The following is a 72,089-nucleotide window of genomic DNA, read 5'->3' as shown; positions in this document are numbered from 1 at the left end:
CAATTTCCCAGCATCAGGGTCTTTTCAAATGAGTCAGTTCTTCACATCAGGTGGCCAAAGTATTGGAATTTCAGCTTCAGCATCAGTCCTTCCAGTGAACATTCAGGACTGATTTTATTTAGGATAGACTGGTTGGATCTTCTTGCCATCCAAGTGACTCTCAGGAGTCATCTCCAACACCACAGTTCAAAAGCATCAGTTCTTCAGCACTTGGCTTTCTTTATAGTCCAACTCTCACATTCAAAATGACTCCTGGAAAAATCACAGCTTTGACTAGGCAGACCTTTGTTGGCAAAGCAATGTCTCTGCTTTTTAACAGGCTGTCTACTTTGGTCATAGTTTTTCTTCCAAGAGCAAGCATCTTTTAATTTCATGGCTGCAGTCACCATCTGCAGTGATTTTGAAGCCTAAAAAAATAAAATCTGTCACTGTTTCCATTGTTTCCCCATCTGTTTGCCATGAAATGATGGGACTAGATGCCATGATCTTAGTTTTCTGAATGCTGAATTTTAAGCCAACTTTTTCACTGTCTTCTTTCAAAAAGACATATTACCAAGAAGCATATTTCAACATACTGAAAAGTGAAGTCACTCCGTGGTGTCCAACTCCTTTCGACCCCATGGACTGCAGCCTACCAGGCTCCTCCATCCATGGGATTTTCCAGGCAAGAATACTGGAGTGGATTGCCATTTCCTTCTCCAAGATATCTTCCCGACCCAAGGATTGAACCCAGCTCTCTCACATTGTAGACAGACGCTTTACCCACTGAGCCACCAGGGAACATTTAAACATACTGAATCCCTTTATTTAGTATCTTTATTTAATTTATTGTTTATTTAATTTTAATTTGATTTTTAATTTAATTTAGTAAATCCTTTTAGTTAATATTTAACATTAAAGGGATTTAATATTAAATCCCTTTACATAATATCAAGAGGCATATTTCAACCTATTAAATCCCTTTATTTAATTGTCTTGTGTGGCAAGAAGTGTTTTTTGACACTATCAATTATGATTTCTGCTTAAATTACTATGTATTTAATTTGCTGTTAAGTATTTGTTTGCTTCCTCTTACTTTCTTATATAACCTTGCGCTAATGCATTTTAGAATTGTACAGACAGAAAACTTGGAAAGGTTGCAGTCTATTTTGCTATACACTCTGCCACCATGTAAGAGTAATTCAAACTTCCTCAGTAGCTCCTTTGACAGTTGAGCAAATCTACCACTGACAGTAAAGGATAAAAAGTGTCTGAAGCACTCCTCAGTGTATGTTGTTAATCCTTAAACACATTTTTTGGCCTTTGTTTTAATTGATTGTTATTTCTTGTGCTGGGAATTACAGTGTTTGATGCTGATTTGCTGAATAGCTAAGTGGCTTTGTACCTTGAACTTTATGTCGTCATTATACCCCATCGCTATACAATTTTCTCACGAGTGATGTTATTACTCTTCACCATAATGTCTTTGCTGATCCTTTTTCTATATGCTTGCCCCTGACAAATTCCTAATTCTCCTTGCAAATCCAGCTCATTTCCTGCTCCGTTCTCCATTTTATAGATGCAATTGCTGACTGCATCTCTCTTCCTCTTAGGTGGAGCCTTTGTGCTGCTGTCAGGACTCAAGGATCAGCCAGCTCTCTGGTATCTCAACACACAGGAAGAAGAGAAGCTGTGGTCCTGAGTCTTCACTTCTGTAACTTTGCTGTTAGCCATTTCATTTGAGAGATTTGAACTGAATAGCACATTTAAGAAGAACAAATATGTGATTATAATCACTTGAAATTTTTTATATTACACTAAATTTATATATACTAATCAAGTCTGTTGATATATTATTCAGTCAACATATTGTGAAGACTCAGGTTCATATTCAAATTATGATGTCTTTGCTCAGAAAACTCTGTTTCTGCATCACCAAGTACCAAACTGATATTTAACTTCCTTGCTTCTCAAAATACATATGAAAGCTAACAGAGAAGTCTATGCAGTAATCTTAACCCTTTACACCAACTTCTAGACTCAAGGGCATTCTTTAAAGATTTTCTTTAATTTACTTAAAGAAAGAAATCTTAGATTTGCAGTGGATAGATAGCATTATAGATTGTTGTATAGCTAATACTGATATATGTTATTTATGCACATATTATGTATGATTAGTGTGTGTTGTATAGATGAAAGAGCAAGAGCAATGGTTAAATCTGTGTGTTTATGTACTTGTCAATGTAATAACAAAGTATTATGGTATATTTTCTATACTGAGCTCCAGTTTTCTCTAGGAAATACCAGATGGAGGAGTTGATGGAGAAGATAAGGAAATTAATATTGAAATGATGAAGTCTGACCTTTTTAAGATGAAAAGCTTGCCAAACTTTCCATTGACATGGCAATGTTTAATGAATAAATCTAATATCTTATAGATTTAGCACATTTCAAAAATCATCTTCTGTTTCAAGAAGTGAAGGTTCTCACAATTGCATAGTTTCTTGGCTCTAAGACTAAAGACATAGAATCCTAGCTTATATAATATTACCTGTTAGGAATGTGTGAAAATTTCTATATATTTTTGAAAATAACAAACATAAAGAATATTTTGAGCTATTCTCAAAATTATATCTGACAGTCCATTAAGAATATTATTCTTACATGGGTGGTCTTCTATTCATTTTCTATTTGGAATTATAGGGCAGTGCCAGCTGAGTTGTAATGCAGAAAATTTACATGGGAATATAGCAAAGCACTGCAATTTGATTGTGAGCAGAATCGTCTGTAAGGCCTTTGACAATTAAATGCTGGTATTGTAAGAAGTTGTTGTTCCTTTCTTATTTTTCATAAGCTATTTACTAGTAAATTTATGCGTCTGATATAGCCCAAATCAATCCTAATCAGAATCCTTTTTACTTCCCATTTTTTGAAGTTAATTCTGGTTTTGCATTATAATAAATTTTTAATCTACTTTCCTCATCAAACAACTGTTGGAAATGAACTAATAAAATGTATTCGACCTTCACATCTCCCTCACACATAGATATATACCTACCTGTATGAGGATTTTATCTCATAGAAATTAGTAAGATCAAAAAAGAGGTAAAAATAAATCCATTTATAAAACTCAATAGCAGTTTTTATTAGATTATTTTGTTTTCTGGACAAAGTATCTAGGACAGTATTGTGACACAGTTTGTGTTAGTCACTCAGTCATGTCTAACTCTTTGTGATCCCATGGACTGTCGCCCACCAGGCTCTTCTGTCCATGGAGTTCTCCAGGCAAGAATACTGAAGTGGATAGTCACTCCCTTCTCCAGGGGATCTTCCCAAATCAGGGACTGAACCTGTGTCTCTTGCATTGCAGGTAGAGTTTTTACTGTCTGAGCCACCAACATGGGTGATCTGACTCATGTCTCAAGAGTCAGACACGACTTAGTGACTAAACCTCCAGTGTGACAGAAATGCTTGCAATGGTTTTCCTTACCATTTGTTTGAGCTTTCTCAAGTACTGAGGTTCTTGCTATCCAACTATTAGGAATTTTTCCAGCCTCTGTTCTGGCCTTAAACCAAGCATTAATTCCTTTACACTGACTTGCTAATAACAAATGGCTTGCAAATAACAAGGATGTGTCTATAGTCCTGGCATTCAGACAATACTTGGCCAATTCCTACTTTCCTTTGACTACCCAGAAGTTAACCAAAATGAATGATTAGATACTACAGTGTGCCTTAGATGTACATGGATGACTTTACACCTTTGGATAAATCTTTGAGAGAATGTTGTCAGGTGTTTGGGATGGTGAACTAGGGAAGGCAGAAGAGGGTGTGGGGTTCTAAAACATGCAGATACAGCAGTAAATTCCCTAGAAGAAAGGACATAGGGGTTCTTTAGGGGAAAAAACAAAAAAGTAATGAATGATAAGTCAGCTTTTGTATACAACAGACACAAAAGGTACCATAAAAATTAAACTTAGAAGATATATATATATATATAGTAAGACACTGTTTAAACTTTTCTAAAGGAGAATAGACCTTGTGGAAACCAAGATTTTCTGTGATCCCTTTCAAAATTTGTTGAAGTGAAAGACAAACTGTGCATGACTATGAATTACAAGGTATCTGTAGAACTGTGTACTCTGCTCCATTTTATTTAAGAACTTCTATCTTGATATTGAATTGACCTCAATCACTGAAAGTGGCTTATTCAAGTTTGTTTTACTTTGCCATCTCCTTTCCTACAGACATGATGCAGATTTAGTTGGAGGAAGTAGTGACATAACAAAATAAAAATCAAAGCCATCTTTTATGCGTTTATCTTTGAGCTCATTCCATTAAGTTTTGAAAATAAGTTCTTATCAACCATGTTATGGTATTTTATCTTCACGAACTCTTAAATACAGAAGACAAATTTCATCAACATTCGTATAATTAAAAAGGAATCTTTTTTGCATGCTTTTTAGGATTTGTTCTGACTTTGCATAGAAAGAGTTCTGTTAGTAAGAAACCATGATTTCAATTCTGAAGTATGTACTTAATGCAGGAGACCCTGATTCAATTGCTGGGTCAGGAAGATCCTCTGGAGGAGGGATAAGCTATCCATTCCAGTATTCTTGGGCTTCCCTGGTGGCTCACCTGGTAAAGAATCCACCTGCAATGTGGGAGACTTGGGTTGGGAAGATCCCCTGGAGAAGGGAAGGGTTACCCACTCCAGTATTCCGGCCTGGAGAATTCCATGAACCGTCTAGTCCATGGGTTGCAAAGAGTCAGACATGACTGAGTGACTTTCACTACTTCAAGGTTGAAGAGATAAGAGTGGAGCACACAAGATGGAGTGAGAATGAGGCATAAATGACTGAATAAACTGAGGTAAATCAAGGCAGTCATAGGCCAAAATTTTACCGGAAGTCAGAAATCACAGCCTTAAGGTCTGCATGTTTCATCCCTTCCTCGGTCCTCTGCCAGGAGTCTTTTCTCGTGTATATTTCATCTCCTGGCCCCAAACTTCTAAGGGAATTGCTGTTTTCAGTTTTTTTTTTTTTTTGCATGTATTAAACACCTTCCTCTCTAATAACCCCAATTGGCAATTAAATATGCTCAAATTTCTCATCTTACATTTTTTACCTCTTAATTCCTCACCTCTCTCTAGATTTCATCTAACCTTTTTAATATTTCAGCGCAAAACTTATTGAAAGCTGTCTATACTTGTTATTTCAATTTCCTCCAATCTGTCTTCTTACTGTATCTTCCCGCAATAATGTCTTCAGAGCATGGAATCATGCAGACAGTGCAATGGACTATCAGAGCTTTTCATAAACTTTTCCACTGCTTTCCCTGACACTCTACTCCTTTTGTTTGCCTCCTACTTCTCAGACTGGTACTCCTTTTCAGACTCTTTTATAATGTCATCTTTTATTCAGTCATTAAATGTTAGCTTCTCAACACTCTGTCCCAGACAATTTTTTCACCTCAGCCTCTATACTCATGGTTTCAGTTGCGACCTGTATGCTGATGACTCATATATCATATTTCCCAGTCAGACCTCTCTTCTGAGTGTTGTATCCATATACACAGCTTGTAAACTCCACTTTGATGTATCAAGCCACCTAATTTCATCAATTTTCAGCCATTAGCAATCTTCTCTATCAAAAATGATTTTCTTGTATTGTTTGCTAAAATCTATCTAGTTGCACAACAGAAGATGTGTATTCATTTCTGATACCTCTCTTTTGCTTTGTTACCTTACTCCTAATTAGGTGTTTTTCCTTTTAGGTTTGTTTAGGTCTAATTGACATAGAGCACTGTATGAAATTAAGGTGTACAGCATAATGATTTGACTTAAACACATCATGAAATGATTATCCCAATAAGTTTAGTGAATGTTCATCACCTTGTATAGATACAAAATTAAATAAATAGAGAAAAATTTTCTTTGTGATGAGAACTCTTAGGATTTAATCTCTTAACAAATTTCATATATAACATACAGCAGTGCTAATCATATTTATCATTTATCATATTATTTCCTTATTTATAACTTAAAATTTGTACCTTTTGACTGCTTTCATCCAACTCCCCTCCCCCATTCCTTGCCTCTGAAAATCACAAGTAATTGACTATTTTCTCCACATTGTATATTTAATAATCATGACTCATTTATTTTGCAGCTGGAAGTTTGTGCCTCTTAATCTCTCTCACCTATTTCTATCCTCCTCACCAATCTGCTCCATTCTGGCAACCACCTACTTGTCCTCTGTATCTATGACTTTATTTTGCTATGTTTGCTCCTTTGGTTTGTTTTTTAGATTTCACAATAAGAGAAGTAATACAGTATTTGTCTCTCTTTGTCTGACCTAATTCACCTTGCATAATATTCTCTAGGTCCAACTTAGCTGCTGCCAATGATAATATTTCATTCTTTTTTATGGCTAAGTACTATTTCATTGTGTGTGTGCGTGTTTGTGTGCTTGTAATTTGTTGTCTTTTTGATAATAGTCTTTCTGACAGGTGTGAGATGATATCTCATTGTGGTTTTGATTTGCAAACACCTGTTGATTAGTGATGTTGACCATCTTTTCATGTGTCTGTTGGTCATCTATATGTCTTCTTTGGAAAGATATCTATTCACATTCTCTGCCCAATTTTGAGTCAGATTATTATTACTATTATTTTTGATGTTGAGTAGTAAAGATTCTTTGTATGTTTTGTATATTGACTCCTTATTGGACACATTATTTACAAATATCTTTTATTTTTTAGTAGTTAGCCTTTTAATTTTGCTGATAATTTGCTTCACTCTGTAAAAATATTTTAATTTGATGCAGTACCATTTAATTATTTTTGCTTTTGTTTTCTTTGCCTGAGAATATATAACCTATTTTAAAAATTATTACTAAGATCTGTGTCAAGGAATAGACTACTTATTATTACTATTTTTTCTAGCAGCTTTATGGTTTTAGGTCTTACATTTAAGTTTTTAATCCATTGTGGGTGGATTTTTGTGTGTGGTGTGAAAGTGTAGTCTGGTTTGATTCTCTTGCATGTAACTGACCAATTCTCGCAACATCATTTATTAAAGGGACTTTTTTTCCCCATCATTGTATAATTTTGTCTTCTTTGCTGTAGATTAAATAATCAGATAAGCCTGGGTTCATTTCTGGGCTTTCTCTTCTGTCTCACTGGTTTCATTTGTTTATTTGTTTTGGTGCCAGTAATGTACTGTTCTGATTATACTAGTTCTGTTATTACATATTTGATAGTACAAGTTTGAAGTCATGGAGTAAGATACTTCCAGTTATGTTCCTTTTTCTCAGGATTGTTTTGGATATTTGGGTTCTTTTGTGTTTCCATACACATTTTAGAATCCTTTGACTTAGTTCTATAAAGTGTCATTGGTGTTTTGGCAGGAAATACACTGAACCTTTAAATAGCCTTGTGTAGTATGATTACTTTAAATCTTCCAAACCATGGACACAGTACATCTTTCAATGTTTTATAGTTCAAGTATAAATATTTTCACTGCTGGGCATACACACTGAGGAAACCAGAATTGAAAGAGACACGTGTACCCCAATGTTCATTGCAGCAGTGTTTATAATAGCCAGGACACGGAAACAACCTAGATGTCCATCAACAGATGAATGCATAAGAAAGCTGTGGTACATATACACAATGGAGCATTACTCAGCCATTAAAAAAGAATACATTTGAATCAGTTCTAATGAAGTGGATGAAACTGGAGCCTATTATACAGAGTGAAGTAAGCCAGAAAGAAAAACAGCAATACAGTATACTTACACATATATATGGAATTTAGAAAGATGGTAATGATAACCCTGTATGCGAGACAGCAAAAGAGACACAGATGTATAGAACAGTCTTTTGGACTCTGTGGGAGAGGGCAAGGGTGGGATGATGTGGGAGAGGGCAAGGGTGGGATGATTTGGGAGAATGACATTGAATCATGTATAATATCATATATGAAACGAATAGCCAGTCCAGGTTCAATGCATGATACTAGATGCTTGGGGCTGGTGCACTGAGATGACCCAGATGGATGGTATGGGGAGGGAGGAGGGATGGGGAACACGTGTATACCTGTGGCAGATTCATGTTGATGTATGGCAAAACCAATACAATATTGTAAAGTAATTAACCTCTAATTAAAATAAATAAATTTATATTAAAAATATTCCATCTCCATAATTAGATTTATTTTTAGGCATTTTAATCTTTTTTTAAAAAATATGATTAAGTGTAATTGTTTTTTTTTTTTTTGAAGGATAATTGCTTTACAGAATTTTGCTGTTTTCTGTCAAACCTCAACATGAATCAGCCATAGGTACACATATATCTCCTCCCTTTCAAAACTCCCTCCCATCTGCCTCCCAAACCCACCCCTCTAGGTTGATACAGAGCCCCTGTTTGAGTTTCCTGAGCCATACAGAAAATTCTCATTGGCTATATATTTTACATATGGTAATGTAAGTTTCCATGTTACTCTTTCCATGCATCTCATCCTTCCCTCCCTTCTCCCCATCCATGTCCATAAGTCTATTCTCTAAGTCTGTGTCTCTATTATTGCCCTCTAAATAAATTCTTCAGTACCATTTTTCTAGATTTGTATATATGTGTTAGAATACAGCATTTATCTCTTTCTGACTCACTTCACTGTATAATAGGTTCTAGGTTCAACCACTTGATTAGAACCGACCCAAATGTGTTCCTTTTTATAGCTGAGTAATATTTCATTGTTTATATATACCCCTACTTCTTTATCCATTCATCTGTCGATGGAGATCTAGGTTGCTTCCATGTTCGAGCTATTGTAAATAATGCTTCAATGAACAGTGGGATACATGTGTCTCTTTCAATTTTGGTTTCCTCAGGATATATGTCTAGGAGTGGGATTTCTGGGTCATATGGTGGTTTTATTCCTCGTTTTTTAAGGAATCAACATACCATCTTCCATACTGGCTATATAATTTATATTCCCACCAACAGTGCAAGAGTTATCCCTTTTCTCCACACCCTCCCCAGCATTTATTGTTTGTAGACTTTTTGATGATGGCCATTCTGACTGGTGTGAGGTGATATTTCATTGTAGTTTTCATTTGCATTTCTGTAATAATGAGTGATGTTGAGCATCTTTTCATGTGTTTGTTAGCCATCTCTATGTCTTCTTTGTTAAGGTCTTTTCCCCACTTTTTGATTGGATTGTTTGTTTATTCTGGTATTGAATTGTATGAGTTGCTTGTATATTTTGGAAATTAATCCTTTGCCAGTTGTTTCATTGTCTATTATTTTCTCCCATTCTGAAGGTTGTCTTTTATTTGCTTTTTCTTTCCACTTTCAGAGGGCTGTAGTTTCCTTTTCTGTGCAAAAGCTTTTAAGTTTAATCAGGTCCCACTTGCTTACTTTTGTTTTTATTTCTGTTACTCTAGGAGGTGGGTCATAAAGCATCTTGCTTTGACTTATGTCATCGAGTGTTCTGCCTATATTTTCCTCTAAGGGTTTTACAGTTTTTGGTCTTACATTTAGGTCTTTAATTCATTTTGAGCTTATCTTTGTGTATGGCATTAGGAAGTGTTCTAATTTCATTCTTTTACATGTAGTTGCCCAGTTTTCCCAGCACCATTTATTGAAGAGGCTATCTTTGCTCTATTGTTTATTCTTGCCTCCTTTGTCAAAAATAAGGTACCCATAGGTGCATGAGTTTATTTCTGGGCTTTCTATCTTGCTCCACTGATCTATATTTCTGTTTTTGTGCCAGTACCATACTGTCTTGATAACTGTAGCTTTGTAGTATAATCAGAAGTCAGGAAGGTTGATTCCTCCAGCTCCATTCTTTTTTCTCAAGACTGCTTTGGTTATTTAGGGTCTTTTGCGTTTCCATATGAATGTGAAATTTTGTTTCCAGTTCTGTGAAAAATGCCATTGGCAATTTGATAGTGATTGCATTAAACCTGTAGATTGCATTTGGTAGTATAGTTATTTTCACAATATTGATTCTTCCTACCCAGGAACATGGAATATCTCTCCATCTGTTTATGTCATCTTTGATTTTTTTCATTAGTGTCTTAAAATTTTCTGTATACAGTTCTTTTGTCTCCTTAGGTAAGTTTATTCCTAGATATTTAATTTTGTTGCAGTGATGAATAGGATTGATTCCCTAATTTATATTTAAGATTTTTCATTGTTAGTATATAGAAATGTAAGTGATTTCTGTGTATAGATTTTGCATCCTGAAACTTTGCTAAATTCACTGATTATCTCTAGTTTTTCTAAAGCTATTTTTAGGGTTTTCTCTGTACAGTATTATATCCTCTGCAAACAGTGAGAGATTTACTTCTTTTCCGATCTGTATTTTTTTTTCTTTTTCTTTTTCTTCTCTGATTGCTGTAGCTGGGACTTCCAGAACTATGCTGAATAATAGTGGTGAAAGTGGACACCCTTGTCTGGTTCCTGATCTTAGGGGGAATGCTTCCAGTTTCTCACCATTGAGAATAATATTTGCTGTAGGCTTATCATATATGGCTTTTACTATGTTGAGGTAAGTTCCTTCTATGCCCATTTTTTGAAGAGTTTGAATCATAAATAGGTGCTGAATTTCGTCAAAGGCTTTTTCTGCATCTATTGAGATGATCATATGATTTTTATCTTTCAATTTGTTAATATGGTGTATCACAGGATTGATTTGCATATATTGAAAAATCCTTGCATCCCTGGAATAAAACCAACTTGATCATGGTGTATGAGCTTTTTGATGTGTTGCTGAATTCTGTTTGCTAAAATTTTTGTTGAGCATTTTTGCATTTATGTTCATCAGTGATATTGGCCTGCAATTTTTTTTTAGTGTTGTCTTTGTCTGGTTTTGGTGTTGGGGTGATGGTGGTTTCATAGAATGAGTTTGGAAATGAGGAGATGGTTCAATGGCATCACCGACTCAATGGACATGAGTTTGAGCAAGCTCTGGGAGATGGAGAAGGACAAGGAAGCCTGGTGTGTTGCAGTCCATGGCATCACAAAGAGTCGGATTCAACTAAGTGACTAAACAACAACAACAACAACAACAGTGTGTACAGATAAAAGAGCATACAAGCTCTTTGTCAATCATATGTATTGAAGGTAACTTCTACAAGCTTGTAGACCATCTGGCCATTCTTTTATTGGGGGTCACTTTTAATGAACATACATTCTTAATTTTAGCATGAATCAATTTATCAATTATTTTCTTTGTATTTATAATTAGTCCTTTCAATATCATCTTTAAGATATCTTTGTCTGCCTAATGTCATGAAGTTTTTCTCTCCTGTTATCTTCCATAAGCTTTATTTAGGATCTACACTCTACTTAGAATTGACTTTGGTATATGATGTGAAATAAGGTGTTGTGGTATGTTGAATAATGGCTCCAAATGATACTCATGTCCTAATAGTTGGAACCTGTGAATATAAAGGTACAAAGAGACTTTGCAGGTGTGATTAAATTAAAGATCTGAGATGGGGAGATTATTCTGATTGGGTCATAAAATTAGTCAAAAGCGTCCTTTTAAAAGGGAGTCAGAGGGAGTTTTGACAGTGGAAGTGGCAGGTTATATGACTGTAGAAGTAGAGATTGAAGTGATGTAGCACAAGCCAGAAAATGCCAGCAGCCATCAGAGGCAAGGAATAACTTCTCTGGAGCTTGCAGAAGGAACTGGTTCTGCTAACAACTTGATCTTAATCATATAAGACACATTTTATGCTTCTGTTCTCCAGAACTGTAAGAGAATATATTTTTGTGGTTTTAAACCACTTAGTCTTGGTAATTTGTTACAGCAGCAACAAGGAATTAATGCAAAAGTTCAATTTTCAATTTTTTCTCTTGATTTCCAATTGATCAAAAATCATCAAAGCAAATAATTCTCATGATGTTTTTTTATTGAATTCTCAGATATTTATGGAATATATATTTTTAAAATTTCTAGTATCCCTACTCTATTCATTTTAACATTTACTTATTTTTGTGAATATATACATTTAAGAGAATGCTTTTATTGTTTACTTTTTACTCAAGCAATATAAAAAATAAATGTGAAAATGCACTAAAAACTGAAAGTACAACTGTCAGAAGTAGTTAGATGTTGGAGAGTGTGTAGAGAGAAGAGAACCCTCCTACACTGTTGCCAGGAATGTAAACTAGAACAGTCACTGTGGAGAACAGTATGGAGGTTCCTCACAAAACTAAAAGTGGAGCTATTGTATGATACTGCAATCCTACTCCTGAGCATATATCCAGCAAAAACCACAAATTGAAAAGATACATGTGCCCCAATGTCACTGCAACACTATTTATGATAGCCAGGGCATAGAATTAACATATATGTCCACTGACAGATAAATCAGATGTATATAATTTCAGTTCAGTCACTCAGTTTTGTCTGCCCCTTTGTGATCCCATGGACTGCAGCACACCAGGCTTCCCTGTGCTTGCTCAAACCCATGTCCACTGACTCAGCGATGCCATCCAACCATCTCATCCTCTGTCATCCCCTTCTCCTCCTGCCTTCCATCTTGTCCAGCATCAGGGTCTTTTCCAATGAGTCAGCTCTTTGTATCAAGTGGCCAAAGTATTGAAGCTTCAGCTTCAACTTCAGTCCTTCCAATGAATATTTAGGACTGATTTTCTTTAGGATTGACTGGTTGGATCTCCTTGCAGTCCAAGGGACTCTCAAGAGTCTTCAAGACCACAATTCAAAAGCATCAATTCTTCAGCACTCAGCTTTCTTTACAGTCCAACTCCCACATCCATACATGACTACTTGGAAAACCATAGCTTTGACTAGACAGACCTTTGTCAGCAAAGAAATGTCTCTGCTTTTTAATATGCTGTCTAGGTTGGTCATTGGAGAAGGCGGTGCCACCCCACTCCAGTACTCTTGCCTGAAAAATCCCATGGACAGAGGAGCCTGGTAGGCTGAGGTCCATGGGGTTGTGAATAGTCGGACACGACTGAGCGACTTCAGTTTCCCTTTTCACTTTCATGCATTGGAGAAGGAAATGGCAACCCACTCCAGTGTTCTTGCCTGGAGAATCCCAGGGACAAGGGAGCCTGGTGGGCTGCCATCCATGGGGTCACACAGAGTCGGACATGACTGAAGTGACTCAGCAGCAGGTTGATCATAGCTTTTCTTCCAAGGAACAAGCGTCTTTTAATTTCATGGCTGGTTTCACCATCCACAGTGATTTTGGAGCCCCCTCCCCTGTCAAAATAAAATCTGTCACTGTTTCCCCATCTATTTGCCATGAAGTAATGCGACTGGATGGCATGATCTTCGTTTTCTGAATGTTTAGTTGAAAGCTAACTTTTTCACTTGAGTTTATCATACTAAATGAAATAAGCCAGACAAAGCCAAATATATGACACCAATTATGTGTGGAATCTAAAAAATTTTGATACAATTAAACTTATTTACAAAGCTGAAATAGATTCATAGACATAGAATATAAAAGGGGATAGGGGAAAAGCTGGGGGGATAAATTAGGAATTTGGTAATTACATATAAGTACTACTATATAAAGTAGATAAACAACAAGGACCTATTGTATAACACAAGGAACTATATTAAATATCTTTTAATAACTTACAAGGGAGAAGAATCTGAAAGAGAATATAACTGAATTAATTTGCTGTACACCTGAAAGTAACATAACTTTGTAAATCAACTGTACTTCCATAAATAAAAAATAAATGACCAGCATTAATATTTGGTGAACAATTCCATATCTATGAAAGTAGATAACTGGATAGATGAATATATAGAAAGTTTTTTCTTTTTCTTAAAGGAAAATCATATTGTCCATGGATTTTGAAGTGAAAATTACATTAAATCAGTAGTTTTCAAACTTTTAGGTCTAAGAATGCTTTGACAGTGGAAAGTGAAAAGTGAAAGTGTTAGTTGCTCAATCATGTTTGACTCTTTGTGACTCCATGGACTATCGTCCGCCAGGCTCTTCTGTCCATGGAATTCTCCAGGCAAGAAGACTGAAGTGGGTTGCCATTTTCTTCTCCAAGGGATCTTCCTGGCCCAGATATAAAACCAGAGTCTCTTGCACTGTAGGCAGTTTCTTTACCATCTGAAGTACCATTTAGCATACTTAAAATCTACTGAGAAGTCCCAAAAGCTTTGGTTTACATGGTTTGTATCTTTTAATATTTAACTGGATTAGAATTTAAAACATAAAATTTTCAAATGTTTACCAATTAGTTTAGTTAAAAGTAACAGTAAAATCCATGGCTTATAACCTAAATAAACATATTTTGTGAAAAGCATTGTGTTTCCCAAAACAAAAGTGAAATAATGAGAGGAGCAGTATTATTCTATACTTTTGCAAATATAGTTAGTGTAATGCTTAATAAAAGACAAATGGATTCTTATATCTACTTCTGTATTCAATCTGTTGAAAATTGTTGCTTTGGTTGATTTATAGGAATTCTAGCCTCATGCAGAATGTAGTTGGAAAGAAAGGATTAGTTTAGTAGCTTTCTAAATACAGACAAATTGGACAAATAGTAATTCCTTAAAGTTTAGTTGCAAAGAGGAATCAGAAACTATGTTAACGATCACTACATACTCTGTTATATTAAAATTCCATTGGTCTTTCTTGCACTTTGAATGGATATTCTACTTGTACACGATTTTATAACATTGTGCATTAACTACTTGAAAAATATTGGTTCATAGGTTAAACAAATCTTTTAAATGTTGACGTATTTTACTATATGTATATTTTTTAGTTTTTTAATTTTTCCATCTATATATATTTTTAATTTTATTATTATTATTATTTTTTACTTTACAATATTGTATTGGTTTTGCCATACATCAACACGAATCCACCACCAGTGTACATTAGTTCCCTATATATATATTTTTAAATTCATTAATATAACTACCGAATTCATCAGAAAGTATTGGGAAATTCTGAAGCTCATCATAGAGAAGGTAAGTTTACTAAAACTGCAATTTTTCTTGGGAAACTTGAGTTTTATCATTGTCAACAGATAATATTATTACTTAACTTAAAATAATAGGCTTAGTTTGTTAATTTTTGAGAAAAATACTGTAAAATACACAACTCTAAGTAATAATACTTTATCTTTTAGTCATTTTTCACATAATAGTTTCATTGTAGCTGCTTCAATTAGCAACTTAAAAGATGCACATGATCTTTTTTTTTTTAGTATTGTTTTTTATTTTTTTAATTTTAAAATCTTTAATTCTTACATGTGTTCCCAAACATGAACCCCCCTCCCACCTCCCTCCCCATAACATCTCTGTGGGTCATCCCCATGCACCAGCCCCAAGCATGCTGTATCCTGCGTCAGACATAGACTAGCGATTCAATTCTTACATGATAGTATACATGATAGAATGCCATTCTCCCATATCATCCCACCCTCTCCCTCTCCCTCTGAGTCCAAAAGTCCATTATACACAGCTGCGTCTTTTTTCCTGTCTTGCATACAGGGTCGTCATTGCCATCTTTCTAAATTCCATATATATGTGTTAGTATACTGTATTGGTGTTTTTCTTTCTGGCTTACTTCACTCTGTATAATCGGCTCCAGTTTCATCCATCTCATCAGAACTGATTCAAATGAATTCTTTTTAACGGCTGAGTAATACTCCATTGTGTATATGTACCACAGCTTTCTTATCCATTCATCTGCTGATGGACATCTAGGTTGTTTCCATGTCCTGGCTATTATAAACAGTGCTGCGATGAACATTGGGGTACATGTGTCTCTTTCAGTTCTGGTTTCCTCGGTGTGTATGCCCAGCAGTGGGATTGCTGGGTCATAAGGGAGTTCTATTTGCAATTTTTTAAGGAATCTCCACACTGTTCTCCATAGTGGCTGTACTAGTTTGCATTCCCACCAACAATGTAGGAGGGTTCCCTTTTCTCCACACCCTCTCCAGCATTTATTGCTTGCAGATTTTTGGATCGCAGCCATTCTGACTGGTGTGAAGTGGTACCTCATTGTGGTTTTGATTTGCATTTCTCTGATAATGAGTGATGTTGAGCACATGATCTTTTACTCAAATCACTTATTGTACTTTATTGTGCAGCATGTATCAATAGTATGTAGTATGTAACAGACTTGCTTTATGAAACTTCCCCTTTTACACATTTCACACACAAGGATAGAGGATTTAAAAAAGTGAATTCATTTTCCTGCACCATTAAGGATATTTCTGTGTCTATTTGTACTTTGAGTCAATAGTGGAGTAGAATAAAATGAACAAATAAAATTTGGTGCCATTGCCAGAAGCTTCATCCATTCTGACCTTTTTATCATGAGTGCAAACATCATCACAGTGAAAAAGACAAATGGCTTAGTTTAGGTAAAAAAAAAAAAAAAAAAAATCGAGATATTGTGGAAACCTGAAAGGGTTGTGAAGATACTCGGGGATCTGGATAAATTTGAATAATATCTGTATTACAGTTCAATCAATTTAAAAGAAAAAACATAGAGTGAAACTAGACCAGGAACTGACTGTGGCTCAGGTCACAAACTCCTTATTGCAAAACTCAGACTTAAATTGGAGAATGCAAGGAAAATCACCAGGGCATTCAGGTATGATCTAAGTCAAATCCCTTATGATTATACAGTGGCACTGGCAAATAGATTCAAGGGAGTAGATCTGATAGAGTACTTGAAGAACTATGGACAGAGGTTCATAACATTGTACAGGAGGCAGTGATCAAACCATCCTCAAGAAATGCAACAAGGCAAAATGGTTGCCTGAGGAGACCTTACAGACAGCTGAGAAAAGAGAATAGAAAGGCAAAGGAGAAAAGGAAAGATATATCCATCTGAATGCAGAGTTCCGGAGAAGAGCAAGGAGAGAGAAGAAAGCCTTCATAAGTGATCCATGCAAAGAAATAGAGGAAAACAATAGAATGGGAAAGACTAGAGATCTCTTCAAAACCAAGGGAACATTTCATGCAAAGATGGGCACAATAAAGGACATAAATGGTATGGACCTAAAGAAGCAGAAGAGATTAAGAAGAGGTAACAAGAATACACAGAAGAACTTAATATCTTCTTAAAAAAGATATCTTTAATATCAATAGTATGTAGTATGTAACAGACTTGCTTTATGAAACTTAAAAGATATCTTAAAAATATATCTTAATGATCTGGGTAACCACTATGGTGTGATCACTCACCCTGGGTCAGACATCCTGGAATGTGAATTCAAGTGTGACTTAGGAAGCATCGTTATTAACAACGCTAGTGGAGGTGCTGGAATTGCATCTGAGCCTTTTCAAATTCCAAAAGATGATGCTGTTCAAGTGCTGCTCAATATGTCAGCAAATTTGGAAAACTCAGCAGTGGCCATAGGACTGGAAAATGTCAGTTTTCATTCCAATCTCAAAGAAGGGCAATGCCAAAGAGTGTTCAAACTACTGTACAATAGCACTCATTTCACATACTGGTAACATAATGCTCAAAGGTATTGCTTAATCTCAGATAAATGTTTCTTTAACATCTCAGCAAGAATGTCATGAAGCCTAGGCCCCAGGCTCTACAAGAATGGAATAAAACAACACTCAGATCTCAAGAATGGTTCAGAGAAAATGCCAGAAAAGATTGTGAAAGAAATTCAAATATGAAAGAAAAATTCTAACTCATCCATTCGCTTCTTGTCATTTTTATCTTTGAACTATTTTGCAACTCTGTAAGTTGGAGGAAATGAATAATAATTGAAATAATTCTTTTCTATAGAATACAAACTAATTGCATCTAGTAAAATGCAATTGCTTATTACCCTAAAACTGCTTTCCATCTTTTGGCAAGTTTTACTTTACTCCTTGAATTTTCCTTTGCAATGGCTGTAATGTCTTACCAGTTCCACCATTAATTATATGTTAAATAAAATCTTTGACTTGAGCTCATTTTATATGTCTTTTTGAAGTGTCCTTTAACAAAGGAAAATAAGCTAATTTCAGTTTCTGAAATTATTAGGTGCATCAGGAGAAATGATTCACAGTGTACTAGAGTAAATAAAATGAAAATCAACTCCAAGGAGAAAAATTTCATCAAATGTAATGTGAATTGGTTCCCCTGGTATTAAGCAACTTAGAAGTCTTAAACTGGACAGCAATGTCCACCATCACAGATAATCAAGATTGGGAAGAAAAAGAAGGAAGAACTCAAAATACAATTAAAGAATCTGATAGTAGTGAGATCAGATTGGTATCTAAATAATAAAAACAAATGTCTAAAAAATAGAATCTACACAATAGGCTGATATCTAAAAAATAGAAGCAGATATTCCATGATTGCTCCAAGCTATAGAACTTATTGAGACTATAAATCCAGTAAAAGAATAACACAAAATGAAAATATAATATGAAATAGAGTAAATCAATATTGCAGAAGTAAGCAAACAAACTGGACAAAAGAACAGCACTTAAGATTTAATCATGAGCAGCAATGGACATAGACATAGACAACACTTTTGTGGACTCAGTGGGGGATGAAGAGGGTGAGGCAAATAGAGAGGGTAGCTTTGAAACATGCATTGCCATACGTAAAACAGATAGCCAGTGGGAATTTGCTGAGTAACAGAGTGCTCTGTTGCTCTGTGATAATTTAGAGGCAGGGATGAGGTGGATGTTGGGAGGGAGGTTCCCAAGGGAGGGGGTATACATATGCCTATGACTGATTCATGTTGATGTACAGCAGAAATCAACACAATATTGTAGAGCAATTATCCTCCAATCAAAAATACATAAATTAAAAAGATTTAAGTATGAAATATGAGTAGCAAAGGACAGGATAAGCATAGTTGAAAATCATTCTTTCGAGATCCTCCTAAATGTTCCTTACTAGAGTACACTCAGTCCATCCAAATTTTTATCATATTTCTGAGGGCTTCAGCTAAACAATTCTCCAAATTAGCCCCTGCCCAACAGAGAAAAATAGCTTTACCTTTTCTACCTCTCCACTGGCAGTACTTTAGGCTTTTATTTTTAGTGTATTTCCCTTATTTTACCCATGACTTCCTGATCAATTTCTCAGGCTGCTTTTCTTTTGAATTTGAGAGTATAATTAAACTTTTTATGATAGTATTATTTTTAACTCCTCTTTTTACTGGGGGGAGGCAGTTAGGGGCAATGGGAACACATTTAAAATATTGACCTCTGTACCAGCATCTTGTGTTTTCTGCTCTTGAATACATAAAAGGTTGTGTCGTAAAATGACATTGGTTTGTTCTTCTCTCTTGAATTGTTAGCTTGTTCTCCTCCTTAATCCTTTTGGCAGGGGGAGGATGGTTTATTTTATTATGCACAAATGGACAGTCTGTTACCCTGCTCCATCCACTCTTTTTACTCAGAAGTTTATATTGTTTAATATATTTATAAATTGCTTTATGTTGCCATTTCAGATGTATTTTTGAGATACAACTTAGAAATATGATATACAGAGCAAAATGGAATATAACTGAACATTTAGGTCAAACTGTTGTGCCACATGCACAAGGTTTGTTTTTCAAAGCTTCAAAAACTGAATTTTAAAGATTAATTATGTACATTAAGCAAGATTTATATAGCACCATGCAGGAATAAGTTGCTTATAAATGAAGCTCAGCCACTAACGTCAGTGACAAGGATGAACAGTCTTATCTAAGTTTCAGTTCAGTTCAGTTCATTTCATTTGCTCAGTCCTGTCCAACTCTTTGTGACCCCATTGGCTGCAACACGCCAGGCCTCCCTGTCCATCACCAACTCCTGGAGGTTGCTCAGACTCATGTCCATCGAGTCAGTGATGCATGCCTTCTAAGTATATCGACATCCCACTGTGAACCATAGGTACCTGGTATTATAGTACATGATTAAGGCTGCTTTCATAAAGGTACTAAGAATGAAAATAAAAATAAACAGCTAAGCTTAGTTCTGCCTAGTCTGCTAAAGAGTAATACATTTTGATTCACTGTACTGCTTTATTAATAAGCAATTTATTACTATTAATGGTGAAAGTGAAAGTCGTTCAGTGGTGTCTGACTCTTTGCAACCCCTTGGACTGTAGCTTGCCAGGCTCCTCTGTCCATGGAATTCTCTAGGCAAAATACAGGAGTGGGTAGCCAGTTCATTTCTCAGGGGATCTTCCAAGCCCAGGAATCAAACCCATGTCTCCCACATTATAGACAAATTCTTTACTCTCTGAGCTACCAGGGAAATCCCATAAAGAAATTTAGATTTGCTAGTAACATGTAATGATGGTTTGGGAAATGGAAGACCTGCATCTACTGATATATTTACATGATTCAACAGCAAATTATTCAAGGTATATGAGTCTTACTGTTTAGTCCCTTAACTTCTGAATCATTTAATTTTTTAAGTTAAATGATTAACTTCTTAATCATTTAATATCACGAAACCTAGAGGAATACTTTGATTTTCACAAACAGCACTAAAGACATTATACTTCAAATACAATTATGTTATTGACTTTTAAGGAGAAGGCAATGGCAACCCACTCCAGTACTCTTGCCTAGAAAATCCCATGGACGGCGGGGCCTGGTAGGCTGCAGTCCACGAAGTTGCTAGGAGTCGGACACGACTGAGCGACTTCAGTTTCCCTTTTCACTTTCATGCATTGGAGAAGGAAATGGCAACCCACTCCAGTTTTCTTGCCTGGAGAATCCCAGGGACGGGGGAACCTGGTGGGCTGCTGTCTATGGGGTCACACAGAGTCGGACACGACTGAAGCGACTTAGTAGTAACTTAGTATTTGACTTTTAAAATTGAAAAATTAGTTACAATTAGTAAATGAGTAATAAAATATAAGATTTTCAAATAGAAGCATTAAAGAAAATTATAAGTAATGACAACTCAGATATATTTTTATATTATACCTTATGGATTGAGTAATCCATATGCCACATTGAATTGAGTTCATCATTGCTCACTGAACCCAAAAGTAAAAAGCAAATATGAATCTCTCTTGTATCTCTTTCTCCATTTTATTCCAGTTCATCCTATCTTTGGACAGGAGTTGAAAACCCTTAAAGAGTTCATTATTAAGCCATGGAAGAAAAGTCACTCCGTTGCTTAAGTCATTCTGATGTTAAGTTAAACACTTTGACCTTTAAACTGATTGGTTAGAAATCACATATTTTAAGGACAGCACCCAAGACAAATGTACAGATTAATACTGGCAAAGATATAAAACTGCAGTAATCCTTGCCTTTTGGGAGACTCTAAGTGTTCTCAGTGCCTATGCTGAGAGCTTTGTACTTTCCATCTCTCTAATAAATCCTGTATGCTTACTACCATTAAAAAAAAAAAAAGAAAAGAAAAGTAAAAAAAAAAAATCAAAAAAAGAAAAGTAAAAAAAAGAGAAAAGTCTGTTGCTTCGCTGAAAAGATGCTTAATGATTAACACAGAAAAGTGAACCTATTTTTTTGAAATAATTCTTTATGCTTTTAAGCTGTGTAATAATTTGTTTCAATAAATCTTTAATGTATTGAGCTTTTATTTATCCAGAAAATATTTTGAAATTCTATAAAGTCTAAAATTATGAAATTTCATCTTAATGAAATTATTGATTTGTTATCCAATTAAGATTTATTGATTATAAGAAATGCTACTTAAAATGAAGAACTGTAATCTTTACTTGTAAAACAGTGGATTCTAGTTTCTATAGATCTCTTTTCAAGAGATAATTCTAATAATCTTGAGTCTAAAATTTATATGTGTTTAGTGTATATAGTACATATTTAAATATAGCATAGTATATATTACACAAGCATATGTTATTAATTTCATAAGAAAGAAATAATAATGAAATAACTCAGAGAGAGAAAGAATGATATCCCACTCAACTTTAAAAAAAAAATTGGCTTGCTTGTATATTGAATTAGGTTATAGATATGTGATTTTCTAAGCATCAATACTTCATCACTTCACTGAAATATTGAAGGTATTTATGGTTTATATGATTATATAGTTTACTACTTCCAATAAAAATTGAGTTTTTCTCTATTTGAACTATTCTTATAAATGCTCCCAAACATGAATGACACTTTTTTTTTATTTTTTTTTAATTTTAAAATCTTTAATTCTTACATGTGTTCCCAAACATGAACCCCCCTCCCACCACCCTCCCCATAACATCTCTGTGGGTCATCCCCATGCACCAGCCCCAAGCATGCTGTATCCTGCGTCAGACATAGACTGGCGGAATGACAGCTTGATATGAGATCATGCATAAACAAGTGATCAGAAGAGATTCACCATCATCATTTGAATTAAAATAAAACTCAACATCATTCCTTATAGAATTGATGGTGATGAATACAGATAATATGTTTCTTAGATCCGGTACACAGATAGTCAAATTAAAAAATTTCCATAAAGTGACATGGATTTCTATAATGCCATGTCCCATTAAAAACAAAAACAAAAACCCACGCAATTTTCATGGTACTTTGTATTTTTTGGAACACTTTTATGTCCATTGTTTCAAACTTTATAAATTTGATTATAAAAATTACATCTGCATGTTTGTAGTCAGAAATACAGAAAGTTTAATTGATTGACTGTATGTTGTACAGCTGGCTCATAACTAAACTTGGGCTCAGGTCTTGGGTGATTTTGTTCCCTCCGTACACTTGCATCGGAACTGCCTGTGCCAGCAGCTGATGATCTCTTCCTCCCCAGTGCCTGCCACTTGGGTGAATATGATAAAGACTATTCTCCAAGTTTGCCCTGAGTTCTCTGTTGAACACAGGCTCTTGATGCAGCTCTAGGACTCCACTTTACCTGCTGTCCTGAAAGGCTTGTATTTGTCTGCAGAAGCAACAGCAAGCCAACAGCAACCTCAGCAGTTCAGGGTTTGCAGATAGCATGGAGCACAGGTGGCAACGTGGGCAGTGATATTTATCTAAGTTGTGGTTGGGGTGAGCTGGCTGGCCCCTGGACAGACAGCATGCAGAGAAGCTCTGAAAAGAGTGAAGGAGCCTTCAGGTAGGCTGGCATGCATACTTAATTATTGCTTGTTTCCCACATGCTGCTGCAGAGTGGACCAGTTTATGAAACTTAAAGAGAACCTATTTTAATTTTTCCAAGCCTGCTAGCTGTGCTTAATCAGTAAAGCAGAGTCTTAGAGGAAATGCATCTTCATTTGGAAGAAACAGATAAGAATGAAAACTAAACATTATACCAATTTCATCCCACTACTGTAGCATTCCTGATTTAGAATTTTTCATTATCAAATTCTTATTTTTCATGGTGGATATGTCTACCAAACCGATGCAATATGAGTGACATTCATTCAAACAAAATGGCCTCCCATTCCTAGACTCCTCATCAGGAATGCGTGAGGGAGGAGAGATTGAAGCCTATCTGAATAGGATGTTTGAGCTCTTATGCGATTTGCTGTGTGCTCAACCACAGTATTAAGCACATTAAATATGGTAACTCTTTCAATCCTAACAATAACTATTTAAACATCTTTGGCATTGTCATTATTAATAGAATTCCATTTTACAAAGATGTTCAGTAATATGCCAAATGACAGAGCCATGTGGAGCAGCTTTGCAGTAATTTTCTTAATCACAGATCACACTGTTCTTGAACTGACCATGGCCAGAAATGCAATCCTGACTGGGTTCATTTGTTTCTTTCTGCCCCTTCCTCTGTCTACCAGAAGTGAACTTGTTCCTTATTGGTCCATTGCCTTTGTAATAATATAGGAAGCAGAGTTGAATTGCTCACTGATTTATTTCTTCATAAAATTTAGTCACAGAAATAGAATCTAATTGTCCTTAACACAATTCTTCTCTTTCAAGAGATGCTGAATGAATCAGATTGTTCTAGGTCAAGGCTTGGCAAACTTTTGCCCAATGACCAAAATTTTCCATCATCTGGTTTTGTAACAGAATGTTTTTGGAACACAAGATTGATTTATTTGCTTTCTTTATGGCCACTTTCAGGTTACACTGGCAGAGCTGAGCATTTGTGACAGACACTGTCTGCCTACAAAAAAGTTTGCTCTCTGGTTATTACAGAAAAATTTGCCAACCCCCATTCTGCTCTTGATTGTTGAAGTAGACCTAAGAAAAAATTATGTTGATTCAACCTCTGTTTTGACTAAACCTTGAAAATCTATATCCTTTTGTTGGAAGAAAATATAGCAATGGTTAACAGAAAAATTTCCTAAGGTAAAGTTTCAATTACTACTAATTTTTTATTACTCAACTATCAAAGTTGAGTAACTCACAAACAGAACTTTAAGAACTATTCTAATCAGGTGTTGATATCTATGCCATGGTTGAAGTACTTGAGTGGGTAGGTGAAATAGATGTAAAATCCAACTGGGAAAATGAGATATTCCCTAGTTAGAGAAGAAACATAAGCCCAGATTCCGGGTATGGTGAATTTCCACTCAGTCCTTCTTCTTACTCTGTACTGCTGTTAGAAAATCTTCACAGTTAGCTCTCTCACGGAGTTAGGCTCATAGGGTCTCTCCATTGAATGATTAGATATAGGACACAGACAACATCTTATTCATCTTAATACCCGTTAGGGCCTAGCAGAGTGAGGTGCACTTTACAGGCACTCAGTCAAAATTTGTTGAATTTGACTTTGCTATCAGAAACAATGTTACAATTAAAGCAGTGTTAGTATACCTTATGAATGGTAATGCATGACTTCCACCCCTGTGCTCAATTCCACTCTTTCCAGGCTCCATCAGGAGTTAGTAAGGATGGGCAAAGATATTCAAGGATGTTTATGGTACACATTGTAAAACTGATTTAAAAAAAAAAAACATAGCAAACTTTCTACAGGCAAAGATGTTTTTAATATAGTGTCAGGAAGTAGTGTGGGATTTCATTGGCCTTGACATAAAAGATATCTAGTGAAGATATTGTGTGTTCTTCTGGGAGTCATTTTATAGAGAAAGACAAGTTATGATTCTGTTTAATCTTAAAGTTTAATTTTCTTCTCTTCAGTAATATAAAAAAATCTCTTCTTTCAATCCTTTCTCTCTCTCTCTCTCTTTAGTCACTAAATTGTGTCTGACTCTTGTGACCCCATGGATTGTAGATTCTCCAGACACGAATACTGGAGTGGGTTGCCCATTTCCTTCTCCATCAATCCTTCCTAGATATACCAAAAAGGAGGCCCTAAGTAATTTTATCTGTTCTATCAATTCCTACCAGGAATAAGTTCCTAAGACCAGTCCTTTTACTCTCTTTCTTAATGCAAGGACTAATAAGAAACATTATTTCTGAATTATGTTCTCCTACTAGACCTGCTCATGGAATTTCTTCCTGCAACTCAGTCAGATGTCTGCGCCTAGGTCTCAGATCACATCCTTCGAAAGGCCGGCTTGTTTCCTCTCAAAGTAAAAGCACAGGATGGATTAACCTGCATGGTAATGGGCCCCATGACAAAACCTGACTGGTGCTGCTTGCTGACCAAGCACCATCGCATGGTAGTGCAGAGGGTTTTGTGTGCCCCACCTCCAAACCCCGTAACATATCAGCAGCTCCTCTGACTGGACTTTTAAATTCTGAATTGTTCAGTGGCAGTTTCAAAAGCTTTCTTTCCATCTTGACTACTGTTCTCAAAGCTATCTCTCTCCCACAGAACGTTCTTTTAATACTATCTCTTTTAAGGAATTTTACTGTAACCCCATAAAGGGGGTTTACAGGTTTATTTCTCTTTTGTTCATTTTCAAGATCAGTTAGTTGAGGCAAACTGAGATAAATCTACAGTTTTGAATTAGAAATATAATTCAAAGTTGGCATTGACTTATCAACCTGATATTTCTTTATTTTTTCCCTTTAATAGTTTATGACACAAAGTATAAATGATCAACAAATGTTTGTGAAAAGAAATTCAGTTTTTGCTAATATGTTCAGAAATAGGAAAATTACCAAAATAAAAAGCAAATTCCCCTATTTCATTGCTTCTACACCGAGGATGAGATGGCTGGATGGCATCACCGACTCGATGGATGTGAGTTTGAGAGAACTCTGGGAGTTGGTGATAGACAGGGAGGCCTGGCGTGCTGCAGTTCATGGGGTGGCAAAGAGTCGGACATGACTGAGTGACTAAACTGACGGATTGACTGTCACATAAAATTACTAAACCATTCTAGCATGACCTAAATCAAATTCCTTATGATTATACAGTGAAAGTGACAAATAGATTCAAGGGATTAGATACAGTACCTGGAAAACTGTGGACAGAAGTTTGTAAACCACCCTTAAGAAAAAGAAATGCAAAAAGGCAAAATGGTTGTCTGAGGAGGCCTTACAAATGACTGAGAGAAAAAAAAAAGAAGCAAAAGACAAAGGAGGAAAGGAAAGTTATGTCCATTTGAATGCAGAGTTCCCAAGAATAGCAAGGAGAGATAAGAAAGACTTCCTAAGTGATACATCCAAAGAAATAGAGGAAAACAATAGAATGGGAAAGACTAGAGATCTCTTTAAGAAATTAAAGATAGCAAAGGTACATTTCAAGCAAAGATGGGCAGAATAAAGGACAGAAATGGTATGAACCTAACAGAAGCAGAAGATATTAAGAAGAGGTGGCAAGAATACACAGAAGAACTACAAAAACATCTTCAGTTCAGTCATTTCAGTTCAGCCACTCAGTCATGTCTGACTCTCTGTAACCCCATGGATGGCAGCATGCCAGACCTCCCTGTCCATCACCAACTCCCGGAGTTTACCCAAATTCATGTCCATTAGTTGGAGATGCCATCCAAACATCTCATCCTCTGGGTCCCCTTCTTCATCTGCCTTCAATTTTCCCCAGCATCAGGATCATTTCAAATGAGTCAGTTCTTCACATCAGGGCGCCAAAGTATTGGAATTTCAGCTTCAACATCAGTCCTTTGAATGAACACCCAGGACTGATTTCCTTTAGGATGGACTGGTTGGGTCTCCTTGCAGTCCAAGGGACTCTCAAGAGTCTTCTCCAACATCACAGTTCAAAAGCATCAATTCTTCAGCGCTCAGCTTTCTTTATAGTCCAACTCTCACATCCGTACATGATCACTGGAAAAACCATAGCCTTCACTAGACGGACCTTTGTTGGCAAAGTAATGTCTCTGCTTTTTAATATGCTTTCTAACTTTCCTGCCAAGGGTTAAGTTTCTTTTAATTTCATTGCTTCAATCACCATCTGCAGTGATTTTGGAGCCCCAAAAAATAAAGTCTGCCACTGTTTCCACTCTTTCCCCATCTATTTGCCATGAAGTGATGGGACCGGATGCCATGATCTTCATTTTCTGAATGTTGAGCTTTAAGCCAACTTTTTCACTCTCCTCTTTTACTTTCATCAAGAGGCTCTTCTTTGCTTTCTGCCATAAGGGTGGTGTTATCTGCATATCTGAGGTTATTGATATTTCTCCCAGCAATCTTGATTCCAGCTTCTGTTTCTTCCAGCCCAGTGTTTCTCATGATGTACTCTGCATATAAATTAAATAAGCAAGGGTACAATATACAGCCTTGACGTACTCCTTTTCCTATTTGGAACCAGTCTGTTGTTCCATGTCCAGTTCTGACTGTTCTTCCTGGCCGGCACACAGATTTCTCAAGAGGAAGGTCAGGTTGTCTGGTACTCCCATCTCTTTCAGAATTTTCCACAGTTTATTGTGATTCACGCAGTCAAAGGCTTTGGCATAGTCAATAAAGCAGAAATAGATGTTTTTCTGGAACTCTCTTGCTTTTTTGATGATCTAGCAGATGTTGGCAATTTGATCTCTGGTTCCTCTGCTTTTTCTAAAACCAGCTTGAACATCTGGAATTTCATGGTTCACATATTGCTGAAGCCTGGCTTGAAGAATTTTGAGCATTACTTTACTAGCATGTGAGATGAGTGCAATTGTACAGTAGTTTGAACATTCTTGGGGATTACCTTTCTTTGAGATTGGGATGAAAACTGACCTTTTCCAGTCCTGAGGCTCCTGCAGAGTTTTCCAAATGTGCTGGCATATTGACTGCAGCACTTACACCGCATCATCTTTCAGGATTTGAAATAGCTCAACTGGAATTCCATCACCTCCACTAGCTTTGTTCATAGTGATGATTTCTCAGGCCCAGTTGGCTTCACATTCCAGGATGTCTGCCTCTAGGTGAGTGATCACACCATCGTTATTACCTGGGTCATGAAGATCTTTTTTGTACAGTTCTTCTGTGTATCCATCACAGTGATTGCAACAATTATGTGAGACAAAGATACAGAGTGCTTGTCATTCAATGGGCACTTTTTCTCACTAATAATCTCTCATTAGACTTTTGGTAGGTCATTGGCTGTTGGGAGCCACATTAGGCATTACTGACAAAATGGAGGCATGGCCCCAACCCCTTCTCTTTGTTTTGCAGGCATGGACCCGGGATGAAGGAGTTAGGTCTTGTGATTCTGACTTGTTTTTTCCTCTCCTTGGCTGGGTTGACTGAAAAGGAATATTAAGGTGCTTATTGTTCTTGAGAGGAGCATGAGAAGGCACAAAGCCTTCTGCAGCTGTGCTCAGAGAATAATTCATAAAGTTAATCATTGACATTTTTTTAAGGACTTTTACAAAAGAGTGTTCCAGGATGAGCACATAGGCTGCAGCTTGAAGCCATGGGAGGGATTGCTATCTGAAGCCTATTTGTGAGGAAAATGTTTATGGCAAAGGAGTTTATTGAATTTAGGTCTTAGAAATAATTAAAATAGTTAGAAGTTAAAGATTTAAGGAATGTTGTAATGTTAGCATATTTTACTATAGCTTATAGAAGTTAGGAATTTTAGAGATACTAATAGTTAGAAGCCTTTTAAAGAGATAGTGAGCTCAGGATGTTAGGGGCAAACAGGATTTATAAACATAAGAAATAAACTGAGGAATGTGGCATGAGTTACAATGTAATCACAAGCTAACTATAGGACAGATAAGAGGAAGTAGATAATAGATGGTAAAGCTGATTCCGAGAGAATTGTTGAAGCAGGAACTCTGTTTGAAGGGCAACAATGATTTATGGAGATAATAAATCTGGGTGAGGGGGAACTGAAAATGTCAAACCTCTGACCTAATGCTTTTGTAAAAGTTTAAAAGAAAATCTTAAACTTGAAATAAATGTGCAGTTGAAGAAAACTGAGAGGCTGTGTCATTACCAGCTAACACCATCCCTCCCTTCAGGTTGAATCCCTGGCTGCTGGACTCCAGCAATTGGCTACAAAAGACGAAAGTACTCATATGGCACTGATGTCAGCTTGGGTTTACCTGTTTAGAGCACCAGCCTGAACAGAACAAGAACACATGGCATGTACCTTCATAGCCTTCAAAAAGAGCACTTTGAGTTACAGTATGGAACTGGGCCTGCAGTTGAGATCAGAGGAAGGGAATTCCCATAAGTTGGTTGTTTCTTTGGCTATAAGCTTTTTTTAGATGGTAAAAACACACTTTTTACCTTCCAAATCTATGTAATTCAACACATTGCAAAGCCAGAAATCCACTTTGCTTTCTTTGTGGTTTTAAAGTGTTATGTTTGCCTCCTTTGTTCTAGGTTTTGATTTTTTGTTTTTCTAGCAATGCACTATTACCTACAAATTTCATGGTCAAATACCACCACTTAGGTTTCCCATATAAAAATCAGTTTTTCTTTTTTTAAAATCTTCTCTCTTGTAACATAAGTATTCTAAAGCCATTATTTAAACATGAGTGCTAACACTTCTGGGAAATAAACAAGGCTGACATAATTTTGACAAGTTAATTTCTTTCTAAAATATAACAGAAATTCTCAGTTTTAACTTAATGTTCAAAACTTTTAACTGTATCTCGTTTTCCAAAAATGCTACTTTAAGGAATTTTTCTCATATTCAAATAACAAAAGAGGTTAAATTTTGTTTAAAAAGTACAGAATAATGAATTAGTTTCCAAAATACTTTAAAGTAGATGAGAAACTCACTTGGGAAACGAGTTGCCTTGAAATGGATCATCGGACCAAGTACTGAAGACAACATCTCCAATGTAGGGAACTATTTGAACTATGGTATATTCATTTCAAAAGAGAGAAAACAATTATCACATTTGGAACATTGCAAGCAATACACTTTAGTGGTATCCATCATAAATGGCAGAGACCATAACGTAGAGAACCCTGCACATGGAAGTATTTCCTTAGACAAACATTGGTAATACTATTTTTTTTTAAGACATCTAATTTTATGATAGTGCTTTAAGAGTGATACGAACTTTCCCAATTGTTAAATGAATACCAGGTTTGAATGCCTTTTTCCAAGTTACCAAGTATGAATGCATTTCATATTTGGTTATTTGTGTTATAAAAATGTGTCATCTGAAACATTTCCCACATTGCTGTTTCCCTGCTATAGCCATATGCCATCACTTATGTATGCTCGCTATATCTTTCTTTCTGGTTCAGAGCTTGTTTGTAAGTCATGTTTCATTAACTAACTCATAAATTGAAGAAATTTTAAAGAAAACTAGAAAGAGCCAACATTTCACTTTAGTATTACTTCATACACTGGACTAGAAAGATTTATCCCAAACATTTAAATGAATAATTCAATAATTTAGTAGGTTAACATTTGAGAAAGAAACATGAAATACAGAAGGTCAAACTTTTAATACTTTCTGTAGGGAATCATACCATTCAAAGCCTTTGTTTTTATACTCATGTAGATGTTAACGATTCTGTTACGTTCCTTCTCCAAGGTTGTAAAAAAGGCAGTTCTAAGTAGGACTTCCCATTGAAATATGGAAAACATAAATCTACATCTAAAAAAAACTTACATGAGTATATTCTAATAGCATTCTGTTGCTAATCAAATAGATGAGAATATAGCATTCATAGTTAACATTCATTTAAAACAGTAACACTGATATTTATAAATATTTGGCACAAGAAGGTGAGGGTGGGATGCTTTGGGGGAATAGCATTGAAGCATGTATGTTACCATGTGTAAAATAGATGACCAGTGCAAGTTTGATGCGTGAAACAGGGCTCCCAAAGCCAGTGCTCTGGGACAATACAGAGGAATATAGTAGAAGGGGGTGGGAGGGAGGTTCAGGATGGGGGGGGGTAATACGTGTATACCTGTGGCTGGTTCATGTTGATGTATGGCAAAAACCATCACGATATTGTAAAGTAATTATCCTCCAGTTAAAATAAATTGATCAATTGAAAAAAAAATCATCCAACCTCAAGAAATTTACATATATAAGTATAATACATTTGTAAAGTCATTGTCTTGAATAATTAACAGTCAGCCTGTAGGAAAAAACTTTAAGCAAAAATTTTGAATGAGTGATAAAGCACCCAAAAATTGTATGAAAATAATCTGTGTCCCTGCATATGTGAAATAACAGTTTTCATTAGATTTTTAAAGTATTCTGATCCAAATAGCAGTACATATTACTAAGTTTTGAGTTATCCTTTTACAATTATTCTTTTAAATGAATTAATCTCATGAAATCTTGAGGCACATAAAATTTGCAAAGTATTTTATTGTCATATGTGCTTGATATACTGAACAAGTGTAATACATGGGATGTTGGAAATCCATCTTTATGTTTTGTGTCTGTCACAGTGGGGGTAATTTTATCTACCTCTGGAGGAAAACTTGGCAGTACCTCTAAGTCCTACATTCTTTCTGAGTTATACAATGATACAGAGATGAATCTAGGCTAAGACATTTATCAGCACTTAAGTTTCCCTTCAGAGACCTGACTTCTGCAGCCCCCTCCACTAGCCAAGGCCTGCAGAGCACCTGAAACCAGCTGTCTTTAGGGGCAGGAGGAAGCTAGTTCCTGTTCTTTTTCTCCTAGGGTCTCCCATCAAACTAGCTACTATTTTAGGTACTTTCATCTTTGCAGAGAAGGCGAAGTGGGTGGAAAGGAAAGAGAGTTCATGGTAAAGAGTAGCTATTAGACGTGGCCATCAATACTGTTAAAAGCAGTCCTTTGCTCTCCAAGAAGAACAGATGTCTAAAACTGCTTTTCTTACAGTAGGGATGTCATATAAAATATAGGATGCTCAGTTAAATTTCAATTTCAGATAAATAACACATAATTTTTCAGTGTAAATATGTCCCAAACATTGCATGAGATAAAATTATATGAAAAACCTATGTGTTGTTTATTTGAAATTCTAACTTAACTGAATGTTCTATGTTTTAACTTCTTACATCTGGCAACTGTATGATTCATGAGCATTTGTGTAATCTTTAGACACCTTTGCCAGCTGCAATTTTCTAGGACTTTAGTCCCACATTTTTAACTTGGCCCTACTCTGATTTTTCACTTTGTACTGACTCTTGTACTTTGATTTTTTTTTTTTTTGCATTGCCCTTCTTTGGGACTGGAATGAAAACTGACCATTTCCAGTCCTGTGGTCACTGCTGAGTTTTCCAAGCTCACCAGCATATTGAGTGCACCACTTTAACACCATCATCTTTTAGGATATGAAATAACTCAACTGGAATTCCATTACCTCCACTAGCTTTGTTGGTAGTAATGCTTCCTAAGGCCCACTTGACTTTATACTCCAGGATGTCTGGCTCTGGGTAAATGACCACACAATAGTGGTTATCTGGGTTATTGAGACCTTTTTTTGTACAGTTCTTCTGTGTATTCTTGCCATCTCTTCTTCTTTTCTGCTTTTGTTAGGTCCTCACCGTTTCTGTCCTTTATTGTGTCCATCTTTGCATGAAATGTTCCCTTTGTATCTCTAATTTTCTTGAAGAGATTGCTATTCTGTTTCATTCTATTTTTCTCTTGTATTTCTTTGCATTGTTCACTTAAGAAGGTTTTCTTATCTCTCCTTGCTATTCTTTGGAACTCTGCATTTGAATGAGTATATCTTTCCTTTTCTCCTTTGGCTTTTGCTTCTCTACTTTTCTCAGCTATTGGTAAGTCTTCTGCAAAAAACTATTTTTCCTTTTTGCATTTCTTTTTCTTGGTGATGGTTTTGGTCACCTTGTCCTGTACAATGTTATGAACCTCCATCCATAGTTCTTCAGGTACTCTGTCTTTCAGATCTAATCCCTTGAATCTATTTGTCACCTCCACAGTATAATGATAGGGATTGGATTTAGGTCATACCTGAATGGTCTAGTGGTTTTCCCTGCTGCTGCTGCTGCTAAGTCGCTTCAGTCATGTCCGACTCTGTGCGACCCCATAGACGGCAGCCCGCCAGGCTCTGCCATCCCTGGGATTCTCCAGGCAAGACTACTGGAGTGGATTGCCATTGCCTTCTCCAGTGGTTTTCCCTACTTTCTTCGATTTAAAATTTTGCAATTAGGAGCTCATTATCTGAGCCACAGTCAGCTCCCAGTCTTATTTTTGTTGCGTAGAGCTTCTCCATCTTTGGCTGCAAAGAATATAATCAATCTCAGTTTGATATTGATCATTTTTCAATTTCCATGTGTAGAATTATTCCTTGTGTTGTTGGAAGAGAGCTTTTTCTATGACCAGTGCATTCTTTTGGTAAAACTGTATTAGCCTTTGCCTTGTTCATTCTGTACTTCAAGGTCAAATTTGCCTCTTACTCCAGGTATCTCTCGACTTCTTACTTTTGCATTCCAGTCCCCTATGATGAAAAGGATTTCTTTTTTTGGTGTGAGTTCTGGAAGGTCTTATAGGTCTTCACAGAACCATTCAACTTCAGCTTCTTTGGCATTTGTAGTTGGGACATAGACTTGGATTACTGTGATAATTAAATGGTTTTCCTTGGAAACAAACCAAGGTAATTTTGTTATTTTTGAGATTGCACCCAAGTACTGCACTTTGGACTCTTGTTGGCAATAAGGGCTATTCCATTTCTTCTAAGGGAAGGATATAATAGTCATCTGAATTAAATTCACCCATTCAGTTCTCTATGGCATAACACTTTTCTTACATTTTCAACAAAGGCATCCTTAGACAAATAAAACTATTGCTAAATTTTTCATTTGTGGGAATTTTGGAAAAAATGGGACAGAAAGACATTCTTATAATTAAAATAGAATGAGGAAACTCTATAGAGATGGAGCTGTGGCATTTTTATTGTGGATAAACTTTTTTTGTTATTTTTAAATCCATAAGGAATTTTCTTTATATAAGCTTTCACATATGAATTAAAATATTTGAATTCATAATCAGGCTTACTTATTCTGAGACATAGTGAGCTCACCAAGAGCAATAAAATTATAATTTAAATTGCTAAAAAATGACTTCCATGTTACTTTGAAGGAGCATAGCTATTGTGTCATTTAGGTATAATTTAGGTGTGTGTGCCTTTTTCCCGGCTTCCATGCTCCTTGAACCTTTTTATCAGAGCTGACAGGTTTTATGAAAATTATGACAGGAAAAAACAATTATTAATTATAAATATTTGGTATTGAATTGCTTTCTAATCACATTAATTTTCTTTATCATCCTGTTTAGTGAATATGCTGAAAAGCAGAACTGCACTGAATGTAGAAAACAAGACTAATTGGAGTTAGATGGAGTGTTTTCTTGCTGCTTCCAAAAGCCCTTCAGCAATATTATTTGAACAGAGTCCAGATTTATTTTTCCTATAATTATAAATTTAGAAAAAAACCTCATGGTCCTTATATAGAAATTTGTATCAAACATCTTAAAAATATGTCATGTAGTAATCAATTAGTGGCTTCTGGCTACAATATAGATATCTGCAATGTATAAATGTGTTAAAAGATCATACAGATAGATCTAACATACAATATTAACTTTAATATGGTTAAAATTTTTATTTATTTATTTATTTTTTAATTTTTATTTTTACTTTATTTTACTTTACAATACTGTATTGGTTTTGCCATACATTGACATGAATCCACCACGGGTGTACATGCGTTCCCAAACATGAAACCCCCTCCCACCTCCCTCCGCATAACATCTAAAATCAGTCTGAACAATGGGAAAATACAATAAATTAACCCAGGAGAAAGAACTTTTAAATTTCTAAATTTTTTGAAATTCTCAAATTGTCTAAGGAAGGTATGGAATCTCAGTCTGAGTTTGAAGCACCTTATGAGCTTCCCTCTTAGCTCAGCCGGTAAAGAATCCACCTATAATGCAGGAGACCCCGGTTTGATCCAGAATACCCACTCCAGTATTCTTAGGCTTCCCTGGTGGCTCCGTAAAGAAAACTTGCCTGCAATGCAGGAGACCTGGGTTGGGAAGATCCCCTGGAGAAGGGAATGGTTACCCATTTCAGTATTCAGGACTGGAGAGTTTCATGGACAGAGGAGCTTGACAGACCAGACATGACTGAATGACTTTTACTTTCACACTTTCATATTACAAATATGAATGAATTTAATTGGTATTATCAAAGGCATTTCTCAAGTATGAAGCAGAGCTATAGTCAGTTAATAACAACACATTGTAATTTATCTAGGAGAGCACCATGAAGAATGTTATGATAAAGAAAACACAGAAGAGATAAATATCTGTATTCTGAACAAAGTGGAACTGTGAAGCACAAATGATAGTCTCTCTAAATAGAAATGGAACTCCTGTCTACATGAGTCACAGTCCTCTTGTGCTTATGTAAAGGTCTTGATCTAATCCCAAAAAATAATACTAACATACAAATAAAGCTATAAATGCAGTAAATCATGAATTATCCATATACCTTCACTGCAAGTCTTGGTATTAGACAAAACGTAATATTGAGACTATTTCTTCTTTGTAATGGAAATAAACTGATTTATTCAGTAGATATTAAAAATTAGTATTGAAACATTTTTGTTCAATTTTTCTTACTTTCTCCAGAAAGAACATCATACAAATGCAATACAATTATTAGCAAATATCTTTTAGTTTATTTTTTTATCCTTTTAGTTTAAAACTATCACATTCCTTCTTTTATAATTTTATTAAATTCTGCAATTAAAAAGAATATCACCAGTTAATAAATGCATATATCTCTTTTCCTAAAGAATCATCACTTAAACATAGTATGTCTAACAAAAATATTTAAATATATAAAATTTATAATCATTCATATTATTCCAAAATTATTAATATAAAATTAAATATCAAGACCAATGAAATAGAATTAAATGCTATACATATTAATCATGAGAAACTTCAGTGTCTTAAAAGATTTGTACATATATATGTATAATTCTTGGTATTAGACAAAACATCTATGTATACATATGCATGCATAGTATATACAAAACATATGTATACATAGTAAAAACACTTTTTGTATATGCAAAAATTATTTAGATTTGGATAACCCAAGTCTCATGAAACAAATTACTACCTTTACTCTGAATAATTTCCCTATAGTAGACAGTCACCTTTATATTAACTCATAAAAGTTGATCAACTTGTTAAGTGGCTGATGAGAATTATCAAGTACTCTTGCTACTGCAAGCAGAGCTGCTGTGTTTGCTGTAACTACTGTTCTCCATAGAAAGCACTTGCAAAAGTCAGGACAGAACTAATATTTTTCCTTCTGACCATTGCTATTTCATTCCTCAGTTTAAAGCAAGAGGAGAGTTGCTCTGCATCTGACTAAAGTAACGCACAAAGAAACAAGTTGTGATTTAAAAAAAAGAAAATCCATCCTTCATTGTCACAACCAATCTAGTGATGCTTTTCTTTATTCCTTGGTTTCTCTGTCAAAGAAGGTCAATCATCATGTTCTGTCCTTTGATTCTCTCAAAAATCTGAAGCTTTAAAGCTGTAAAACTACCTTCTTCCTTTTACAAAATAAAACTGAGTAAAACATCATTTAACACCCCCAAAATATCTTCTGTGTAGTAAAAATAAAGCTAGGACAAGAAAAATACAAAGAACCACCAATATCTCACACTGTACTTGACATGTTGTCATAGTAGCTACCAATCTTTAGTCTATTTATACCCTTTCTTCTTCACTTAGTTGAGAAATTTTCCCTGAGTTATCTCACCCATTCCCATAACTTTAGCTATTTCACAGTTTCTGAAAACTCTCAAATTTTTGTCTTTAGCACAGATAACACCTGACCCTATCTATATTCAGCTGTGTATTATATAGATCCCACTTGGAAGGAATATAGGCAACCTGAACTAAACATATCCAAAACAGTTTACTGATTTTTCTTTTTTGAAATTTATTCTTCCTTCTCAATATCAACTTGATAATATCTTCCTTTTTATTATCACAGATACATTATATATTCTTATTATAGCCCTTATTGAATTGTACAATGATATTTCCCTGTATGACTTACTATATGATGGTTATAAATTCCTTAAAATCACGGTTTAATTGTTTTCTTCCAGTGTTATTGAGATATGATTGACAGAGAGAAATTAGATATTTAAGGTGTACAGTGCAGTAATTTGACTTGCATATGTCATAAAGTGATAATCAATTTAAGTTTAATGAACATGACTCAGCTAAAAATTAAATGTAAAAAAAATTCCTTGTGATTATAGCTCTTAGAATTTACTCTCTGAAAGACTTTCACATATAATACACTACAGTGCAAATTATATTTGTCATGCTGTACATTACATCCCTAGTACATATTTATCTTATAAATGAAAATTGGAACATTTTGACTGCCTTTATCCAATTCCTTATACCCCACTGATAGGAACAACAAATCTAACTACTTTTTCTAGTTTTTGTTTGTTTTGTTTTGAAGTATAATTGACCTAAAACACTTCTTAGTTCTTGTTGCACAATATAGTGATTCCACATTTCTATACACTTCAAAATGATCATCGTGGTAAGCCTAGTTACTATATGTCACCATACAAAGATATTGCATCCTCAACTATATTCTCTTTACTGTAAATTTTATACCTGTGACTCATTTATTTCAGTTAGAAGTTATGTATCTCTTTTTCTCCCTCACTCATTTCTCTCCTTATACCAACCACTTCCCCTCTAGCAACTACCCTCTTCTCTGGATTTTTTTTTACTCATTTTTGTTTTTTCATTTTATTTTTAGATTTCACATATAGGTGGAACTATACAGTGTTTGCATTTCTCTGACTTATTTTACTTAGCATAAGGCAATCTAAGTCTATTCATGCTGTTCCAAATGGTGACGTTTCATTCTTTTTTACCGCTAAGTACTATTCTACTGTACATATGTGCCAGTACTACTTCTTTTTGCTGTTGTTGTTGAGTATTTATTACATCACATTTATTAAGACATGTAGGCAGAGTAGAACCTTTGTTATCTTTTTTGCTTTTTGTTATGTCCTGAACTTTTCACATTAAAATCATTCAAAGAATCTAATATACTTGTGCTTCTTTATCCATTCATCTACTTCTGGGCACTTAGACTGCTTCCGTATCTTGCCTATTGTACCAACTGAGCCACCAGGGAAGCGAATAGAAGGGTACATACATCTTTTCTAAGTAATATTTTCATTTTCTTCACACAAATGCCAAGGAGTAGAATGAATCACTTAATAGTTCTACTTTTAATGTTTAGAGGAATCCTCATGTTTTCCACAGTGGCTGCACCAATTTACATTCCCACCAACTGTACATAAGGGTTATGTTTTCTCTATATGCTCATCAATACTTGTTATTTGTTCTTTTTTTAATAACAACTCTGGCAGATGCAAGATGATATCTCATGTAGTTTTGATTGATATTTCCCCAGCTAATAGTGATGCTGAGCATCTTTTCATGTGTCTGTTGGCCATCTGCATGTCTTCTTTGGAAAAATGTCTGTTTAGATCATCTGCCCATTTTAAAAATATTTTCTTGGCCATGCTGCACGAAATGTGGAATCCTATTGCCCTAACCAGTGATAGAATCACACACCTTGCATTGGAAGTGCAGAGTCTTAGCCACTTGACTGCCAGAGAAGTCTCCTCTGCCCCTTTTAAAGTTGGATTGCTTATGTTTTATTTTTTTAATGTTGAATTGCAACAGTTCTTTGTATATTATGGATATTAGGCTTTTATTGAACATCTCATAAAGTAGCTCTTTTGTTTTCTTGATAGTTTATCTGACTTCTCTACTCTGTTACATTCGTCTGTGTGTTTGTTTTTGTGCCAATATCATACTGTTCAATTTTGTAGTACTGTTTGAAATAAGGGGAAAGATATCTTCAGGTTTATTTTTCTTTTTCAAGATTGTTTTTAACTACTCTAGGTTTTTTGCATTTCCATACAAATTTTAAAATTCTGTGTTCTAGTTCCCTGAAAAGCGCTACTGGTATTTTGATGGGAATTTCATTGACCAGGCAAATTGCTTTGCATAAAATGGTTGGTCATTGTAAAAATATTAATTTTTCCAATCCATGAACGTGGTGTACTTTTCCATTTGCTTGTGTAGTCTTCAGTATCTTTCATCAGTGTCTGGCAGTTTCTCAGTGCATATCTTATGTCTCATTGTTGTTGCTGTTTTTCAGTCACTCAGTTGAGTCCAACTCTTTGTGATCCCATGGACTGCAACACTCTAGGCTTCCCTGTCCTTCCCCATCTCCCAGAGTTTGATCAAACTCATGTCCACTGGGTAGGTGATGATATCCAAATATCTCATCCTCTGTCATCCCCTTCAGTATTTCCCAGCATCAGGTCTTTTCCAGTTAGTCAGTTCTTTGCATCAAATGGTCAAAGTGTTGGAGTTTGGCATCAGTCCTTCCAATGACTATTCAGGGTTGATTTACTTTAGGATTGACTGGTTTGATATCCTTGTAGTCCAAGGGACTCTCAGGAGTCTTCTCCAATCCCACAGTTCAAAAGCATCTATTCTTTGGTGTTGATCTTTCTTTATGTTCCAACTCTCCATACATGACTACTGGAAAAAAAAAAAAGAAACGAACAACACATAGCTTTCACTATATGAACCTTTGTTGGAAAATTAATCCCTCTGATTTTTAATATACTGCCTAGATTTGTCATAGATTTTCTTCCAAGGAGCAATTTTCTTTTAATTTCATGGCTGCAGTCACCATCTGCAGTGATTTTGAAGCACAAGGAAATAGTCTATCACTGTTTCCATTGTTTTCCCCTCTATTTGCCATGAAGTGATGGGACTGTATGCCATGATCTTACTTTTTTGAATGATGAATTTTAATAGAAGATTACATAGCTTAAATAGTTGTTTGTTTAAAAGTATTTCAAGTCAACTTTGCTTAAAGTATGGGGGGATACAAATGCATCAGATATAGATCCTTGATTCATTGAGTTTCCATTATAACTGGAAAAAAATAGTGAAATAATTAATTGATTATTTCATTCAGCAAACAATGAGCATGTTATATCATGAGAAAGAGGTAAGAACATGAGTAAAGGCAATAATGGAACAGCCTGGAGAGAAAAGTCTAGTTCAGGTTACCAGGAGGGCAGACTATGTAATAGAAAATAGACTTGGAGAAGCCTTCTAGGGGTGGGCATGCCAGAATAGAGAGATGAAACTTCATTCTGCAGCCAGAGATACTAAACTTCTATGAGCAAAGAAACAGAAAATTCTACCTTCAGGAATGCAAATCTCCCAGCAATGTACAGATAGCTTGCATTACGAAGAGTGAGATGTAGTGAATTCAGATTCAACAAGTATAGCAATAGCTCAGGTGGTGAAATCCAGGGTCAAATCAAGGATGATAGCAATAGTGAAAGAAGGAGGAACAGATGGAGAAGATATTCTGAATAAGAAGGGACAGGACTTGGAAATGAGTAAAGTGTAGGTTAAGGTGAAATGAGATCTGAAGAGGGAAAGTAATGCTTTCAAGTCTGAGTAACCTGGATAGTAACAGAAGGGATAGAAACTAAAGTAGGAAACTCAGGAAAAAGAGGATTAGCAGTGCGAAGTGTGATAGAGTCAAAGTTTGTACATTTGATTCTGTTATACAAATGTGGTATCTGTATAGAAGTAACAAGCAGATGATAAAAATTATATGTGTGCACCCGCACACACACGCACCATGCATGTTTGCAAGAGTACAAGGAAGAAAGTAAACTGTTTTTGTGCTTTCCCAGCTTTGAAAATAAAATATCAATCTCTGGAAACACTACTCATTAGTCTAGCATTACTACATTTTTCCTCCTCAACTTTACCCCATGATACAATTTTATGCATCACAGGCATAAGGTAGTCTGTTCTTCTAACTCTACTACTATTCTAAGTCTCTCATTTAATTTTCATTATTCAACTCTTTGTCCCATTTAATGGTCCTTCTATTATTCCTTTTATTTTTCTTATAACTTGCATAGGCATTTTTAAGGACTAGATATCAACATAATATGAACACAATTTTTAGCCACCTATAGTTATTGTGGGGCTTCCCAGGTGGTGCTACTGGTAAAGAATCTGCCTGCCAATGCAAGAGGTACAGGAGACATGGATTCGATCTCTGGGGCAGGAAAATCCCCTGGAGAAGAAAATGGAAACACACTCCAGTATTCTTGCCTGGAAAATCCCATGGCCAGAAGAGCGTGGAGGGCTATAATCCATGGGGTGATAAAGAGTTAGACAGGACGGAGCATGCATGTACCCCATAGTCATTTTGAGGTCTCTGATGTAATATCAAGGATATAATTAGGAAGTTATATTAAGCATTGAAAATAGTCACCAATTCTGAAAAAGTTAAGCAATAAATTACTACAAATAGTAAGGAATTGACTATAACTACAGGAGCATACTATTTCAGCTATATAACCACATGAGTTGAAATGCCTCAAAGTTCAGTAAAAACTTGGACACATGGAGGTCAAAATCCAGAGATAAACTTAAAAATGTTCAGATATTTAGTTCAATAAGCTCAAAAGTGGGGGAAAAAATGCATTAGGAAGTCCATGAATTGCCTCCACTTATGTGCTTGGTCTTTTTATCTATGGCCCGTATGACAGCACAGTCTCATTCAGCCAAACTGCTTTGATTCTGGCTAAGAACTAAGAGTACAAAAGAACTTGAATATATGGGAAATTGGTGGGTTCAAGTGTGGGGCAAGCAATTGGTATGAAAATAAGGGAAAGTTTAAAAGTTCATATTGTAAACCAATTTTCCCTTTCCTATTAAAATCTAGTGGGATAGAAATCTGCTTCCAAATAAACCTTTTTGAAATCACAGCTAGAGATTGCAAACATACTGTTTAGCTGGTAGGCCCACTTTGTCTTCTTTCTATAACTGGATAGGTACTTCTGTTGGATTAAAGATAAAAATACATTGGAAAGTGCTACACAGTATGAACCCAATGATTAATGGCATTTTGTGCACACAGAATCTAAAGAATCTTTTTAAAAATTGTAAGCATGGAGGAAATGTAGAAACTTTTTCACTTCCTTCTCTTTCTATACTTTACTTCATATCAATAATGCAGATATCAGGGATAAAGAATGGAGTAAAATATTAAATACATATTTATACACACACAGGAAGTGCCCTAGATATGAACAAGTTCATTTCTGAGACTGTGTTCATGAGTCCAGTTTGTTCAAAATCTCCAACAAAATTAGCCTAGGTACCCAACTAACACAATCGGCTATATGGTACTCACAGTAATTGGTTTATAATAATTTTCACCCAAATAATAAATAAAAAACAAATACAAAAAATAAACACTTTTAATATTATAGCTCAGTTTAGTTCAGTCCCTCAGTTGTATCTGACTTTTTCCGAACCCATGAACTGCACCATGCCAGACCTGTCCATCACCAACTCCTAGAGCTTGCTCAAACTCATGTCCATCGAGTGAGTGATGCTGTCCAATCAATTCATGCTCTGTTGTCCCCTTCTCCTCCTGCCTTCAATCTTTCCCAGCTTCAGGGTCTTTCCCAGTGAGTCAGTTCTTCGCATCAGGTGGCCAAAGTATTGGAGCTTCAACTTCAGCATCAGTCCTTGAATATTCAGGACTGATTTCCTTTAGGATGGATTGGTTGGATCTTCTTCTGTCCAAGGGATTTTCAAGAGTCTTTTCCAACACCACAGTTCAAAAGCATCAGTTCTTCAGCCCTCAGCTTGCTTTATACTCAAACTCTCACATCCATACATGACTATTGGAAAAACCATAGCTTTGACTAGATGGAACTTTGTCTGCAAAGTAATAACTCTGCTTTTTAATATGCTGTCTAGGTTGGTCATAGCTTTTCTTCCATGGAACAAGTGTCTTTTAATTTCATGGCTGCAGTCACCATCTGCAGTGATTTTGGAGCCCAAGAAAATAAAGTCTGTTACTGTTTCCATTGTTTCTCCATCTATTTCCCATGAAGTGATGGGACCAGATGTCATGACCTTAGTTTTTTGAATGTTGAGTTTTAAGCTAGTTTTTCCACTCTCCTTTTTCACTTTCATCAAGAGGATCTTTAGTTCCTCTTCGTTTTCTGCCATAAGGGTGGTGTCATGTGCATATCTGAGGTAATCAATATTTCTCCTGGCAATCATGATTCCAGTTTGTGATTCATCCAGTCCAGCATTTTGCATGACGTAATCTTCATGAAAGTGAAATTGAAAGTCACTCAGTTGCCTCTGGCTCTTTGCCACCTCATGGACTATATGGTCCCTGGGATTCTCCAGGCCAGAGTACTGGAGTGGGTAGCCTTTCCTTTCTCCAGGGATCTTCCCAACCCAGGGATTGACCCCCAGATGGCTCACATTTCAGGCAGAGTCTTTACCAGCTGAGCCACAAGGGAAGCCACAAGAGAAGCACTCTGCCTTGAAGTTAAAAAAGCAAGATGGCCATGTACAGTCTTGATGGACTCCTTTCCCAAATTGGAACCAGTCTATTGTTCCATGTGTGATCCACACAGTCAAAGGCTTTAGCGTAGTCAATAAAGCTGTTGTTTTTCTGGAATTCTCTTGCTTTTTCTGTGATCCAATGGATATTGGAAGTTCTATCTCTGGTTCCTCTGCCTTTTCCAAATCCAGCTTGAATATCTGAAAGTTCTTGGTTCACACACTGTTGAAGCCTGGCTTGGAGATTTCTAAGCATTATTTTGCTAGAATGTGGAAAGAGTGCAATTGTGCAGTAGTTTGAACATTCTTTGGCAATGCTTTTCTTTGGTATTGGAATGAAAACTGACCTTTTACAGTCCTGTGGCCATGCTGAGTTTTCCAAATTCACCAGCATGTTGAGTGCACTACTTTAACACCATCATCTTTTAGGATATGAAATAGTTCCACTGGAATTCCATCACTTCCATTACCTTTCTTTGTAGTGATGCTTTCTAAAGCCCACTTGCTTCACACTCCAGGATATCTGACTCTAGGTGATTGATCACACCATCATGGTTATCTGGGTCATTAAGACCTTTTTCTGTATAGTTTTGTGTATTCTCGCCACCTCTTCTTAATATCTTCTGTTTCTGTTAGGTTCTGTACAGTAACTTAAAATGTACAGGATTACAGTACAATAGCTGGCATATAGGCATTCACAATCGAGTGAAATGGCAAGAAGAGTTACTGACTGGAAGAAGGAGAGGAGAAAGCAGATGGTAGAGCTGAAGCATCATTAGCAATAGGAGATGGAAGACAAGCTGCAATTTCTCTCATGCCTAATGCTGATGGCACAGATTCCTGGATTTAATTCTATATAACCTCTTTAAAAAATGATTCAGTTACGTTTGGGTAGTAGCTTTTTTCCTCATCACAGATGACGCACAGATGACATAGATGATAGTACTGGATTGCATTCTGAATTGTTGCTGTAACTTTCATGTATTGTTCTATGTTTGGGTCCTGTGCCTCAAAAACAGTGCCTCCTCAAATAAAGAAATCCCCTTGCCATTTCCTTTGTCATGACACTTTCCTTAGCCATACCATCTACATCACTGCTGCTTTTACACTGGCTTTTGGGCACCATGGGCTTGGAATAAAGATACTGTATTATAGCACCAAAAAAAAAAAAAAAAAAAAAAAAAAAAGAAGATGTCTTTTTCATTATAGGGGACTGGAATGCAAAGTAGGAAGTCAAGAAACACCTGGAGTAACAGGAAAATTTTATCTTGGAGTACGGAATGAAGCAGGGCAAAGGCTAATTGAGTTTTGCCAAGAGAATGTACTGGTCATAGCAAACACCCTCTTCCAACAACACAAGAGAAGACTCTACGTATGGACATAATCAGATGGTCATCACTGAAATCAGGTTGATTATATTCTTTGCAGTCAAAAATGGAGAAGCTCTATACAGTCAACAAAAACAAGACCAGGAGCTGACTATGGCTCAGATCATGAACTGCTTACTGCCAAATTCAGACTTAAATTGAAGAAAGTAAGGAAAACCACTAGACCATTCAGGCATGACCTAAATCAAATCCCTTATGATTATACAGTGGAAATGATAAATAGATTTAAGGGACTAGATCTTATAGACAGAGTGCCTGATGAACTATGGATGGAAGTTTGTGACATTGTACAGGAGACAGGGATCAAGACCATCCCAATGGAAAAGAAATGCAAAAAAGCAAAATGGCTGTCTGGTGAGGCCTTACAAAGCTGTGAAAAGAAGAGAAGTGAAAAGCAAAGGAGAAAAGGAAAAATAATTCCATTTGAATGCAGAGTTCCAAAGAATAGCAAGGAGAGAAAAGATAGCCTTCCTCAGCAATGAATGCAAAGAAATAGAGGAAAAGAACAGAATGGGAAAGACTAGAGATCTCTTAGAGAAAATTAGAGATACTAAGGGAAAATTTCATGCAAAGATGGGATCGATAAAGACAAGAAATGGTATGGCCCTAACAGAAGCAGAAGATATTAAGAAAAGGTGGCAAGAATACACAGAAGAACTGTACAAAAAAGATCTTCATGAACTACATAATCACGATGTTGTGATCACTCACCTAGAGCCAGAAATCCTGGAATGTGAAGTCAAGTGCGCCTTAGAAAGCATCACTATGAACAAAGCTAGTGGAGGTGATGGCATTCCAGTTGAGCTTTTTCAAATCCTGAAAGATGGTGCTGTGAAAGTGCTGCACTCAATATGCCAGCAAATTTGGAAAACTCAGCAGTGACCACAGGACTGGAAAAGGTCAGTTTTCACTCCAATCCCAAAGAAAGGCAATGCCAAAGAATGCTCAAACTACCACACAATTGCACTCATCTCACATGCTAGTAAAGTAATGCTCAAAATTCTCCAAGCCAGGCTTCAGCAATATGTGAACTGTGAAATTCCTGATGTTCAAGCTGGTTTTAGAAAAGGCAGAGGAACCAGAGATCAAATTGCCAACATCCGCTGGATCATCGGAAAAGCAAGAGAGAGTTCCAGAAAAACATCTCTTTCTGCTTTATTGACTATGCCAAAGCCTTTGACTGTGTGGATCACAATAAACTGTGGGAAATTCTGAAAGAGATGGGAATACCAGACCACCTGACCTGCCTCTTGAGAAACCTATATGCAGGTCAAGAAGCAACAGTTAAAATTGGACATGGAACAACTGACTGGTTCCAAATAGGAAAAGGAGTACGTTCAGGCTGTATATTGTCACCCTGCTTATTTAACTTATATGCAGAGTACATCATGAGAAACACTGAACTGGAAGAAACACAAGCTGTAATCAAGATTTCCAGGAGAAATATCAATAACCTCAGATATGCAGATGACACCACCCTTATGGCAGAAAGTGAAGAGGAACTCAAAAGCCTCTTGATGCAAGTGAAAGAGAGAGTGAAAAAGTTGGCTTAAAGCTCAACATTCAGAAAACGAAGATCATGGCATCTGGTCCCATCACTTCATGGGAAATAGATGGGGAAACAGTGGTAACAGTGTCAGACTTTATTTTTTGGGGCTTCAAAATCACTGCAGATGGTGACTGCAGCCATGAAATCAAAAGACGCTTACTCCTTGGAGGGAAAGTTATGACACACCTGATAGCATATTAAAGAGCAGAGACATTACTTTGCCAACAAATGTCCATCTAGTCAAAGCTATGGTTTTTCCAGTGGTCATGTATGAATTGTGAGAGCTGGACTGTGAAGAAAGCTGAGCGCCAAAGAATTGATGCTTTTGAACTGTGGTGTTGGAGAAGACTTTTGAGAGTCCCTTGGACTGCAAGGAGGTCCAACCTTTCCATCCTAAAGGGAGTCAGTCCTGGGTGTTCATTGGAAGGCCTGATGCTGAAGCTGAAACTCCAATACTTTGGCCACCTCATGAGAAGTGTTGACTCATTGGAAAGGACCCTAATGCTGAGAGGGATCGGGGGCAGGAGGAGAAGGGGACCGCAGAGGATGAGATGGCTGGATGGCATCACCAAGTCGATGCACATGGGTTTGAGTGAACTCCGGCAGTTGGTGATGGACAGGGGGACCTGGCATGCTGCGATTCATGGGGTCACCGAGTCGGACATACTGAGTGACTGAACTGAACTGAACTGAACTATAGCCCTCTGTGAAGTACTGTGAAGTAAAGTACACAAGTTTAACCACTTGTAGAGGATGACAAAGTACACCAGAGATGTAAACTAACTTATGTGTTTGGACATGCTAATGCATATTCCCATCCCGGAAAGTTTGTAACTTGAAGGTTCTAATATAGGAAACTTACTGTATACACACATACACACTTTGTACATTATCTGAATATATATATATATATATATATATATATATATATATATTACTTAGATATACTCTTAGACAACTCTGCATTGACCTCTGATTGTATGATTTCTTGGGTCCAGCACTGGAGTAAATAGGTGTATCACATATAAAAAACATTGGCAGATGGTGGCTCTGTATGTGCGTGTGAGTGTATGTAGATCAAGAGTTCAGTTTTGATCACTTGACTGTGATACCTGGAAAGAATCCATATGAAGAAGCCTATATAACGTGTGTTGACCATATGGGCCTGAAGCTCAAAGGTATGGTTTTTTTTGAATATATAAATTTTAAACTTAAGGGAATATTGCTGGTGAAGATCTACAATGAAATTGGAAAATATTTCCTATGGAAATTTAGTGGATTATAGAGAAAACAAAGATCAGGACCTAAGGAATTGTGAAGAGGGAGGGAAAATAGCAAACAAGACTGAAATGGGATAGTTAAGAAAATAGGTATCACAAGGGAGTATGACATTAGAGAAACAAAAAATGGAGTCTTTTGGTAAAAGAGAACCTCAAAAGGTAGAGGCTCTGGATCAGCTTGTTTTGGCTGAGCTTGGAAGTAAGAAACCAGAAGTATTAAAACCGATCCAATAAATGAGTGTTTTATTTGAAGAAGAGAGAAAAGCCATGGGGTGGTAGCTAAAGAGTAATAGGATTCTTGGGATGACAGTATTAAATGGGAAGACTAAAGTGGTCTAAATGCTTTTGAGAGGATATAGCAGAATTGAGGAAATTGTGGGCACAGGAGAGTTAACATTTTAAGACTTCTGTAAAGGAGAGAGGAAATATGTGATCAGCATTTTAGGGTTCTTAGCTGCAAAAACAAAAAACAAAAAACAAAAAACAAAATTCACTTTCCTGATTTGTAGAACCTCCGTCACGTTTATGTCCAAGTTGTAAGGCAGGTGGAAATTTGAACCTTGTGTTACATTACAGAGGCAAGTCTCATAACATGTGATTTTATAAAATATAGAAGGATATTAAACATGATGGACATCCAATATAGAAGAGATATCTACTATAAGAGCCAACACATGGCTGGAAGAATGAGCCTTAGTAAGCTTAGGTATTCTCTGTGGTAGAGAAGGAAGAAATAATAAATTGATGAGGATCTGAAAGTTAGTTTTGAGAGATGCCATTGGACGGTAATGATTTCTCTCAGAGAAGCAGGACATAAATTCATTCTCTGAGACTGCAGGGAGAGTGATGATCTGTGGCTTGGCAATGTGGAGATTTAAAATGGTCATTGTGGAGACTGAGAAAGAAGGCTGAAAAAGCAGACATAACATTTATGAACTGTGTAGATATTTTCACAGTAAGATGGTGACTATGAACTTATAACTTTTCCAATTAAATGACTTTATTTTTAAATAACCACAAGAGACAGGGTGGCAACATGGAAAAAAATAGATTTCCAGGTTTCAATTTTATTTGGAAGTCATGTAAAATGTTAGAGAAGACCAGGAGGTTAAATATATTAGAGATGAGTCATAGATGTACAAATCCCAAATAAGCTTGCATAACCATCATTGCAATTAGCTAGTGTTATGGTGTAACACCTGAAGTGTAGTTGAGGAATTAGGCACATAAAGAAAGATCCCATATGATGTGAGTTGGCCTGTTATTCTAGCCCATCAATGGTTTTTGACTTTGATTTTGTCATACCTCATATTGACTTTCTCCCCCTGTGTTTGTTGCAGCTAGAAATTTGATAAACAGACTACATCTCCATCCAAATACCTGCTGAAGAAGTTGGGCAGGACAAGCTAATTATATGGCCCTATAATGTGCTAAAGAAATTAACCCAAATGCTTAGATACATGGACTTGAGTAATCCTTTTTCTCAGTGACAGAATCATAGAATTTTAAAAGCTACTCCCATAACCTTCCTTCCTAATTCTTTCATAGCTGAGCAAGAAGATGCTTAAGGAAGTTACATGATTTTCTCAAAGTCATCAACTAGGTGTTCAGGATCAGAACTGAGTTTTCTGACAACTGAGGCTGGGATTGGTTTCTCTTCCCACACTACTCCTTTCTTTTATATGATTCAAATTCTTTTCAAATTAGAAGATTTCTATATTTTAAGTAAATTTTTATTTTCTATTAATGAATGAAGAATAAGATTACTATGCCTTCAGTCAAACTATTTCTCCACTTTTAAGCAGCTCTTTTTAGTACAACTAATTACTATGGATGAGATCCGAGGGAGAATGTTACATTCACATCATCTGTCTGTATCCTAAGATTATAGTTAGGAGATAAATAATTCTTTGGAATCATGACAACACCAATGCAAATTAAGCTGAAATTCGAGTTCTCTAATGATAAGCACATTTTGATTCTGTCTGTTCCTTAAGGCTATGTTGACTGGAAACCGCAAACTGTCTTTATAGCTATTGACTAATTTAAAAAAAAAAAGTATTCATTCATAGTCAACATTCAAACTGTAATATACAAAATTTTATTTGAAAACTTTTCTGAACTGTAAGTTTAATTATAAATGGTGTTAGACTATTTAGACTTATAAAGATTTTTAAGAGTATCTCTATTTTTTTTTCCAGTTAGGAACAAATTAGAATTTAGATTTGAGGATGTTTTCACACTCATTTAATTACTGCAGTACTATAGCATAGGTTTTGAAAGCCATTTGGGGTTTACACTTCAGCTCTGTCACAGTACAGTTGTGATTGTCAGAGAGGGCCAAGTAGTCTTTCCAGGTTCAGTTTACTCACATGAAAATTGGGATGATATAACCTGCCTCAGTGGGCTGAGAAGTAAATAACTATATGATATTTTGAAGTGTAAAGAACAATTGCTATTTTATTGTATAAGATGCATTTTTTGAGTCCCTAGAATAAGAAGAATGGAGGTAAAAATCCTACACATAAAATCTGTTCTTTTTTTCTGGATGAAGTTAGTTAAACTATAAATTTCACCATGGTAATGCAGCAAACAGAATTATAGTATTTGTACTGCAAAATGTGACCATGACTATTTTCTTTTGTATACTGTAAACAAAGAAGAATACAGAACACTGCTCACCACTTTGTTCTACAAGGGTCAACCCACTGCAGTTGCCAACTGACATTGCTCCCGCAGGGAGAATTCAGGATGGAATCAAGATAAAGCCTTTTGTGCTTTGGATAAGCAGCCCCTAGATGGTTAGATATATATATTTCTGGAAGGATTCCAATGGTTCCAGAGTCTTCCATGTTTTCATACGTAGAAAAGCACTGATATCATTAACTTGAGATATTTGTTCTTTATGACTAACAGTAACCTTTTACCAAGATGTGTGCTTGACTACATGTATTTCCCAGCCAAAAATTATATATATATGTATATACACTGGTTCTTCTCCAACATTTTCACAGAAGTTCCTCAGAGCTGTCTTGAGCTATGGTTCTCAGTAAGCTCCTAAGTAAAACTTAAACTCACAACTCTTATGTTGTGTGCTTTTCTTTAAGTCAAGAACATTCACTATTAACTGTGAAACTATCTTGTTGCTTATAGTCTTGCTTAAAATGGTTATAAAATTGTGGACATCAGTCTTCTCAGGAGTTGACAAGCAGATCCAATATGAATGCATTCTTATTTTTGCACATAAAACATTGGAGACACACCCAGTATTTACATAACATCTATAAGAAGAGGTGGCAAGAATACACAGAACTGAAGAAAAAAGATCTTCACGACCCGGATAATCATGATGGCGTGATCACTCATCTAGAGCTAGACACCTTGGAATGTGAAGTCAAGCGGGCATTAGAAAGCACGACTGTGAACAAAGCTAGTGGAGGTGATGGCATTCCAGTTGAGCTTTTTCAAATCCTGAAAGATGGTGCTGTGAAAGTGCTGCACTCAATATGCCAGCAAATTTGGAAAACTCAGCAGTGGCCACAGGACTGGAAAAGATCCGTTTTCATTCCAATTCCAAAGAAGGGCAATGCCAAAGAATGCTCAAACTACTGCACAGTTGCGCTCATCTCACATGCTAATAAAGTAATGCTCAAAATTCTCCAAGCCAGGCTTCAGCAATACATGAACCGTGAACTCCCTGATGTTCAAGCTGGTTTTAGAAAAGGCAGAGGAACCAGAGATCAAGTTGCCAACATCCACTGGATCATGGAAAAAGCAAGAGAGTTCCAGAGAAACATCTCTTTCTGCTTTATTGACTATGCCAAAGCCTTTGACTGTGTGGATCACAATAAACTGTGGGAAATTCTGAAAGAGATGGGAATACCAGACCACCTGACCTGCCTCTTGAGAAATCTGTATGCAGGTCAGGAAGCAACAGTTAGAACTGGACATGGAACAACAGACTGGTTCCAAATAGGAAAAGGAGTACGTTCAGGCTGTATATTGTCACCCTGCTTATTTAACTTATATGTAGAGTACATCATGAGAAACGCTTGACTGGAAGAATAAAGGATTGGCTGGAATAAAGATTGTTGGGAGAAATATCAATAACCTCAGATATGCAGATGACACCACTCTTATGGCAGAAAGTGAAGAGGAGCTCAAAAGCCTCTTGATGAAAGTGAAAGAGGAGAGCGAAAAAGTTGGCTTAAAGCTCAACATTCAGAAAACGAAGATCATGGCATCTGGTCCCATCACTTCATGGGAAATAGATGGGGAAACAGTGGAAACCATGTCAGACTTTATTTTGGGGGGCTCCAAAATCACTGCAGATGGTGACTGCAGCCATGAAATTAAAAGATGCTTACTCCTTGGAAGAAAAGTTTTGACCAACCTAGATAGCATATTCAAAAGCACAGACATTACTTTGCCTACTAAGGTCTGCCTAGTCAAGGCTATGGTTTTTCCTGTGGTCATGTATGGATGGTGAGAGTTGGACTGTGAAGAAAGCTGAGTGCTGAAGAATTGATGGTTTTGAACTGTGGTGTTGGAGAAGACTCTTGAGAGTACCTTGGACTGCAAGGAGATCCAACCAGTCCATTCTGAAGGAGATCAGCCCTGGGATTTCTTTGGAAGGAATGATGCTAAAGCTGAAACTCCAGTATTTTGGCCACCTCACACGAAGAGTTGACTCATTGGAAAAGACTTTATGCTGGTAGGGATTGGAGGCAAGAGGAGAAGGGGACGACAGAGGATGAGATGGCTGGATGGCATCACTGACTAGATGGACATGAATCTGAATGAACTCTGGGAATTGGTGAGGGACACGGAGGCCTAGAGTGCTGCGATTCATGGGGTCGCAAAGTGTCAGACACGACTGAGCAAATGAACTGAAATGAACTGAACTGAACTGAACTGAACTGATGGCTGCTTTCATATCAAGTAAGCCGTGCCGCTTGCATATACATAGTTATGAATGATTTGTGTCATTGTACAGTGTAAACTAACACAACACTGTAAAGCAATTGTCCACCAATTAAAAATAAGTACCATTATGAATGTATTCACTCATTTTTTAAAGCTCACATATTCTTAGACACAAAGTAAATGTCAATCAAAACAACGAAGTTTACTAATAATGGCCTATTCAAACGATTTTTTGAGATCTTCCTTTAGCCAAATTTTAATGAAATCAAATAAAATGGTAGAAAATGATAACACAGATCAAAATTTTTTAGAAATGCTACTCTATTGTCATTAAAGCATTACCTCCTGATGAATTTCTTTAAGCCTTTGCACATAAGTTGGTATTTATTTTCAAATCTAGAAAGAGAAATAGGATTCAGGAGGATACATAACAATGCTACTAAGGTAGCAATTACTGGATATTATTATGCAGGAAATACTATAATAGACATAGCCGTTACACTTAGTCATCTAATTCTGTCAACATATTAGTTTTATACTGTTGCATCATAAATTATCACAGACCTAGTGGCGTAACACAATACACATTTCTTTTTTTCACAGTTTCCACTAGCTGAGTTCTCTGCTCAGGCTTACACTGGGGTGAAATCAAAGTACTGGTGAGGGACTTCATCTCACCTGAGCCTCAGTATCCTCTTCTAAGCTTCCCGGTTATTAGCACATTCATTTCCTTCTAGATGGAGTAATGAGACCCTCTTTTCTCTTGCTGGCTGTTCTTTGCTCTCAGGTCCTAGAGGCCACTCATGCTTCCCTGCTGTGTGACCACCATAAGCAGATCACAGCACAGATGTTTGTTTTACTCCAGACTTGCAGGCATGCCTCCCTCCAGTTTCTCCCTTTATACTCAGTCTGACAAAATTTATAATCCTGGGGGTGACAATGTCATCATCTTTTGCTGTGTAACACAACCCCATCAAGAAATCTGACTATCTTACACTTATAGGTTCCACACATATTTAAGGGGAGGGGATTCTACAGGGTAGAAGTCTAGAGGAGGAATCCTGGGGACAATCTTAAAATTCTGCTACCACAACTATGTACATATTCCTTCAATTTTATGGATTAGGGAATTAGGATTTATAAAAGTTTAGTGATTTGCTTAAATTCATAATGCTGATATATGGCAGGGGTGATATCAGTCTGATTTAAGACAGAACTCAAAACAATTATGTTTAACACCCTCTTTAGAACTAATGTCTGTTCTCTGGTGGCACAAATGGTAAAGAATCTGCCTGCAATGAAGAAGAAGCGAGTTCAATCAATGGGTTGGGAAGATCCTGTGGAGAAGGGAATGGCTACCCACTCCATTCTTGCCTGGAGAGTTCCATAGACCTAGGAGACTGGCAGCAACATTCCATGGGGTCGCAAAGAATTGGATATGACTGAACGACGAACACTCTCACTTTTCACTTTTTTTTTTTAGGCTTAATGGTAATCAAATTTTCCTTAGTGTAGTTAATTCACTTCCTTATTTTCAGTTTTCCAGTCTGTATAGAAAACTTCCAACTGCATGTCCTTAATTCTGATGCCTTGCTTGACCTATAGGTCCCTATCTCTTAGCATCTTCTGCAACTTTATAGTTTCATGACCCAGTTCAAATTCAAATCATCCAAAGCCAATTTTAGGATATAATCCCTCCTAAAAAAAGTTCCAGTTTCCATTCGGTGTATTACCATTTTTCTTGTCTGTACTGCCATATTTTTTCCTTCCCTCTACTCAGCTGTATTGTGGCCTAGTTGAAAGCTAATATCCTTTTCCTGGGTTTCCCAGGTGGTTTAGTGGTAAATAATTTGCCTGTCAATGCAGGAGACACAGGAGGTATGATTTCAATCCCTGGATTGGGAAGATCTCTTGGGGGAGGAAATGCCAACCCACTAAAATATACTTGCCTGTAGAAGCCCAAGGATAGAGGAACCTGGCAGGTTGTAGTCCACAGCATCTCAAAATGTTGGACATCACTGAGCATGCACACATGCATCATTTTCCTATAACGGAACTCATCTGCAGACGGAGCTTTGTTGATACATATATTTTTTTTTTGTTTGTTTGTTGGTTGCTTTTTTTTTTTGGTACCCAGCAATTCAGTTCAGTTCAGTTCAGTCACTCAGTCGTGTCCAAAATTTTGCTACCACATGAATCGCAACACGCCAGGCCTCCCTGTCCATATCAACTGCCAGAGTTCACTCAGACTCATGTCCATCGAGTCAGTGATGCCACCCAGCCATCTCATCCTCGGTCGGACCCTTCTTCTACTGCCCCCAATCCCTCCCAGCATGAGTCTTTGCCAATGAGTCAAATCTTCGCATGAAGTGGCCAAAGAACTGGAGCTTCAGCTTTAGCATCATTCCTTCCCAAAATCCCAGGGTTGATCTCCCTCAGAATGGACTGGTTGGATCTCCTTGTAGTCCAAGGGACTCTCAAGAGTCTTCTCCAACACCATAGTTCAAAAGCATCAATTCTTCGGCACTCAGCCTTATTCACAGTCCAACTCTCACATCCATACATGACCACAGGAAAAACCATAGCCTCGACTAGGCTGATCTTAGTCGGCAAAGTAATGTCTCTGCTTTTAAATATACTATCTAGGTTGGTCATAATTTTTGTTCCAAAGAGTAAGTGCCTTTTGATTTCACGGCTGCAGTCACCATCTGCAGTGATTTTGGAGCCCCCCAAAATAAAGTCTGACATGGTTTCCACTGTTTCCCCATCTATTTCCCATGAAATGATGGGACTGGATGCCATGATCTTCGTTTTCTGAATGTTGAGCTTTAAGCCAACTTTTTCACTCTCCTCTTTTACTTTCATCAAGAGGCTTTTTAGCTCCTCTTCACTTTCTGCCATAAGGGTGGTGTCATCTGCATATCCGAGGTTATTGATATTTCTCCGGCAATCTTGATTCCAGCTTGTGTTTCTTCCAGTCCAGCGTTTTTCATGATGTACTCTGCATATAAGTTAAATAAGCAGGGTGACAATATACAGCCTTGACGTACTCCTTTTCCTATTGGAACCAGTCTATTGTTTCATGTCCAGTTCTAACTGTTGCTTCCTGACCTGCATACAGATTTCTCAAGAGGCAGGTCAGATGATCTGGTATTCCCATCTCTTTCAGAATTTTCCACAGTTTATTGTGATCCACACAGTCAAAAGTTTGGCATAGTCAATAAAGCAGAAATAGATGTTTTTCTGGAACACTCTCTTGGTTTTTCCATGATCCAGCGGATGTTGGCAATTTGATCTCTGGTTCCTCTGCCTTTTCTAAAACCAGCTTGAGCATCAGGGAGTTCACAGTTCACGTATTGCTGAAGCCTGGCTTGGAGAATTTTGAGCATTACTTTACTAGCATGTGAGATGAGTGCAATTGTGTGGTAGTTTGAGCAATCTTTGGCATTGCCTTTCTTTGGAATTGGAATGAAAACTGACCTTTTCCGGTCCTGAGGCCACTGCTGAGTTTTCCAAATTTGCTGGCATACTGAGTGCAGCACTTTCACAGCATCATCTTTCAGGATTTGAAACAGCTCAACTGGAATGCCATCACCTCTGCTAGCTTTGTTCGTAGTCATGGTTTCTTAGGCCCACTTGACTTCACATTCCAAAGTGTCTGGCTATAGATTAGTGATCACATCATCATGATTATCTGGGTCGTGAAGATCTTTTTTGGACAGTTCTGTGTATTCTTGCCACCTCTTCTTAAGATCTTCTGCTTCTGTTAGGTCCATACCATTTCTGTCCTTTATCGAGCCCATCTTTGCATGAAATGTTCCCTTGGTATCTCCAATTTTCTTAAAGAGATCTCTAGTCTTTCCCATTCTGTTCTTTTCCTCTATTTCTTTGCATTGATCACTGAAGAAGGCGTTCTTATCTCTTCTTGCTCTTCTTTGGAACTCTGCATTCAGATGCTTATATCTTTCCTTTTCTCCTTTGCTTTCTGCCTCTCTTCTTTTCACAGCTATTTGTAAGGCCTCCCCAGACAGCCATTTTGCTTTTTTGCCTTTCTTTCCCATGGGGATGGTCTTGATCCCCGTCTCCTGTACAATGTCACGAACCTCATTCCATAGTTCATCATGCACTCTATCTATCAGGTCTAGGCCCTTAAATCTATTTCTCACTTCCACTATATAATCATAAGGGATTTGATTTAGGTCATACCTGAATGATCTAGCGGTTTTCCCTATTTTCTTCAATTTGAGTCTGAATTTGGTAATAAGGAGTTCATGATCTGAGCCACAGTCAGCTCCTGGTCTTGTTTTTGTTGACTGTATTGACCTTCTCCATCTTTGGTTGCAAAGATGACCATCTGGTGCTGTCCATGTGTAGAGTCTTCTCTTGTGTTGTTGGAAGAGGGTGTTTGCTATGACCAGTGCATTTTCTTGGCAAAACTCTATTAGTCTTTGCCCTGCTTCATTCCGCATTCCTAGGCCAAATCTGCCTGTTACTCCAGGTGTTTCTTGACTTCCTCCTTTTGCATTCCAGTCCCCTATAATGAAAAGGACATCTTTTTGGGGTGTTAGTTCTGAAAGGTCTTGTAGGTCTTCATAAAACCGTTCAACTTCAGTTTCTTCAGCGTTACTGGTTGGGGCATAGATTTGGATAACTGTGATATTGAATGGTTTGCCTTGGAGACGAACAGAGATCATTGTGTTGTTTCAGAGATTGCATCCAAGTACTGCATTTCGGACTCTTTTGTTGACCATGATGGCTATTCCATTTCTTCTGAGGGATTCCTGCCCACAGTAGTAGATATAATGGTTATCTGAGTTAAATTCACCCATCCCAGTCCATTTTAGTTCTCTGATTCCTAGAATGTCAACGTTCACCCTTGCCATCTCTTGTTTGACCGCTTCCAATTTGCCTTGATTCATGGACCTGACATTCCAGGTTCCTATGCAGTATTGCTCTTTACAGCATCGGACCTTTCTTCTATTACCAGTCACATGCACAACTGGGTATTGTTTTTGATTTGGCTCCATCCCTTCATTCTTTCTGGAGTTATTTCTTCACTGATCTCCAGTAGCATATTGCGCACCTAATGACCTGCGGAGTTCCTCTTTGGTATCCTATCATTTTGCCTTTTCATACTGTTCATGGGGCTGTCAAGACAAGAATACTGGAGTGGTTTGCCATTCCCTTCTCCAGTGGACCACATTCTGTCAGACCTCTCCATCATGACCCGCCCATCTTGGGTTGCCCTGCAGGCATGGCTTGGTTTTACTGAGTTAGAAATGCAGGCAGCAGTGGTGGGCTGGCGCACTAAGGGCAGGCCATGGCGCGGGCTCGCTCACTAAGCGTGGCTGAGAGTTACCCAAGGTCTGAATCAGGGAGAGCGGCTCAGAGTGCCAGGCTGCGATGGCACAGGAAAGGCCTGGAGAAGCCACCCCATGTCCAAGGTCAGTGGCAGCTGGGAAGAGACACCCCACGTCCAAGGTCAGGGCGGTGGCCGGGAGCAGCTACCCATCGTCTGAGGCCATTGGCGGCCAGGAGGAGACTCCCCAAGTCCGAGGAGGTCAGGGGCGGCCAGGAGAAGCCTCCTCGTGCCCGAGGCCAGGGGCGGTGACACTGAAGAGCCACCCCAAGCCTGAGGCCATGGGCGGCAGCTGGGGTAGCCACCCAAGGAGCAGTGGCTGAACAGGCACAGGAGGGCCTACAGGAGCTATCCCATGTTGAAGGTCAGGAACGGTGGCAATAAGGAGATACTACTCATCCACGGTAAGGAGCAGCGCTGTGCTTTGCTGGAGCAGCCGTCAAGAGATACCCTATGCCAAAGGTAAGAGAAACCCAAGTAAGATGGTAGGTGTTGCAAGAGGGCATCGGAGGGCAGACACACTGAAGCCATACTCACAAAAAACTAGTCAATCTAATCACACTAGGACCACAGCCTTGTGTAACTCAATGAAACCAAGCCATGCCTGCGGGGCAATCCAAGACGGGTGGGTCACGGTGGAGAGGTCTGACAGAATGTGGTCCACTGGAGAAGGGAATGGCAAACCACTTCAGTATTCCTGCCTTGAGAACCCCATGAACAGTATGAAAAGGCAAAATGATAGGATACCAAAAGAGGAACTCCCCAGGTCATTCAGTCAGTTCAGTTCAGTTCAGTCGCTCAGTCGTGTCCGACTCTTTGCGACCCCATGAATTGCAGCACGCCAGGCCTCCCTGTTCATCACTATCTCCCAGAGTTCACTCAGACTCATGTCCATCGAGTCCATGATGCCATCCAGCCATCTCATCCTTGGTCATCTCCTTCTCCTACGGCCCCCAATCTCTCCCAGCATCACAGTCTTTTCCAATGAGTCAACTCTTCGCATGAGGTGGCCAAAGTACTAGAGTTTCAGCTTCAGCATCATTCCCTACAAAGAAATTCTAGGGTTGATCTCCTTCAGAATGGACTGGTTGGATCTCCTTGCAGTCCAAGGGACTCTCAAGAGTCTTCTCCAACACCACAGTTCAAAAGCATCAATTCTTCAGTGCTCAGCCTTCTTCACAGTCCAACTGTCATATCCATACATGACAACAGGAAAAACCATGGCCTTGGCTAGACGGACCTTAGTCGGCAAAGTAATGTCTCTGCTTTTGAATATACTATCTAGGTTGTTCATAACTTTTCTTCCAAGGAGTAAGCGTCTTTTAATTTCATGGCTGCAGTCACCATCTGCAGAGATCTTGGAGCCCCCCAAAATAAAGTCTGACACTGTTTCCACCATCTGCAGAGATTTTAGAGCCCCCCAAAATAAAGTCTGACACTGTTTCCACTGTTTCCCCATCTATTTCCCATGAAGTGATGGGACCGGATGCCATGATCTTAGTTTTCTGAGTGTTGAGCTTTAAGCCAACTTTTTCACTATGACTTTCACTTTCATCAAGAGGCTTTTTACTTCCTCTTCACTTTCTGCCATAAGAGTGGTGTCATCTGCATATATGAGGTTATTGATATTTCTCCCAGCAATCTTGATTCCAGTTTGTGTTTCTTCCAGTCCACTGGTGAAGGGAATGGAAAGCCACTTCAGTATTCTTGCCTTGAGAACCCCATGAACAGTATGAAAAGGCAAAATGATAGGATACCAAAGAGGAACTCCCCAAGTCATTAGGTGCCCAATATGCTACAGGAGATCAGTGGAGAAATAACTCCAGAGAGAATGAAGGGATGGAGCCAAAACAAACAAACAAAATACCCAGTTGTGGATGTGACTGGTGATAGAAGCAAGGTCCAATGCTGTAAAGAGCAATATTGCATAGGAACCTGGAATGTCAGGTCCATGAACAAAGGCAAATTGGAAGTGGTCAAACAAGAGATGGCAAGGGTGAATGTCAACATTCTAGGAATCAGCAAACTAAAATGGACTGGAATGGGTGAATTTAACTCAGATGACCATTAAATCTACTACTGTGGGCAGGAATCCCCCAGAAGAAATGGAGTAGCCATCATGGTCAACAAAAGAGTCCGAAATGCAGTACCTGGATGCAATCTCAAAAATGACAGATTGATCTCTGTTCTTCTCCAAGGCAAACCATTCAATATCACAGTTATCCAAGTCTATACCCCAACCAGTAACACTGAAGAAACTGAGGTTGAACGGTTTTATGAAGACCTACAAGACCTTTCAGAACTAACACCCCAAAAAGATGTCCTTTTCATTATAGGGGACTGGAATGCAAAAGGAGGAAGTCAAGAAACACCTGGAGTAACAGGCAGATTTGGCCTAGGAATGCGGAATGAAGCAGGGCAAAGACTAATAGAGTTTTGCCAAGAAAATGCACTGGTCATAGCAAACACCCTCTTCCAACAACACAAGAGAAGACTCTACACATGGACAGCACCAGATGGTCATCTTTGCAACCAAAGATGGAGAAGGTCAATACAGTCAACAAAAACAAGACCAGGAGCTGACTGTGGCTCAGATCATGAACTCCTTATTACCAAATTCAGGCTCAAATTGAAGAAAATAGGGAAAACCGCTAGACCATTCAGGTATGACCTAAATCAAATCCCTTATGATTATATAGTGGAAGTGAGAAATAGATTTAAGGGCCTAGACCTGATAGATAGAGTGCATGATGAACTATGGAATGAGGTTCGTGACATTGTACAGGAGACGGGGATCAAGACCATCCCCATGGGAAAGAAAGGCAAAAAAGCAAAATGGCTGTCTGGGGAGGTCTTACAAATAGCTGTGAAAAGAAGAGAGGCGGAAAGCAAAGGAGAAAAGGAAAGATATAAGCATCTGAATGCAGAGTTCCAAAGAAGAGCAAGAAGAGATAAGAACGCCTTCTTCAGTGATCAATGCAAAGAAATAGAGGAAAAGAACAGAATGGAAAAGACTAGAGATCTCTTTAAGAAAATTGGAGATACCAAGGGAACATTTCATGCAAAGATGGGCTCAATAAAGGACAGAAATGGTATGGACCTAACAGAAGCAGAAGATCTTAAGAAGAGGTGGCAAGAATACACAGAAGAACTGTCCAAAAAAGATCTTCACGACCCAGATAATCATGATGATGTGATCACTAATCTATAGCCAGACACTTTGGAATGTGAAGTCAAGTGGGCCTAAGAAAGCATGACTACGAACAAAGCTAGCAGAGGTGATGGCATTCCAGTTGAGCTGTTTCAAATCCTGAAAGATGATGCTGTGAAAGTGCTGCACTCAATATGCCAGCAAATTTGGAAATCTTAGCAGTGGCCTCAGGACCGGAAAAGGTCAGTTTTCATTCCAATTCCAAAGAAAGGCAATGCCAAAGAATGCTCAAACTACCGCACAATTGCACTCATCTCACATGCTAGTAAAGTAATGCTCAAAATTCTCCAAGCCAGGCTTCAGCAATACGTGAACTGTGAACTCCCTGATGCTCAAGCTGGTTTTAGAAAAGGCAGAGGAACCAGAGATCAAATTGCCAACATCCACTGGATCATGGAAAAAGCAAGAGAGTGTTCCAGAAAAACATCTATTTCTGCTTTATTGACTATGCCAACACCTTTGACTGTGTGGATCACAATAAACTGTGGAAAATTCTGGAAGAGTTGGGAATACCAGACCATCTGACCTGCCTCTTGAGAAATCTGTATGCAGGTCAGGAAGCAACAGTTAGAACTGAACACGGAACAACAGGCTGTTTCCAATAGGGAAAGGAGTACGTCAAGGCTGTATATTGTCACCCTGCTTATTTAACTTATATGCAGAGTATATCATGAGAAACGCTGGAGTGGAAGAAACACAAGCTGGAATCAAGTTGCTGGGAGAAATATCAATAACCTCAGATATGCAGATGACACCACCCTTATGGCAGAAAGTGAAGAGGAGCTAAAAAGCCTCTTGATGAAAGTGAAAAAGGAGAGCGAAAAAGTTGGCTTAAAGCTCAACATTCAGAAAACGAAGATCATGGCATCCAGTTCATGGGAAATAGATGGGGAAACAGTGGAAACAGTGTCAGACTTTATTTTGGGGGGCTCCAAAATCACTGCAGATGGTAACTGCAGCCATGAAATTAAAAGACGCTTACTCATTGGAAGAAAATTTATGAGCAACCTAGATAGCATATTCAAAAGCAGAGACATTACTTTGCCAACTAAGGTCCGTCTAGTGAAGGCCATGGTTTTTCCTGTGGTCATGTACGGATGTGAGAGTTGGACTTGGAGAAGGCTGAGCGCTGAAGATTTGATGCTTTTGAACTGTGGTGTTGGAGAAGACTCTTGAGAGTACCTTGGACTGTAAGGAGATCCAACCATCCATTCTGAAGGAGATCAACCCTGGGATTTCTTTGGAAGGAATGATGCTAAAGCTGAAACTCCAGTACTTTGGACACCTCATGTGAAGAGTTGACTCATTGGAAAAGACTCTGAGGGATTTAGTAGGAGGAGAAGGGGATGACTGAGGACGAGATGGCTGGATGGCATCACTGACTCGATGGACATGAGTCTGAGTGAACTCCGGGAGATGGTGATGGACAGGGAGGCTTGGCGTGCTGCGATTCATGGGGTCGCAAAGAGTCAAACATGACTGAGCAATTGAACTGAACTGAAATGTGGTCCTAGTGTGATTAGATTGACTAGTTTTCTGTGAGTATGGTTTCAGTGTGTCTGCCCTCTGATGCCCTCTTGCAACACCTACCATCTTACTTGGGTTTCTCTTACCTTGGGCGTGGGGTATCTCTTCACAGCTGCTCCAGCAAAGCACAGCCACTGCTCCTTACCTTGGATGAGGGGTATCTCTTTACCGCTGCCGTTCCTGACCTTCAATGTGGGATAGCTCCTCTAGGCCCTCCTGCGCCTGTGTAGCCTCAGCTCCTCGGGTTGCTCCTCCTGGCCGCCGGCCCTGGCCTTGGACCTGGGTGGCTCCACCCAGCTGCTGCCCCTGGCCTTCGGCTCGGGGTGGCTCTTCAGGGTCACCGTCCCTGGCCTCTGGTGTGAGGTGGCTTCTCCCGGCCGCCCCTGACCTCGGACGCGGGGTGTCTCCTTCAGGCTGCCACTGACCTCCGACGCAGGGTAACTCCTCTTGGCTCCTGCCCCTGACCTTGGACCCAGGGTGTCTCCTCCGGCCATCACCCCTGACCTCGGACGCGGGGTAGCTCCTCTGAGCTGCTGCCCCTGACCTCGGACGCGGGGTACCTCCTCCCTGTCGCTGACCCTGACCTCGGATGCAGGGTAGCTCCTCTCCACCGTTCCCGCACTGTCGCAGCCTGGCACTCTAGGCCGCTGCGCTGGCTCTAGGCTCAGTGCGCTGGCTCAGTGTGCCGGCTCGTCAGTTAGTAAATAATTCTTTTATTTCTTAATTTGAAATACATCTGATATCCATCTGTTTTGCTTCATTCATTACATTTAGTAATGATAATGCAAGATTTGCCCTATTTTTGGTAAATGTTCTTTTACAGTCATTTAATAAATGTGCTAGTTGTTTTCTAAATACTGCAACATACATTCCTTTTACTCAGATGGAGCATTTCAAATGCATATAATTTATCTAAAGATGTATACTCCAATGGAAAAAAAAGAAAAAAAAAGAAAAAAAGAAGAATTACAGATATGCTGCCAACAATTTGATTAAAAATTATTAGTGATTAATAAATTGATTATTAAATTATAATTAAATATATAGAACCTACTTTCATAACATAAGCATATCCCCAAGAGTGCTAATTTGAAAAGTTGTTTTTGAATATAAATTAGTAAGGTAATGCCTTAGATAGGCTTGCATAGCTCTAGATTTCTGAGTACCTACAAGGACTTCCTGAATTTAATGTTAGTTGATGGGAATAAACACATGTAATGTGCATAATCTGTGAAAGGCAGAGGAGAAAAGGAAAGATATATCCAACTGAATGCAGAGTTCTAAAGAATAGCAAGAAGAGATAAGAAAGTCTTCCTCAGTGATCAATGCAAAGAAATAAAGGAAAACAATAGAATGGGAAAGACTATAGAGATCTTTTCAAGAAAATTAGAGATAGCAAAGGAATATTTCATGCAAAGATGGGCACAATAAAGGATAGAAATGGTATACCTAAAAGAAGCAGAAGATATTAAGAAGAGCTAGCAAGAATACACAGAGCTATACACAAAAGATCTTCATGACTCAGATAACCATGATGGTGTGATCACTCGTCTAGAGCCAGACATCTTGGAGTGCAAATTAAAGTGGGCTTTAGGAAGTATCACTACAAACAAAACTAGTGGAGGTGATGGAATTCCAGCTGAGCTATTTCAAATCCTAAAAGAGGATGCTGTGAAAGTGTTGCAATCAAAATACCAGCAAATTTGGAAAACTCAGCATTGGCCACAGGACTGGAAAAGGTCAGTTTTCATTCCAGTCCCAAAGAAAGACGCCAAAGACTGTTCAGACTATCATACAATTGTACTCATATCTCATGCTAGCAATGTAATGCTCAAAATTTTCCAAGCTGGGCTTTAATAGTAGATGAACCACAAAATTCCAAATGTTCAAGCTGAATTTAGGAAAGACGGAGGAACCAGAGATCAAATTGCCAACATTTCTTGGATCATAGAAAAGCATAGAAAATTCCAGAAAAACATCTACTTCTGCTTATTGATAATGCCAAGGCCTTTGTGTGAATCACACCAAGCTGTGTAAAATTCTTCAGGTGATGGGATGCCAGACCATCTTACCTGCCTCCTGAGAAATCTGTATGCAGGTCAAGAAGCAACATTTAGAACCAGACATGGAACAATGGACTGGTTCAAAACTGGGAAAGGAGTACATCAAGGCTGCGTACTGTCACCTTCCTTACTTAACTTATATGCAGAGTACATCGTGTGAAATACCAGGCTGTATGAAGTACAAGATGAAATCATGATCACCAGGAGAACTATCAATAGCCTGATATACATAGATGATACCATCCTTATGGCATAAAGTAAAGAGGAACTAAAGAGTCTCGATGAAAGTGAAAGCAAAGAGTGAAAAAAGCTGTCTTCAAGCTCACCATTCAAAAAACTAAGACCTTGGCATCCAGTCCCATCACTTCATGGCAAATAGTAGGGGAAAAAATGGAAACAGTGAGAGACTATTTTCTTCTGCTCCAAAATCACTGCAGATGGTGACTGCAGACATGAAATTAAAAGATACTTGCTCCTTGATAGAAAATCCATGACCAACCTAGAAAGCATATTAAAAAGCAGAGACATTAAATTGCTGATAAAGTTCCATCTAGTCAAAGTTACGGTGTTTCCAATAGTCACGTGTGGATCGGAGAGTTGGGCCATAAAGAAAGTTGAGGGCCAAAGAGTTGATGGACTTCCCTGGTGGCTCAGACGGTAAAGTGTTTGTCTACATGCAGGAGACCAGGGTTTGATCCCTTGGTTGGGAAGATCCCCTGGAGAAGGAAATAACAATCCACTGCAGTACTATTGCCTGGAAAATCCCAAGGACAGAGGAGCCTGGTAGGGTACAGTCCATGGGGTCGCAAAGAGTTGGACACGACTGAGTGACTTCATTTTCACTTTCACTTTCAAAGAGTTGATGCCTCTGAACTGTGGTGTTGAAGAAGATTCTTGAGAGTCCCTTGGACAGCTAGGAGATCCAACCAGTCCATCCTAAAGGAAATCAGTCCTAAATATTCACTGGAAGGACTGATGCTGAAGCTGAAACTCCAATACTTTGGCCACCTGAGGTGATGAACTGACTCATTGGTAAATACCCTGATTCTGGGAAAGCTTGAAGGTGGAAGGAGATAGGGACAACAGAGAATGAGATGATTGGATGGCATCACCGACTCTATGGATATGAGTTTGAGCAAGCTCTGGGAATTGGTGATGGAAATGGAAGCCTGGAGTGCTGCAGTTCATGGGGTGACAGAAAGTCAGACACGACTTACTGACTGAACTTCACTGATCTGAACTGAGGTTAGCCTGGTATGCTGCAGTCTATGAGATCACAAAGATTCACACATAACTGTGTGACTGAGTTGAACTGAATATGCATATCATATTTATGTTCAGTTCAGTTCAGTTCAGTTCTGTCCCTCAGAACTCGTGTCCAACTCTTTGCGACCCCATGAATCGCAGCACGCCAAGCCTCCCTGTCCATCACCATCTCCCAGAGTTCACTCAGATTCATGTCCATCGAGGCCGTGATGCCCTCCAGCCATCTCATCCTGGGTAATCCCCTTCTCCTCCTGCCCCCAATCTCTCCCAGCATCAGAGTCTTTTCCAATGAGTCAACTCTTCACATGAGGTGTCCAAAGTACTGGAGCTTCAGCTTTAGCATCATTCCTTCCAAAGAAATCCCAGGGTTGATCTTCAGAATGGACTGGTTGGATCTCCTTGCATTCCAAGGGATCCTCAAGAGTCTTCTCCAACACCACGGTTCAAACGCATCAATTCTTTGGTGCTCAGCCTTCTTCAAACGAATTAATTTTGAAAGAATTTAGGACCTTGTCTTGTACTTTGTAATCACTATATTAACATTAGATTAGTAGAATAATTTGGATATTTTAAAGATTAATTTTTCTAAGACTATATAGATGTAGTTTGAATTTGAGGATATTTTTTAAGGATATTTAAAAAGGATCCTTTTAAATGCATGTCTTTTATGATGAAATAATTTATAAAATTTTATTAATAGTTATCCTGGAAAGATAACATTTACAAAGCATATTTTAAAAGTAGAGAAATAGTCTCATATTATTATCAATATCATATTAAAATTGCTATGTTAACTCTTACTATTTTATATAATTTTTCCATACCAGGTCCAGCTTTCATCTGGGAACAAACTTAGTGAATTGCCTGATTTTAACAGATATATTTTTGAGGACTTTTGCCATGTAGTTAAATTTCTCTGAACAACAGCATACTTAAAAAGCACAGTAGCAGAAGTCAAATATATTTGTTAGTAGGAAGAGACTGTGGTACAGGAATGAGATGCAGATGCAGTGTGAAACTTTTAGCAAACTTGCGTTAGGATACAGACAACTTTATCACTCCTGACTGCTAGCTGTGGACTTGATGTGAGCTGAATGTCTTTCAGGTTAAATCAAAAGGCAAAAATTGAGTCATAAATCCTATGGAGTATGCCCTGGGAAACATACTAGGAAACAAAGTGGAATGGCAGCCCGAAGTGTCACCCAGACAGACTGGCAAAAGCAAACAAAAGATGGAAATAAAAAAGTAAAATTGATACAATTAAGTTACAGAGTGATTTCAGTCTCAAAATCCCCATTCAAAGTTTATATCATTGGTTTAAAAGTTACCCACAGCAAAATCTCTTTGCAGAGTCCCCATTTCCAGGATCCACTGAAAATTCTTTCCTTTGGCTCAATAAGGCCAGAAGGGATTTGTTAGAGATTTCTAATTTACAACTATTAGATAAAATCAGAAAGTAGCTGGGTCACTGGAAGGCAAAACATCCAAACCAGTATTTTTCTGGCTTAGAGAAAATAAAAGTGATGTATGAAATAGCAAGTTCCATGGAGCAATATCAAGAAAAATGAAGGGAAATTATACAGTTTCAAAAGATATTTAAAGCAAGGAGTCTCATAGAGTCTTATTTTCATTTGAAAGCTAGAGCCAGGAGCAAAGATTCACTTAGTTTCAACAGGTTAGATATATAGGGCTAGTTTTATTTTACTCAAAATAAATATGACAAACATATTGATGATGTGAGGTTCTTCCTACTCTGTCCACCCTGCATTCTGGCCTTTCTCTTATAGTCCTCCTCCCATCTATTTCATCCTATCTGCAGGGGAAAATTTTGAAAGCTGGCTAGAAATAGATGAAAAGGAAGTTCTCCCAGGCAGTTGTTGGGTTTGAATTAAAATAAATAAATAAATAAAAGCATTTGATATTGGAATAATTGAAATTCAATGAAAAACAATTGTTCATGCCATATGTGATTTTAAAAATATTCTAGACTTCCCCAGGAGCCACGATTTATGAATTATTTAAGTACCTTGTCATTGAGAATAGCCAACTGTCTTCTTATGTAAAGTGCTTCTAGATGCTGTATCAATGGCTATCAATGACAGTGAGCTTCTTGATCACTGCTATGTTCCAAGAACTAATTTTGCTGTGCAAATAAAACTTTTCAAATATTCAAATATAATCAGAAACTCAAGCAGCATGACATTAGCAAAAAGGAGGAAGGAAGGTATAGTACAGGAAATTATATTCGGTATCTTGTTATAACCTATAATGGAAAAGAATCTGAAATTATAAATATAAGCTGTACACTTTAAGCATTGTAAATCAACTTTACTTCATTAAAAAAAAAGGACATGATTTAAGAATGAGGCCATGAGCAGTGAGAAAGATGATGAGAGGAGAGAGGTGGAAGAAACCAAGCATGACGGCACCTTGGTCTTCAGCGATGCTTCGGTTTTGGCCAAGTGGGTTAAGAACACTCTGTCCAATGAAGATGGAGGCAGTCTTTCTTTAAGGAAGTGGCTATTATTGTCTTGCATCAAACAAAGAAAAAGCTTTTGGTCTAAATTCAAATATATTTTGGAACATATGTTTTGTAGTCACTCTGCGTCAGCAGGGTGGACTTGGGCTGGAAGTTTGGTGCTTATGTAGATAGCGATGATGGGAGCATGTCAAGGTGTAGATGAAAGGCTTGTAAACATAGGACCAGACTCTCTGGGAATAACCAGACAGACCTCCCAAGTTGGGATGAAACATTTAAGAGAGGGCAGGGAAAGAGCCTGGCAGGGCTTTTATTGTGTTTAGTGGGAAGGGCTGTGCTGAGTGTTTCTTGGCCTGGATCTGGGCTTGTATGGCTTAAATTTCCCACTGTTGCAGAAGCATGCCCAGAAAGGGGGCATCAGGAGAAGACAGAGTCAGGTTTAAAAAGCAAAAACCAGAAAATGTATAAGAATTTTTACTGTAATACTCAGCAGAAATTGCCAGTTGGGGTTTGTGTATTTACATTGCTCTTGTCCACATCAGCTTATATCTTCTCTCTCTCTCTCTTTTTTTTTGTTCCTGTTAGCTTACTTCTTAGGTCTCCTCAATATTTGAACACTATCCATCACTCTAGTTAAAATCCTAAAAGATGATACTGTAAGTGCTGCACTCAATATGCCAGCTAATTTGGAAAACTCAGCATTGGCCACAAGACTGGAAAAGGTCAGTTTTCATTCCAGCCCCAAAGAAGGGCAATGCCAAGCCATGTTCAAACTACAGCACAATTGTGCTCATTTCACATGCTAGCAAGGTAATGCTCAAAATCCTTCAAGCTAGGCTTCAGCAGTACCTGAAGTGAAAACTTCCAGATGTACAAGATGGATTTACAAAAGACAGAGGAACCAGAGATCAAATTGCCAATATCTGTTGGATCACAGAAAAATCAGGAGAACTCCAGAAAGAAAAAAAAATCTACTTCTGCTTCACTGACTGTGTTAAAGCATTTGACTGTGTGGATCACAACAAATGGAAAAATTCTTAAAGAAATGGGAATACCAGACCACTTTACTTGTCTCCCGAGAAACCTGTAAGTAGATCAAGAAGCAACAGTTAGAAACGGACATGAACAATGAACTGGTTCAAATTGAGAAGGCAGTACAAAAGGCTTTATATTGTCACCCTTCTTATTTAACTTCTATGCTTTGTATCACATGGCCAAAGTATTGAGTTTCAGCATCAGTCCTTCCAATGAATATTCAGGGTTGATTTTCTTTAGCATTGACTGGTATGATCTCCTTGCAGTCCAATAGACTCTCAAGAGTTTTCTTCAGAACCACAATGTGAAAGCATCTATTTTTCTGCCCTAAGCCTACTTTATGGTCCAACTCTCACATCTGTATACATGACTACTGGGAAAACAATAACTTTAACTATACGAACCTTTGTCAGAAAAGTGATGTACATCATGTACGTCAGAAAAGGAAAGTACATCATGTGAAATGCCTGTTGGATGAAGCACAGGCTGGAGTCTTGATTGCTGGGAGAAATACCTGCAAGCTCAGATACATAGACGATACCATTCTAATGGCAGAAAGTGAAGAGGAACTAAAGAGCCTCTTGATGAAAGTGAAAGAAGAGAGTGAAAAAGTTGACTTAAAGCTCAACATTCAGAAAACTAAGATCATGGCATTTGGTCCCATCACCTCATAGCAAAGAGTTGGGGAAAAAGTGGAAATAGTGACAGACTTTATTTTTTTGGGCTCCAGAATCACAATGGATGGTGACTGCAGCCATGAAATTAAAAACAAACAAACAAACAACAACAACAACAACAAAAAAAAACGAAAAAAACACTTGCTCCTTCAGAGAAAGGCTATGACAAACCTACATAGCATATTAAATAGCAGAGACATCACTTTTCTGACAAAGGTTCGTATAAAGTTATTGTTTTCCCAGTAGTCATGTATACAGATGTGAGAGTTGGACCATAAAGTAGGCTTAGAGCAGAAAAATAGATGCTTTCACATTGTGGTTCTGGAGAAAACTCTTGAGAGTCTGTTGGACTGCAAGGAGATCATACCAGTCAATGCTAAAGAAAATCAATCCTGAGTATTCATCGGAAGGACTGATGCTGAAGCTGAAGCTCAATACTTTGGCCATGTGATACAAAGCACTGACTTACTGGAGAAGATCCTGATGCTGGGAAAGATTGAAGGCAGGAGGAGAAGTGGATGGCAGATGATGAGATGGATGGATGGCATAATTGACACAGTGGACATGAAACTGAGTAAACTTCAGAAGATAGTGAAGGGCAGGTAAGCCTGGCAGGCTGTAGTCCATGAGGTCACAAAGAATCAGATATGACTTAGTGACTGAGCAACATCACTCTAGTATGTATTGAATGATGACTATATTTATTCATTTAAAATATCTAACCGATTTTTCACTACTAATATAAAACTTAAAACTTTGTGCTTTTAGAAATCATGTAGTTTACCACTATATAAGCTGAATATTATTAGTCTTGTTTGTTCAGTTCAGTTCCACCCCTCAGTCATGTCTGGCTCTTTGCAACCCCATGGACTGCAGCACGCCAGGCTTCCTGTCCACCACCAGCTCCCTGGGCCTGCTCAAATTCATATCCATCAAGTCAGTGATGCCATCCCACCATCTCATCCTCTGTTGTACCCTTCTCCTCCTGCCTTCAATCTTTCCCAGAATCAGGGTCTTTTCTAATGAGTTAGTTATTCACACCAATGGCCAAAGAGTTGGAGTTTCTTTTCAGCTTCAACATCAGTCTTTCCAATGAACACCCAGGGCTGATCTCCTATAGAATGGACTGGTTGGATCTCCTTGCAGTCCAAGGGATTCTCAAGAGTCTTCTCCAACACCACAGTTGAAAAGCATCGATTCTTCTGTGCTCAGCTTTCATTATAGTCTAACTCTCACATCCATACATGACTACTGGAAAGACAACAGTTTTGACTAGATGGACCTTTGTTGGCAAAGTAATGTCTCTGCTTTTTAATAATCTGACTAGGTTGGTCATAACTTTCCTTTCAAGAAGTAAGTGTCTTTTAATTTCATGGCTGCAGTCACCATCTGCAGTGATTTTGGAGCCCAAGAAAAGAAAGTTTCTCACTGTTTCTATTGTTTCCTCATCTACTTGACATGAAGTGATGGGACCAGATGCCTTGATCTTAGTTTTCTGCATGTTGTTTTAAGTCAACTTTTTCACTGTCCTCTTTCACTTTCATCAAGAGGATCTTTAGTTCTTCTCCACTTTCTGCAATAAGGGTGATGTCATCTGTGTATCTGAGGTTATTGATATTTCTCATGGCAATCTTGATTCTTGTCTCACTTGTACCTACATATTTTTGAAGCTTAAAGACA

The sequence above is a fragment of the Budorcas taxicolor genome, chromosome 14 (genome assembly GCF_023091745.1).
Source record: "Budorcas taxicolor isolate Tak-1 chromosome 14, Takin1.1, whole genome shotgun sequence".
NCBI lineage: Eukaryota > Metazoa > Chordata > Mammalia > Artiodactyla > Bovidae > Budorcas > Budorcas taxicolor.
This window is presented reverse-complemented; position numbering follows the sequence as displayed.